The 72,089-nt window shown below is 41.4% G+C and overlaps 1 protein-coding gene across 2 annotated transcripts; it reads left to right on the top strand.

Annotated features, from left to right (window-relative positions):
* The first annotated feature begins 41,627 nt into the window (after positions 1–41,627).
* Positions 41,628–67,519, top strand: LOC140576791 (solute carrier family 41 member 1). 2 transcript variants are annotated; one of them, XM_072696406.1, is made up of 11 exons: positions 41,628–41,970; positions 42,726–43,023; positions 51,643–51,750; positions 52,839–52,910; positions 54,197–54,341; positions 55,328–55,474; positions 56,900–57,044; positions 57,475–57,554; positions 63,366–63,500; positions 64,215–64,363; positions 66,297–67,519. In XM_072696406.1, exons 2-11 carry the CDS (start codon positions 42,736–42,738, stop codon positions 66,468–66,470), a joined length of 1,443 nt encoding a protein of 480 aa, XP_072552507.1. In that variant the 5' UTR covers positions 41,628–41,970; positions 42,726–42,735; the 3' UTR covers positions 66,471–67,519. The 2 variants fall into 2 exon arrangements, with proteins under 2 accessions (XP_072552507.1, XP_072552508.1); XM_072696407.1 differs by lacking the exons at positions 41,628–41,970; positions 42,726–43,023 and adding an exon at positions 47,333–48,386.
* The last annotated feature ends 4,570 nt before the right edge of the window (positions 67,520–72,089 follow it).

Genomic DNA, 72,089 nt, shown 5'->3' with positions numbered 1-72,089 from the left:
TTGGCATACTATCTCAATATTTTGAGATCCTGTTTTATTATCTTGACATACTAACTAATTATCTTGACATACTGTCTCATTACTATGAGATACTATCTTATAGTTAAGAATATTTTTAGATACTATCTTATCATTTGAAAAAAATGATATGATTTGATTCCTTTTCATTCATTCATTTTTTTTTGGGTGCATTCAGCTGTTCTGGAGAAGGGTTGAGGATCACTGATCCACCTGTTATGATTTATTGATATCTATCCAGCACAAATATATTAAGATACATCTGTTAAGAAGTGTTACGAAGAGTTTAGAAGAGTTGACAGCACAAAAGCGACTGTGGTTTTCAGTAGGAAAGACATTTGCTTGCTGTTCATGTGTGCAAGATGCCTCAGGTTTTATGTGCTCTTTAGAGGCCCTTCTATGTGCCAAGTTTACTCTCACATCAGCGTTACGCCACAGGACACACTCAATCACTGTCTGAAACCGTTTACAATTCTTTATCACTATTTAGATCAGCCATAATATTAAAACCACCTGCTTAATATTGTGTAGGTCCGCCTTGCACCACCAAAACAGCGCTGACTCATCAAGGCATGGCCTCCACAAGACCTATGAAGGTGTCCTGTGGTATCTGGCGGCAAGACATTAGCAGCAGATCCTTAAAGTCCTGTAAGCTGTGAGGCGGGCCTCCATGGATCACATCAATGAGCGTTGGCCGCCCATGACCCTCACTGGTTCAACGGTTGAAGAACCTTTAATAGATACTGACCACTGCATACCAGGAACACCCCACAAGACCTGTCTGATGTTTTGGAGATATTCTGACCCAGTCAGTCGTCTAGAACATCACAGTTCGGCTCTTACCAAAGTGTCTCAGATTGCCTCTCATTTCTCCAGCTTCCAATAAACCATCTTCAAGAACCTTCCAGAACTTCAAGACTGTTCACTTGCTGCCTAATATGTATTTCCCAGACCTTGAGAGATGCCATTAGAACCAGGTAATCAATGCTATTTGCTTCACATCAGTGGTTTACAGTTATGACTGATGCTGGCTGGTGTGTAGAGGCCATTGAGAACTTTTCCCTGTCAGAGAGTTATTTGTCAGGCTGTTATTACGTGTGTGTGTTTATGAGAAAGACATTGAGGCAGAAAGAAACTGAATGTTCAGTCCAGTTTGTCACCAGTTCACTCAGCTGCCGGTACACTGTGTGCCCACCGTTCTGCCAAACACATCAAGTCACATCTGCACAGTGCACTATTAGAAGCTTCTCTGAAGCATTCCCATCTTCCTCCCACCTAAACTCCACCCTGACGTTTTAAATATAAAACAGTGCTCTCCATTGGGAAGTGCAGTTCTCTTCATCTTAAACTGCCTGCTCAACTTAACCCCTTTAGTACTCCTAGAGCTGATTTGCAAAATCAAGACACGCAGAAATGAGAGCGATGGCACGTTGAGCGAGTCTGCTGGATCTCCAAATTGTGATTCTCAAAATAACAGACTATTTTAAGTGACTAAGGCATTGTTTTGAGATAATATGTCCTTATAAGATCATAATGAGATTTCGCATTCATTTGAGATACTCATTTTATGATATACTAAGTCAATTTGAGATACTATATTATTTTGAAATAGTGAGTCATTATTATTGTCATTTTTAGAAAATAAGTCACAGTACTGTCTCATTACTATCTCATTCTTTTGAGACAGTACATTTGAAATACGCTCTCAATTATTTTAAGATACTGTCTCGTTATCTTGACATACTGTGTCATTATTTTGATATACTATCTTATCTTGACATACTGTCTCGTTATCTTGAGATACTGTCTCGTTTATATATATATATATATATATATATATATATATATATATATATATATATATATATATTAACAAGACAGTATGTCAAGATAATAAGATAATAAGTATATCAAATGCTATGATGCTATGATATGTGTCCCTGCTGGTGCGACTGTACCATCCACTGACTATCAAAAACCAATTGGTTAATTCTCCTGTCACGCCTTTGTCATGTATTGTCATATTTGTCACGGTCACACCATCAATCAATCAATTAATCAATCAATTAATCAATCTTTATTTTTTACTTGGGAAATACATAATGGGTGATCCCCATTTTTACAATTTTACAATAAACAGGGCTTCAAAAGTAAGAGAATATGTAATCAACTAAAATCAATAAAGGTAAATGAAATATTTACATTTAAACATTAAAAAGAAAGAAATCGTGGTAATGTAGAGGAATAAGAGTAAATCTGATCTGATAAAATTAACAAATAAAAGATACAAAATAACTAAAATAGATATGAAATAAATGGAGATTAATAAACCAAGGCTAAACAAATAAACACAGAATGTCAGGCAAACGTATAAAAGATTAAAATATGAAAATATAAGTGATTTTTTAAAAGAATAATAAAATAATAACATGAATTATATATTTAATATTGTTTTGTTGTTTTTCCTGTTTCGCTTTTTATTTTGCTATCCGGAATCAACCAGAGGAGGACAGGTTCTCCTTTTGAGTTTTGGTTCCTCTCAAGGTTTTTTCCTCTCAATCTGAGGGAGTTTTCCCAGATCTCTGAAAAGCTGCTTTGTAACAACATTAGTTGGAATCGAATTGAATTATATTAAAATAAAAAAGATGAAACAGACACATACAGTATATTCTGAGATACAAGGTTTTTGTGGGACAGTGACATTTATTATGCATATTTTTAATGTAATGTTTTGGACCTTCAGCTGGGGCTGGATTACCAGTATTTCCATATTTCCACAGTCTGGATGTCCCTCAGTCACTGTGTTTGCTATGGTTACCTATTCCCCATCTCCATCAGGGGCGCTCTGAACACCACAGATGTCAGAATTTGTGAGTAAAACCAAATTAAAATACATGAAATGATCAGATTGTGTTATTGTATTAGCATGAGGAGGACTGGGACAAGAGTTCAACCAGTTACAGAATAGCCCCCCTTACCCCCCAGTTAATACACACTGCAGATTTCTAATGGACAGAGGCAGTCACTTCTACTAACAGACCTCCACAGGCCAGTTTGCTGCAGTGCATTAGAGAGAGCTCTGCCTGCTCAGGGTGCTTCTGGGAGCCTCTTTGTTTCCTCTCAGAGTTTGGAAAGCCTTTATTGGGGCCCCTGTATCCCCATGTCCAGACACGCTCCACTACTTCTGCCTTTTCTCGCGTTTCAAAGGCCTGCCGCCCGCCACACACACACACACACACTCACATTCACTGGCTGGTTTTCTGTTTAACTGTTTTTTTAAAGAGTATTTTAAGTCATTTTTGACGTATAAATAGTAAGCATGTGACTTTGACGGAGGCAAAACAGGCTCAGATATCTTTTACCAAGCCTATTTACCACCCTGTTATAGTGCCTCACAATGAAACAGGCTGCTCTGCTTTTATTGGCTGGTTTATGGCACCAGCAGCAGCAGCAGCAAGCTGAACATTTTGTAGCTGGTTAGCTTTTAGCCTTGCCCCCACTTTCCCCAAGTTTGGCCTTCTCTGGTCCTGCCAGAGTCAGTACTTTACTCCAGTTTGGTTCAGCTGAGGGACTCCAGACAGAGAGAAGTGATGGTAAAAGCTAGCGTCGACTAGCATTCGATTTTAGCTTAGCATAGATCCCTGTTATGTTTGCTCGCCCTCCCTTTGCTTCGTCATTGGGCAAGTCTGAGCTCCCCTTCTGCGGACACGGGCACCGGAAAGGTCATGGTCACGAGGCCTGGTTCCCGTAGAAAGCCTTATTCCCATAGACAGCAGAGTCTGGAGGTGATGAGCTGCTGTCCAGTTTCGACAACACCACCTAGGGCTTTCTCTAGTGGGCGGGGTTTGTCAGTCGAACTGACGGTTTGTCAGTAGCATGTACTGAACTCTCATTATTCAACTATGCCAAGATAAATACATGTCCAGATGTTTGCGGACATCCCTTCTAATGAATTCATCCAGCTGATACAGATGTGCAAATGTAATACCAATGCCAGGCGTGGGCTAGAGGGGTACAAAGCCCCCCAGCGTTGAGCTGTAAAACAGTGAAAGAACTGTGTTCTCTGAAATGATGGATGGTTGGTGCTCCGTCCAATACTTTCGGGATGAGTTGGGGAGTTGAGGCTGATGAGGTGGCCTAACCTCAGTAATTCTCTCGCTGCTGAATGCAATCTAATCCTCACAGCAATGCTTCTCCGAAGTCTAGTAGAAAGCCTTCTTCCCTGGACAGCAGAGACAGTTACTCCAACAAAAGCAGGATAAACTCTTGTTAAATAGCCTTGATTTCGGAGGCAACAATGATTGAGGAGGTGTCCCAAAACTTTTGTCCAATAATAAGTAAATGCATTTAAGACATTATGCATAGTTATGGTACAAATAAGAGCATGTATGAAGAAATGATCTCCTATGCAAACAGTTCTAGTGCTGCTGGATTGTCATTCTGTCAGATGACCGTATAAGTGTCAGGGCTTGGGCACCACCAGGAAACGTCCTCTCATACATCCTGAATCCTCCTCCCCCATGTTTTCAAGCCTTTGCCTGCCGATGGCCTTCAGAACTTGAGCCACCGGGCCAAAATCTCTCACAACAGCCTCCTTCATACGCCTCTGACCGATAACCACATCCAGCCCAGTGACCTCCTGTACTCAGCTGTGCCCAGCACACACAGAGCAGCACTGTAAGGCCAGCCGCTCTGAGAGAGGGCAGAGCCGCTATCAGTAAACATGTAAACAGGGCCTCGGACAACACCTCCAACAGACCGCCTTACACACACTCTATCAGGGCTTTTCCTGGAGCTTTCCTCCCCCCGCAGCTCAGATAGGGTCACCCTCTCCGTACCGACTCAAACAAGCTACTCATAGATCAGCTCGAGATGGCATCAGCTTAGGTAAACACTCGGAGAGAGGCTGTTTGAGGGCTTTAAGATTCAGATTTAGATTCAGAAAATTGCCTTTAACAGATGCAGAAACAACAGAAATGCAGAAGCAACAGAAAACATGGCAAGCCTAGTTCTGCTGGGACGCCTCTGGCTGCCTGGAAAAGTCACTGGCATTTCAGCAGTGGGGAGCAGTGGCGTTACATTCAATAGACAGTCATTTACATTCAACTTGTAGCAATGCTAACAGCGTGATAGCGATGAAAACACAGCAGCGAAGCCGGCACGGCACAGTGCACATGCTAACACCCTGTTAGCAATGCTTGGTGAGCGCGGCGGGCGGCACGGTAGAGATGCTAACGGTGCAGTAGTGATGCTGTGCAAGGCCAACGGCGGGTGCAATAGTGCTGCTAATGCCAAGATAGCCATACTAACACTACGCTAACGATGCTAACACCTTAATAGCAATGCTAATGCTGCAACAAAAATGTAGTGATGGCGATGCTAATGCTACAACAAAAATGTAGTGATAGTGATGCTAATGCTACAACAAAAATGTAGTGATAGCGATGCTAATGCCACATTAAAAATGTAGTGATAGTGATGCTAATGCTACAACAAAAATGTAGTGATAGCGATGCTAATGCTACATTAAAAATGTAGTGATAGTGATGCTAATGCTACAACAAAAATGTAGTGATAGCGATGCTAATGTCACAACAAAAATGTAGTGATAGTGATGCTAATGTCACAACAAAAATGTAGTGATAGTGATGCTAATGTCACAACAAAAATGTAGTGATAGTGATGCTAATGCTACAACAAAAATGTAGTGATAGCGATGCTAATGCTACAACAAAAATGTAGTGATAGCGATGCTAATGTCACAACAAAAATGTAGTGATAGCGATGCTAATGCTACAACAAAAATGTAGTGATAGCGATGCTAATGCTACAACAAAAATGTAGTGATAGCGATGCTAATGCTACAACAAAAATGTAGTGATAGCGATGCTAATGCTACAACAAAAATGTAGTGATAGCGATGCTAATGCTACAACAAAAATGTAGTGATAGTGATGCTAATGCTACAACAAAAATGTAGTGATAGTGATGCTAATGCTACAACAAAAATGTAGTGATAGTGATGCTAATGTCACAACAAAAATGTAGTGATAGTGATGCTAATGTCACAACAAAAATGTAGTGATAGTGATGCTAATGCTACAACAAAAATGTAGTGATAGTGATGCTAATGCTACAACAAAAATGTAGTGATGGCGACGCTAATGTCGTGGTAGCAGTGCTGAGTGAGGTCTGCATTCTATCGCTATGGACAGACTTCACTATAAGGCCTTTTAGACACATTTAGATAACTCATTGGATAATTGCTTACTTTTAGATTATAGAAATATAAATTATATATTAATTATAGAATTTATTGTATCGTTAATGTAAAAAGATTTGAGGCTGCGTTCCTGGTGTCAAAAAAAAAAAAAGATGCGCTTTCTTTCCACAGAAAAAGCCCGTACCCACAAGAAGAACCTCTCTTCAAATTCAAAGCATGATAAACATCTGGGTTTAAAGATAGCTATCACTACCCAAACATGCCAGTGTGGTCAAATTGTTATTGAGTCAGATAAGTACTGTAAGTGCTGGCAGGAAATGTCCAGTCGTTTGTCTTTGATTGGCTTTACCACAGCACAACACAGGACATGACCGATACATAGAAGCAAAAACAGAAACCTCACACAGGAAGCTTAGAACAGAAGGACAAATATAAACGACTTTATTCCATGTGATTTTGGACTGTTTCTATTGGTTTATTCATCATGTAAAAAGATTATATTCATATTCCATAATAACATTTGCCTTTACCTTGTGAACACTAAATTTAGCATTCTGTCATTAGTCCTAATGCAGAAACCACTATGAATGGTTTAGCATATTGAGGAGTCCCACAGGGTTCTATTTTAGGGCTTATTCTTTATTCTTTATAACTGCACTGCCTTTCATCTCCAGTTGGTTTCAAATGCATAATTTTTATATTTATTCTAGTTATTGTTATTATTATTGTGTATAATTATTGTATTGTATTACAGTGCTGTATTGTGCAATTGCTACTGGCTGCTAAATTTCCTTCGGGATTAGTAAAGTATCTATCTATCAATCTATCTGTCTGTCTATCTATTCGTCTGTCTGTCTGTCTCTGTCTGTCTGTCTGTCTATCTATATAACTATCAATCTATCTATATGTCTGTCTGTCTGTCTATCTATCTATAAAACTATCTGTCTGTCTGAATCTGTCTGTCTATCTATCTATATAACTGTCTGTCTGTCTATCTATATAACTATCTGTCTGTCTGTATCTGTCTGTCTGTCTGTCTATCTATCTAACTATCTAGCTGTCTGTCTCTCTATTTATCTATCTATCTATCTATCTGTCTGTCTGTCTCTGTCTGTCTATCTGTCTGCCTGTCTATCTGTTTATCTACATAACTGTCTGTCTGTATCTGGTTGTCTGTCTATCTATAAAACTGTCTGTCTGTTTGTCTGTATCTATCTATCTATCTGTCTATCTATCTATCTATCTATCTGTCTATCTCTATCTATCTATCTATCTATCTATCTATATAACTGTCTGTCTGTCTATCTATCTATCTGTCTATCTATATAACTGTCTGTCTGTCTATCTATCTATCTATCTATATAACTGTCTGTCTATCTATCTATCTGTCTATCTATATAACTGTCTGTCTGTCTATCTATCTATCTATCTATCTATATAACTGTCTGTCTGTCTGTCTATCTATCTATCTGTCTATCTATATAACTGTCTGTCTGTCTATTTATCTATAACACTGATGTTATTTATGAGACTAATGCAGTTATGAAGGTGAAGAAATGAAATGTGGGCTTATGTCCAGGGTCTGAGTTAAAATAACAGCATTAAAAATGCAAAGCAAAATACAACAACAATTATAAATCAATAACGGATACTAATAAAAAAGGACAGTGATCATTTATCATATAAACTATAAGAGGAACAATTCATTAATATTTTTTTTCTTGCAAAAGCAACCTAAAACAGAACCCTGTTGCCGCTTAAGGGCTGTAAAGTGTCTTTTACATTTGGGAACACAAACAGACCTCCACCAGACCCAAATCTGAGGCCCAGGCCCAATCAGGCTTACTACAGGAGCAGTTCTGTGGCTAAGAGGAGCATGTTTGGGTGTTATCGGACACTGTGATTAAAAAAAAGACTTTTCCTGAGAATGGCAGCAGGACAGTGAGAGTGAGGTGGTTTGCCGTCACCAGCGAGAGAAACTTGGAAACCCAATCTCCCACAGGAGCCGAGTGTATGAGCGTGTCTGAAGCAGGGGTAGGGGGCTAACAACACTGCAGAGAGAGAGAGAAAATGGGGCTCACAGGGGGGCAACTGGAAGGTCGCTTTAGCAACAGTAACTAACAACAACCCTTGAACTAAAGAATCATGAGAAGCCCCGCCCATTCAGCCCTCAACTTCAAAGCCTCAGAGATGCAGGATAATGTTCCCTGTTACATAACAAAGAGAGAGAGAGAGAGAGAGAGAGAGAGAGAGAAATGAGCAAAAAGTGAAGGACAAATTGAAAAGACAGGAGGGGACAGAGAGAAAGAGCACAAGAAACCTCTGAAAGAAGAGAAGAAAGAGACAAAGTGAGAGTCAAAAGGAAAAGAAAGTAGGAAAGAAAGTAAAATATATTTAAATGTATACTTATATAAGTACAAAGAAAGAAAAGTATAAGAAAGAAAATCTTATGAAAGAAAGGACATCTAACGGAATAAAATCTCAAGAAAGAAAGTAAATGTAAAGATAAAAATCCAAAGAAAGAAAATCTAAAGATAATAATCTAAAGAAAGAAAATCTAATGACAAAGAACATCTAAAAAAAGAAATGTAAAGAAAGAAAAGTCTACAGAAAGAAAGAAAATCTAAAGAAAGAAAGAAAGAAAGAAAGAAAAACTAAAGAAAGAAAGAAAGAAAAACTAAAGAAAGAAAGAAAGAAAATCTAAAGCAAGAAAGAAAGAAAGAAAAACTAAAGAAAGAAAGAAAGAAAAACTAAAGAAAGAAAGAAAGAAAATCTAAAGCAAGAAAGAAAATCTAAAGAGAGAAAGAAAGAGAATCTAAAAAAAAGAAAGAAAATCTAAAGAAAGAAAGAAAGAAAGAAAGAAAATCTAAAGCAAGAAATAAAATCTAAAGAGAGAAAGAGAGAAAGAAAATCTAAAGAGAGAAAGAAAGAAAATCTAAAAAGAGAAAGAAATAAAATCTAAAGAGAGAAAGAAAGAAAGAAAATCTAAAGAGAGAAAGAAATAAAATCTAAAGAGAGAAAGAAAGAAAATCTAAAGCAAGAAATAAAATCTAAAGAGAGAAAGAGAGAAAATCTAAAAAGAGAAAGAAAGAAAATCTAAAGAGAGAAAGAAAGAAAGAAAATCTAAAGAGAGAAAGAAAGAAAGAAAATCTAAAGAGAGAAAGAAAGAAAGAAAATCTAAAGAGAGAAAGAAAGAAAATCTAAAGAGAGAAAGAAAGAAATAAAATCTAAAGAGAGAAAGAGAGAAAATCTAAAAAGAGAAAGAAAGAAAATCTAAAGAGAGAAAGAAAGAAAGAAAATCTAAAGAGAGAAAGAAAGAAAGAAAATCTAAAGAGAGAAAGAAAGAAAATCTAAAGAGAGAAAGAAAGAAAATCTAAAGCAAGAAAGAAAGAAAATCTAAAGAGAGAAAGAAAGAAAATCTAAAGCAAGAAAGAAAGAAAATCTAAAGAGAGAAAGAAAGAAAATCTAAAGCAAGAAAGAAAGAAAATCTAAAGCAAGAAAGAAAGAAAATCTAAAGCAAGCAAGAAAGAAAATCTAAAGAGAGAGAGAAAGAAAGAAAATCTAAAGAAAGAAAGAAAATCTAAAGCAAGAAAGAAAGAAAATCTAAAGCAAGCAAGAAAGAAAATCTAAAGCAAGAAAGAAAGAAAATCTAAAGCAAGCAAGAAAGAAAATCTAAAGAGAGAAAGAAAGAAAGAAAATCTAAAGAAAGAAAGAAAATCTAAAGAGAGAAAGAAAGAAAGAAAATCTAAAGAGAGAAAGAAAGAAAATCTAAAGCAAGCAAGAAAGAAAATCTAAAGCAAGCAAGAAAGAAAATCTAAAGCAAGAAAGAAAGAAAATCTAAAGCAAGCAAGAAAGAAAATCTAAAGAGAGAAAGAAAGAAAGAAAATCTAAAGAAAGAAAGAAAATCTAAAGAGAGAAAGAAAGAAAGAAAATCTAAAGAGAGAAAGAAAGAAAGAAGGAAGGACGGACGACGGAACGTCAGAAAGTCTGACGTCTTGAGCTGCTCATTAGTGAGTGAAGAGAGGGGTCAGTGAGGGACTGTGCTGTTTTTATTATTATTTACACACTCCTCGATCACTCCTAAATACCAAACACACACACACACACACACAAACATACACACAAACACACACACACACAAACACACACACACACAAACATACACACAAACACACACACACACAAACACACACAGCTTCCAGCAGCGCGGCTGCTTAACACCATTACTGTTCCTCTAAACGTTCTCCACACTCCCCTCACCTTCCTGAATGTATGCAATACAGTGTGAACCAGGGGAGTGTTTTCATTGCTGCGTAAGCACTAGGCTTGCCTTCAGGCCATACATACGCGCACACACACACATACACACACACACACACCAATCATCTCATACTTCAGCAGGGAGCAGTCAAAGGTATGTGAAGTTTTACGGCACAACATTTTCAATCAGTGTTTTACAAAAGAGTTCACTGAGTTCACCACTGCAGCAACACTCCCCCAGATCTGCTCACCACAGCGCTGTGAGCTAAAGGTCACGTGACACAAACTCACCAGTATACACTTTCAATACATACAATATTTAGACAAAAGTATTGGGACACCTGCTCCTTCATTGTTTCTTCTGAAATCAAGGGCATGCTGTTATTGAAGTAGCTGTCTCTACTGTGCAGGGAAGAAGGCTTTCTGCTAGATTTTGGAGGAGCATTGCTGTTAGGATTTGATTGCATTCAGCAACAATAGCGTTAAAGAGGTCGGGATGTTGGATGATCACCACCCCACCCCATCCCCATCTCCCCACCTCACTTTTGAGACTAACTAAAGCTGATAGACGTGTGTATGCTCACAGAAGCTGTACTGCTGTCATGCAGCTGTATCAACAATTAGAGCGCCAGTAGTTACACTGCTATTACATGGCTGTTACTGTGTAACTACACAGTTATTACAGACATTTAATATAAAGTGAGCCTGAAAGTGGTTGTGGTTCATGCAAGCATGAGTTTTAATGACTTAAATGAGTAAGTAAGTAAATAAATAAATAAACAGAGGCTTGCGTATGAGACAGTGCTCCCCCGAAGGCTCTGAAAGTTCCTGTTTGCCTGCAACAGGTTTGTGTATTCAGTGGAAAATAAAAGTGGAAACACAGACTCCTTTCATAGAGATGTTAATGTGCGTACAGTGTGTGTGGGGTGTGTGTGTGAGAGCGAGAGAGAGAAAACGTGAGTGAGAGTGAGAGAGCAATTGGACGTAATGGAATACATCTGGACTCTAACACCTTATACTACATAATGACGCCACAGCACAACAACAAACTCGCAGACCTTCACTCTGTAACTTCTTTAACTTTGAGGGATCAGCTCTGAGCTCTGGTTCATGCTCTGAGCGCGTCTCTGGGAGGCAGACTCCGTCAGATCTGCCAGATGCTTCAATTTACTCTCATTTATTCACAATCAGGCTCCTTTTATTCGCCAAGCACCAAACGTACGAGGAATCTCTGCTAGTGCAAGTGCCGGCATCAATCCCAGGTACAATCACGAAATGAGGTGTAGAATACTGTATAAACACACACACACACACACACACACACACACATTCACCACCAGGCAACATAGACAATGTGTAATTAATGTTATGTACTGTCCCAAAGTATACTGTGTAAAACCATGTATCTCCAGTTTTGTCCGTTTTTAGTTTTCTCCGTGGTCAAAAGCTGATCTGCACCAGGAGCCCTTCCAGCACGGCTCGGCCCGACCCGCCATCCTTTAAGATCCACGGAAGACGAGCGTCCAGACTTTTTTCTGAAGTGGTGGAATGAACTTCCCCTGGGAGTCCAACTCTCGCTGTCTTCAAACCCAGACTGAAGACCCTCCTCTTCTGATTTATGGCATTTAGCTGACGCTCTTATCCAGAGCGATTTACAAGGTTACTCATATTACAGAGGCAGGCCAATGTAGTGTTAGGAGTCTTGCCCAAGGACTCTTATTGGTGTAGTGCAGCATAGTCACCCAGACCAGGAATCGAACCCCAGTCTCCCATGTGGTGTGGTAGCTCACCAACCACTTGGGTGAAGAGTAGAGTATTATGGTCTCCATATTGACTTGTGTTTAGTAGAGTCTAAGATTAGAGGATCTTTGAATTTTTTCTCTATTTAAACTAGCTGAGGTCAAACTGGCAACCAGTTTAACCAATTGAATCACTAGCATAGGGTATGCTCTTGGTTTAGCTGGTTTAGCTGCTCATTCTGATGGTTTAGCTGGTCTTCCAGTATAATTAACCTGGTGATGATTGACCAGCATGACCAATTGGCTCACTAGCATAAAGTATGCTCTTGGTTTAGCTGCTTATTTTGATGGTATGACCAGTGTAACCAACTGGCTTGCTAAAATAGGCTGTAAAATTGGCCTGAATGACGGCTTTCGGGTCACCTTGTCAAACAAGGACCAGCTTAGACCGTCTGAAACAACCTACCAGAATAAGCCAATGATACACTTTAGCACAAGCCTGTTGACTAAGCATAAGCACATGTCTTAGACTCCATGATTAGGAAATACTCACAGTGCATTTGATCATGTGTGTCCTTTTTTAACAGGTTATGTAAGACAACAGCGAATTCATTTAAAAGCCAGAACCATTATCACCTGATGTTATGTGGCAACTTGAGAGAAAGAGAGAGAGAGAGAGAGAGAGAGAGAGAGTGAGGCAGAGAGCTGGCCAGTGGTGTGATGGTCAGCTGATGTGTGTGTGATGTGGTGTGATATCAGCACCCCCTTCAGTGCTGAAGGCCTATTTCTGGTGCTGTTTCCATCAGCTCCAGTGTAAATCTGGCACTGTCTGATGGGCAGCTCTGGTACACCTCAATAAAACCTCATTTACACTGTTTAGCCCGCAAACCCCAAACCAGGCCCCACCACCAGTAATAAACATCAACCTATTGGCACCATGCTGCCTAATGCCAGGCGTGGGCTAGTAGAGGGGTATAAAGCCCCCTAGCATTGAGCTGTGGAGCAGTGGAAGAACTGTGTCCATCTCTGGAATGATGGATGGTGGTGGTGCTCCATCCAATACTTTTGGGATGAGTTGGGGAGTTGGGGATGATGAGATGAGGTGCTGATCATCAAACATCCTGACCCCATTGACGCTCTTGCTGCTGAATGCAATCAAATCCTCACAGCAATGCTCCTCCTAGTAAAAATCTAGTAAAAAAAAAACCTTCTTCCTTGGACTGTAGAGACAGTTACTCCAGCAAAAGCAGGATCAACTCTTTTAATCCCCCTAGTCTTAGAAGAAACAAGGAATGAGCAGGTGTCCCAATACATTTGTCCATATAGTTTAGCATGGCTGGGTCTGGTAGGGCTTTTTTTTTTTTGCTAACTAGGCTAACTACTCTAGCTGTTAATTAGCACTGTTAACCTGTCGTCCACGAGAAAAGACCTTGTGTAGAAGACGATGGATCCTCATCAGCATCCAGCGGATCTCCAAAAGCTGGCACTTCTGTCCATGTAGTGTACCTCGACCTCTGTTGGCCCCTATTAATTATAATGGTATAGATAACAGTACCAGAAGCCACATTAGCAAGCTACTGCAAAACTAACATAGCAAAGGTCAGACCCCCCAAACATGACTGGGTTGATTGACTACATTGAGTTAAACCTAGAGATTGTGCAAACTTGATTTTTTGGCCGAACCATGACTTTAGGCCTAAGCCCTCATACACGAGAGTTAGAAAGAGCTCCTCCCATCTGAGTGGACAGAGCAAGGCATACAAACAGCACTCGGTTATGATGGGTTTAAATGACGTTCATTACTGCCATTACCTCTCATTCTAAACAGACCTCCAGACCACGTTCTTTGCCCACAGATATCATCTGAACAGCAATCTCTTGTGGGTTTCTGGAGGCCCTCGATATTACTTATTTCCTCTAATTCCGCCGGCAGATCAGATAAAGGTAGAGGCACCAGGAATGCACCAATATACCTAAACTGACATACTTTGAGACTGATGGAAAGACTGAATTAGTGTTATTCCTGTAGAGAAAGGTACTCTGTGGTCTAATACACTGTATGTCCATGTCCATGTTTGTGGACACCCCTTCTGGGTGGCATCAGTTGCATACACAGCTATGTCTAATGCCAGGCGTGGGCTAGAGGGGTATAACGCCCCCAGCATTGAGCTGTGCAGCAGTGGAAGAACTGTGCTCTCTGGAATGATTGATGGTCCATCTACTACATTTGGGATGAGCTGGTGAGTTGGAGATGAGGTTGGGTGTTGATCATCATCCAACATCCAGACGCTCTTGTCTAACACTCTTGTTGGTAAATGTAATCAAATCCTCCAAAGCCTTCTTCCATGGACAGCAGAGACAGTTACTCCAGCAAAAGGCTCAACGGGATCAACTCTTTTAATCCCCCTGGTCTCAGAAGAAAGAAGAAATAAGCAGGTGTCCCAATGCTTTTGTCCATATAGTTTGGCATGGCTGGGTCTGGTGTGGCTTTATTACTAAATAGGCTAACTACTCTAGCTGTTAATTTGCACTGTTAACCTGCCGTCCACGGAGAAAAGACTTTGTATAGAAGATGATGAACCCTTATCAGCATCCAGTGGATCTCCAAAAGCTGGGTCAAGCTCAGAAATTGCTGCTACTACGGTTTTAGCTTTGGGATATAAACGTGTTCCCTATAGATCTAAAGAAGCAAACAGCAGGCTCTAAACATGTCTTGGCTCATGGTCTGGGGAAACTGTAACTGTGATTTCAGGCCCAAGAAACTACAAGGCTGTAATCCTAGTCATAGAACATGCTCATTTATCTCAGTCATGTTTTCGAACTCTCCTTTGTGAACACTGGCCATGTTCTACTTCTGGTGGAGGCTCTGGGGGTTGAGTCTAAAAGCACCACGTCTGCGGTGCTTTCTGCTGTTTGCTTAGCGCTGTAAGGCCTGGGGCAAGACGGCTATTTTCTCAGCAGGAAGGCCCTCAGTTCCACAAACACAGAGACCCCCTGCCTGCCCAGAAACTCTGAAACATGCCCGGGTACACAAGACTACACAAGTATTTTCCGGCCAGGTATGATTTCAGCTTGACGGCGTTGTTTTAAAAGACGCACACAAAAGGCTTGTTTCCCTGAATCATCACCAACCATTTGCTTTAACTGACTGACTGACCGACTGAGTGACTGACCGACTTACTGACTGACCGACGAACCTCTCGTTTTCCTAGAAAGACATTTTTCCATACTGACGGTCTGAACGCTACACTTTGCCGGTAAGCTGAGGTTGGGTCTCCTAGTTTGAAATACAACTGTAAAAGGAAGTGGGGTGAAGACTGCGGCATGTCAAAGTCTGTAGCGATAGCATTAGCCCTGCCCAACATCACTACCATGTTGTCAGCATGGCTGCCATGCCATTAGCATCACTACTGTGGTGTTAGCATCACTATCATGGCGTTAGCATTGTTATCACAACATAGTATCACTACTGTGGTGTTAGCATCACTATCATGGCATTAGCAGTGTTATCACAACATAGTATCACTACTGTGGTGTTAGCATCACTATCATGGCATTAGCAGTGTTATCACAACATAGTATCACTACTGTGGTGTTAGCATTACTATCATGGCGTTGGCATTGTTATCACAACATAGTATCACTACTGTGGTGTTAGCATCACTATCATGGCATTAGCAGTGTTATCACAACATAGTATCACTACTGTGGTGTTAGCATTACTATCATGGCGTTGGCATTGTTATCACAACATAGTATCACTACTGTGGTGTTAGCATTACTATCATGGCGTTGGCATTGTTATCACAACATAGTATCACTACTGTGGCGTTAGCATTACTATCATGGCGTTGGCATTGTTATCACAACATAGTATCACTACTGTGGCGTTAGCATTACTATCATGGCGTTGGCATTGTTATCACAACATAGTATCACTACTGTGGCGTTAGCATTACTATCATGGTGTTAGCAGAGTTATCATGACATAGTATTATTACTGTGCCGTTGGCATCACTATCATGGTGTTAGCATCGTTATCACGGTATAGCATCACTACTGGCCATTAGCATCACTATTGTGGTTTTAGCATCACTATCATGGCGTTGGCATTGTTATCACAGCATTGCATCTCTACTGTGGTGTTAGCATCGCTTGCCTCAGTATAATAAAACACTGATTTTCCTTTTACAAAGTGCTTTTATTGGCTGATTTACAGCTCTGTGACAACCCATAGCTGCATGGCATAGCATAGCTAAGCTTAGCTTAGCATAGCATAGCACTCTAATAAAGAACACTTATTGTTTTTAAATTGTATTTTTATTGTTTCTGAGTCGTATGGAATAGTGTTGCTGTCCTGTTGGTATACTGTGCAGTTAGCTCGCTGAAGAGACTGTAGCCATTCAGCCAGGTTAGCTTTTAGCCTAGCACCCTCAGAGCTGCTCTGGCTTTCAGGAAACGCTGGGAATAGTGGAGTCAGTCTAGGTTTTATGTTGTGGGGTTTTTAAATTGGCAATTGGAATTGACTAATTGGGAATTTGTGACGTCCATATACCGAATTCTCGTTATTGAACTATTCCGAGATAAATAAATTCTGGAGCACCTTAAAAGCCTGAGGTTATATTTACCAACTCATTTACTTCAGGCAATAAAGGAATGCCATTAAATACGTAGAGAAAGGGATTTTAATGGGTCTCTAACTATAAAATGCTTCTCCAGAAAAAAATTAAGTCAAACTATTAAGCATGGCTTTCATGACTGGCATTCATTTCAGCAGCCATACAGTTTGTGGCATTTGCCAACCAGATTCTCGCACAGATTTTGCGGTTTCCATTGTTTTCCTAGTCTGTTGCCCCTCTGTTTCCTGCCCGTGGCTGTGCCCGGCCCTGTGATGTGTGCAGGGCCCAAATGACAACTCTTACACGGCTATTTTTCCTCCTTTGGCGTCTAACCAAGAAAGGATGAACGGGGACGTTTTCAATCATCCGACACACAAAGGGCACCTTCTTCTCTCAGCAGCAAGCGCCAAGCCAGACCAGCTCAGCTGTACGATCCCACTTTTAGAATTTCCTCTTACAAACAGCAGCACTCACACTGAGGATGAAGATGTACAGATAGTACACTATATGTCCAAATGTTTGTGGACACCCCTTCTGATAAATGCATTCAGCACCCTTTGCTGACACAGATGTGCAAATGCACGCGCACACACAGATCGTGTAGTCCCTGTAAAGAAGTACTGCTAATTGTACAGCCAGTAGAGCATATTAGCACCATGTCAGTAGAGGGGAATGAAGCCCCCCGGCATTGAGCTGTGGAGCAGTGGGAGAACTGTGCTCTCTGGGATGATGGTTGGTGCGCCATCTAGTCTTAGTCTTCTAGGAGAAGTTGGGGAGTTGGGGATGAGAAGGTTTGGGGGGGAGGTGATTATCCAACATCCTGACCTCACCAAAGCTCTTGTCACTGAATACAATCAAATTCTCACAGCAAAGTCTTCCCTGGACAGTAGAGACAGTCACTCAAACAAAAGCAGGATGAACTCCTTTTTTCAAGACCCTTGATTTTTTAGAAGAAACAGTGAATGAGCAGGTGTCCCAATACTTTTGTCCATGTAGTGTATTTACTGGGAAATAATGTTTGTTAATAAAAAAATGCCGAAAATCTAAAATTTGGAGATGTCTTCAAACTAAGCCATAACATTAAAACCACTTGCATGTAATGCAGACCCCTCATGCTACCTAAACAGCCCTGACCCACTGTGGCATGGAAGGATCTGTAGTATCTGGTACCACAATGTTAGCAGGAGATCCTGTCTAGTCCTCTACGTTGTGAGGTAGGGCCTCCATGGATCACATTAGTGAGTTTTGTTAGGTTCTGACCACTGTACAGAGGGAACACCCCACACGACCAGCCTGATGTTTTGGAGATGTTCTGACCCAGTCAGTCGTCTAGCCAGCACAGTTTGGCTCTTGTCCAAGTGGCTCAGATTCTTACGCTTGGCCATTGTTCCTTCTTCCAGCTGACTGTTCGCTTGCTGCCTATTGTGTATATCCTACCTTTTGACAGGTGCCACAATGTTATTACTTTCACTTTAACTTGTCATCGGTTTTAATGTAATGGCAGATCGCTGTATGCTACAGAAATCTGTCTGACATCATACACGATTGATCTGGAATCTACACAGTGTGCCCTGAAGTTAGCACACGTCAGAATACAGATCCTGGAACTGGTTATATAAGAGCCTCAGTGATGAGTGGGAATAAAGGCCTGAGATTTGCACCAAGGCTCTAACTCTTCCAGGCCTTGGACCTCTTGCACTACACATGGTTGTGTTTTCCCTGCTCCTATTGAGCTCAGCTCACTGTGGGCTTCATAATTACCTGCTAAACTGAATCAGGTACATTGCATTGGCTGAGTGGAATCAGGTGTGTCACGGCTGCGGTAACCGGGTCCAGTTGACAGGAAAAGACCATGTACTATAGTTTATAGCAGGATGAACTCCTTTTTTCAAGACCCTTGATTTTTTAGAAGAAACAGTGAATGAGCAGGTGTCCCAATACTTTTGTCCATGTAGTGTATTTACTGGGAAATAATGTTTGTTAATAAAAAAATGCTGAAAATCTAAAATTTGGAGATGTCTTCAAACTAAGCCATAACATTAAAACCACTTGCATGTAGTGCAGTCCCCCTCATGCCACCCAAACAGCCCTGACCCACTGTGGCATGGAAGGATCTGTAGTATCTGGTACCACAATGTTAGCAGGAGATCCTGTCTAGTCCTCTACGTTGTGAGGTGGGGCCTCCATGGATCACATTAGTGAGTTTTGTTAGGTTCTGACCACTGTACAGAGGGAACACCCCATGTAGGAGAAGATCATACTATTTCAGTCACACTACTGGTACAGACATTAGGACAGCTAATCTTCATAAGAAAGGCTTAGATACGGTCATGTAAAAAAGAATAGCACACCCCATGAAAGCATCAGGGCAAGCCTCAAGATTCATCTGTCTAAAGTCCTGGTCTCTGTCTAGATGTTCTCTGGCAAACGTCTGACTGGGTCAGAACATCTCCAAAACACCAGGCAGGTCTTTTGGGTTTTTACCAATAGATATCTGGTCAGTATTTACCAATAGATAACCAGCGACAGGGTCTTGGGCACCTAGGACTCATTGATGCTCATTCATGGAGGCCCCAGCTCACAACTTACAGAACCTAAAGGATCTGCAGTTAACATTAGTCTTGGTGCCACTGGATAATTTCCGAGGTTGATTTCCAAAGTCCATGCCACGAATGGTCAGATTCGCTGTGGCAGCACAAGAAGGGCCTACTCAATATATATGCAGTGGTCAGTACCTACTAAAAGTGGTCGAAGAAAGAGCAACCAATGACAGGGTCATGGACATCTAAGGCTCATTCTGTCTTACAGGACTTAAAGGAATCCATGTCTCGAATGGTCAGATCAGTTGTGGCAGCACATAAGGGGACCTCCTCAATATTAGGATGGTACTAATGTTATGGCTGGTCAGCTGATTGTTGACTTTTTATACTCTAAATATAATTTATAGTTTATGTTCATGGGTTAAATTATTTTCTCTGGGAAACTTCTGACTGGGTCAGAACATCTCCAAATCATCAGGCAGGTCTCATGGGATTTTTTTTTTTTTTTTTGTATGACCCCTAGTTGTCCTTCTTTGGAGCACTTTTGGTAGGTACTGACCACTGCACACCTGGAACACCCCACAATACCTGTTTCTGATATATATCTTTAGGAACTGGAACTGTTTTTGAAATTGTGCTGTCTAGACGACTGGGTCAGAACATCTTCAAAACATCAGGCAGGACTTGTGGGGAGTTTCCTGTATGGAGTGAGTGGTCAGTACCTACCAAAAGAGCTTCAGGGAAGGGCAACTGGGGGTCCTGATTGATGTGCATGTAAGGCGAAGGCTAACCTGTGTGGTCCGATTCCACAGAAGAGCTACGTATGCAGTGGTCAGTACCTACCAAAAGTGGACCAAGAAAGAGCAACCGACGACAGGGTCATGGGCACCGAAGGCTCATTGATGCTCATTCATGGAGGCCTCACCTCACAACCTACAGGACTTACAGGAGTCCATGCCTCGAAGGGTCAGATCTGTTGTGGCAGCACATAGGGGGACCTACTCAATATTAGGCATGTGGTGCTAATGTTTTGGCTGGTCAGCTGATCATGTTTTTTATTAATACTGTAAGTATATACATTTATAGTTTATGTTCATGGGTTGAAAAATAATTTTTAACGCTCCACGCAATGGTTTTACTCAGAAAATGACTTCTAGGAAACTCTGCGTTCATAGAAATTATGAAGCTCTATTAGGCCACATGTGTGTTGTATTTTCATTTCGGTGCCGCCAGTTAAACTGGACTCACTCAATCATCTCCTTTGATATGGAGTCTTTTTTCATTCTGTATTTTGTAATAGAGATCTTAATGACCCCTGCAGGGACGAGGATGAAGAACAGAATACTGTCTATGTAAAGCACACACACACACACACACACTCACAGTAAGAGAAGAATAAGGTCTGGAAGCACAGAGCTTGTGCTGAGCCAAAAATGTCCCAGAAGAATGTCTGGGGGAGAAAGTCCAACCAACACACACAAGCATTTCTCTCTCTCTCTCTCTCTCTCTCTCTCTCTCTCTCTCATTTGTGGTAGAATCTTGAAACTGGGCTTCCTAAGAACCCGAGCTCCGGATGAACATAAACCAGGCTTGGAGTCTGGCCAGAAACGAGTGGAGAGAAGATCCGAGAGGCCACATGGGAAGACAGCATGACTGGCTCAGAAGAACTGCCAGAAGAACCTCTAGAAATGGTATCCCATATGTACACACGTTATATGAATATAAACACAACTGATCCTAGAGCTTCTTCAAGTGTATGCTCTTATAATTAGGCAAAATTCTGCTCTTCACACCAAGGAGGGCCCATCGTTGAACACAGAGCTGAAGGTAAACACACCCAAATGGTACCAAATTTTTTTTTTACCAGCAAAAATGGAACATGAAATTTGCTAAAGAAGATTTCCCCTATTTACAGTACATTGTACATTACACTAATCAGCCAAAACATTAAAACCACCTGCCTAAGATTGTGTAGGCCCCCTTGTACCACCAAATCCAAGGCTTGTTTCTCCAGACGAGCTCTGAAGGTGTCCTGTGGTATCTGGCATCAATACGTTAGCAGCAGATCCTTCTTTAAGTCCTGTAAGTTGTGAGGAGGAGCCTCAATGGATCTCGTCAATGGCGCCACGGGGGCCCATGACCCCTGGTTGTCCTTCACTGCACACCTAAAACATCCCACAATACCTGTTTCTGATATACATCTTCAGGAACTGGCTGACCTTGAAATTGTGATATCTAGATGACTGGACTGGTCAGAACATCTCCAAAACATCAGAAAGGTCTTGTGGGGAGTTTCCTGTATGAAGTGGTCAAGGAAGCTTCAAGGAAGGGCGACTGGGGGTCCTGATTGATGTGCATGTAAGGCGAAGGTTAACCACAGAAGAGCTACATAGCACAAACTGCTGAGAAAAGTATTGCTGGCTATGTCCTGTGGAGTCCATGCCTTGATGGTCAGAGCTGTTTTGGAGGCACCTAGGGGACCTACCCAGACTGTAGGCCTGAAACTTCACAGAACTAACATTTGCACAAGGCAGCCCTTGGTAAGACAGTATTATAATATCAGTCTGGGGGTCTTTCTTCTGGAAAGTTCTGCAGTACAGCCTACTCTCATTAACAGAGCTCTGCTGGAGACAAAAAAGTGTAATACTATCTCTTCCTCTAAGCCATGGGTCACTGAGGTCGATCAAGGGCTAGTCTAACTGCAGATGGACCCTGCTGACTAGTGTGCTATTCGCCCTGTTTGCGTCGCTCCCGTCTGCCAGAATTTGGCCTCAAAATACTCCCTCATTATCATGCATCACCAAGCATCCCAAATCTAATTTGTCTTAATGAGTATTTATTTGCGAAGGGCGAGGGAGAGTTGCCCTACTGTAACTGCACTGAACGCACAGAAGCATTTGCTGCTTGTGGAGAAGTACTGCATGTATACGGACTATACGGACAAAAGTATTGGGACACCTGCTTGTTCATCATTTCTTCCTAAATCAAGGGTATTATCCTGCTTTTGTTGGAGTAACTGTATGTAGATTGTTTTTGGAGGACCATTGCTGTGAGGATTTGATTGCATTCAGCAACAAGAAAGTTAGCGATCTATCGCGATCGCGATGTTGGATGATCACCACCCCACCTCAACCCCAACTCCCCAGCTCAACCCAAAAGTAGTGGAGGGAGCACCATGATCCATCATGTCAGTGAACACAGCTCTTCCACTGCTCCACAGCTCAATGTTGGGGGGATTTATACCCCTTTAGCCCACGCCTGGCATTAGGCAGCATGGTTGCTGACCAGTATACACTATTAGATTACGGTCAGATTTGGGCCGAAAGAATCAGAAGCTTGATATTCTCGAACTGGTCTGAAACACAATCAGGAGGCCAGAATTTGGAGTCTGCACCCTCCCACACTACTAGATTCTCTCTCCAACTGTCAACTGACTGACTGACCACACAATCTGCAGACCACAGCCAACCGGCAAAGACTCAGGCCTTCTAAAAACACATAGAGATGAATGACGTTCTTTCAGTTATTTAGGAAGAAGATCTGGAACACATCTGGCACACGCTGGTATTTCCCAATTTCCAACCTCACTTTAATGCAGCTTAATCTGCTTACAAAAAAGAATGCTCTCCTGCAAAGTGCTTGCAATGCCAGTTTGCCACCAGAGGGGTCTCCAAATCCCCAAACTGACACACATCTCAAGCACCCACTTCAAGCCAGTTTCCTAAGTGCTTTCATACACACCAAAAGCTCCATTACTCACAGATGTACTACTTTAATGAAGTGAGTTCTCCTCATTGCTCTTGGCTGCAACAGTCCACCACTCAGAACTGGCAGGAAACACACCAAAGAGTTGTTCTTTCTGCCTGTGGCCCGTGCCATTCCGCATTTATGAAGACTTTGTGGCCATTAGAGAACTAAACCAAGTGATGCATTTATGCCATGCTAATGAATGGCATCGGTTACTTCTCATCCTCTAAGCCGTAACATTCAGAGGTTTCAGAACATCGTAATTTCTTCTGGAAGACGATCGTCTAGCCACTAAAGAACAAATCGCAGTGAGACGTTTTATCTATTTCATTTCTCATGTGTCTTGTTTCTGTACTCCAACTCCTCTGGTTATCTCTCAGTGGTTTTCTCCAGCTCAGTCGGGAGGCGTTGCAGAAAGTTACTGCCGACCTTTGTTTGAGTTGGAATGGGCAAAGCCTGTGCTTACTGCTCTTAAATGACTCGTAAATGCACGCCAGTCTCGCAGTTTTCAGAAGGAAAGTGCGAATATTCCGGATAAGTACTCTCGCATTCCAGTTTGTGCTTCGTACTGAAGCCTATTTTAAGGATCCGCCGCTGCAAACGTGTCTCAGCTTCACCACAGACGGAGAGCTGGGCTGTCTTAATTGCCACTGAGGTCAATGAGGTTCTGCCTGTGAAACAAGTGCTTAGAACTTCTACTTCAGCTGAGTAAGAAAGTGCTACAGTATATGGACAAAAGTATTGGGACACCTGCTCATTTATTGTTTTGTCAGAAATCAAGGGTACTCAAAAAGAGTTTATCCAGTCCTCTATGGTCTGGGAAAGGCATCTTACTAGATTTTAGAGGAGCATTGCTGTGAGGATTTCATTGCAAGTCGGCATCAAGAGTGTTAGTGAGGTCAGGATGCTGGACGATCACCACACCACCCCACATCATCCCCAACCCATCAACCCTCAACTCATCTCAGACGTATTGGATTGAGCAGCAACCATCATTCCAGAGAACTCAGTTCCTCCACTGCTCCACTGTTCAATGGTGGGGGGCAGTATACCCCTCTAGCCCACACCTGGCATTAAGTGGATTAGCATGGTGCCAATTGGCTCATGTTTATCTGCTCCAGAGAGTCCTATTCTATTGGCCTGTACTCTCTACAAGGACTAGACAAGCTGTGTCAGCAATGAGTAGCAATTAAAGTAGCTGAATGAATTCATTAGAAGCCGTGTCTGCAAACATTTGGACACCATCCTCAAACATGTGCAAATTGCGTGTCCAGAAATCCAGTTTTTGAAGCCACACAGAAATGTGACCTCATTTCATAAGAACAGCAGGTCTGTTCTGGTCAAGCTAGACCTGTGAAATATTGGATTTGAGCAGCCTGTCTGAACAAAGTGGTATGAATGACCTACAGTAACGGTGTGTGTTGATGTAGGCCTGCAGTTCGCACAGTGCTAATTGTGCTGTACAGCGTTTCAGTCGTCACCACTCTGCACCCATGTTAGATGGAATCTTCTAGACTTCATTTGGTACACAACAAGGAAGCACTTTTCCCCCCTCTGTCAATGGAACTTTTTGTTTTCCCTTTTTGCTTGAGCTTTCACATCATGACGCAGTAGCTGGTAGCTGGATGTCCCAGATTACATCACTCTCCAGCTTATCAACTCCAGTTTTCCTCAACTGGCAGGAACTGGACTTCTGCCGGGGGCGAGAACTGGCAAGAAGAGATCACCTTACTGAATGGCTGGCAGGGGACGATCCAGAAAGGCCACATTATGAAATAGAGAGAGAGAGGAATGAGACTAGACTAGACAGAAAAAAATGATAAAAAAGTGTATGTGTATATATATATATATATATATATATATATATATATACATACATACATATTCTCTCGTTCCTCTTCCTCTACATTTCATATAATGCGGGCATTCTGGATCGTCCACTGTATATTTATATATTTATATATTTATTTACACCCGCCTCTCTTTCGCTCTCTCTCTCTCTGTTCTTATATATATATATATATATATATATATATATATATATATATCCACAAATGAGACAGATAATGAAGTAAAGAACAGAGAGAGAGAGAGACAGAGAGAGAGAGGCGGTTGTAAACACTACCACATGGGTAGCATAAGCCTATGATGGAGGCCAGATGTTGTGTGAGCTGAGAGCCAGTATTAGCTGCTTTTGGACTCAAACTAGACCACATTGTGCTGTAATTTTGTTGTCCAGTGCTGATGGTTTGGCCCCATTACAGAACCAGTTCTAATGAGTAAGATCACTAAGCTGTTGCTCCTCTACACTAAAACATTACCCAACCCTTGAGCACAAAGTGAAAGCTAAAGTCTATTTCTGTGGAATACTGGGAGTTCCTAGCAGCTTATCACACATGCACACAGCTTTCTACACACCCTTCACATACAACAACAGTTTAATGAGCAATCGAGCATGCAGTGTTTCAGTTTGGACTGCAGCTAGACTAATTACAAAGTAATGCATGACTGAATCTGCACACACTCGCTACATCGTTGTTTGCGAATCTCAAGCAGGTGTCCTTATGTGGTTTCTGAGGCTGTATGACACTGTCAAACCTGGACAGAATACTTTAAAGATTGCTGAATACTAAATAACTGATCAGCACAGTGATTTATCAGTCTACTCAGGCTTTAGTAGAGCTCAGTAACACAGAGATAAATAACTGATCAGCACAGTAATTTATCAGTCTACTCAGGCTTTAGTAGAGTTCGGTAACACAGAGATAAATAACTGATCAGCACAGTGATTTATCAGTCTACTCAGGCTTTAGTAGAGCTCAGTAACACTGAGATAAATAACTGATCAGCACAGTGATTTATCAGTCTACTCAGGCTTTAGTAGAGTTCAGTAACACTGAGATACTAAATAACTGATCAGCACAGTGATTTATCAGTCTACTCAGGCTTTAGTAGAGCTCAGTAACACTGAGATAAATAACTGATCAGCACAGTGATTTATCAGTCTACTCAGGCTTTAGTAGAGCTCAGTAACACTGAGATAAATAACTGATCAGCACAGTGATTTATCAGTCTGCTCAGGCTTTAGTAGAGTTCAGTAACACTGAGATAAATAACTGATCAGCACAGTGATTTATCAGTCTACTCAGGCTTTAGTAGAGTTCAGTAACACAGGGATAAATAACTGATCAGCACAGTGATTGATCAGTCTACTCAGGCTTTAGTAGAGCTCAGTAACACTGAAATAAATAACTGATCAGCACAGTGATTTATCAGTCTACTCAGGCTTTAGTAGAGCTCAGTAACACTAAAATAAATAACTGATCAGCACAGTGATTTATCAGTCTACTCAGGCTTTAGTAGAGTTCAGTAATACTGAGATAAATAGCTGATCAGCACAGTGATTTATCAGTCTACTCAGGCTTTGGTAGAGTCCAGTAACACTGAGATACTAAATAACTGATCAGCACAGTGATTTATCAGTCTACTCAGGCTTTAGTAGAGCTCAGTAACACTCAGATAAACTACTGATCAGCACAGTGATTTATCAGTCTACTCAGGCTTTAGTAGAGTTCAGTAACACTGAGATAAATAACTGATCAACACAGTGATTTATCAGTCTACTCAGGCTTTAGTAGAGTTCAGTAACACAGAGATAAATAACTGATCGGCACAGTGATTTATCAGTCTACTCAGGCTTTAGTAGAGTTCAGTAACACTGAGATAAATAACTGATCAACACAGTGATTTATCAGTCTACTCAGGCTTTAGTAGAGTTCAGTAACACAGAGATAAATAACTGATCAGCACAGTGATTTATCAGTCTACTCAGGCTTTAGTAGAGTTCAGTAATACTGAGATAAATAGCTGATCAGCACAGTGATTTATCAGTCTACTCAGGCTTTGGTAGAGTCCAGTAACACTGAGATACTAAATAACTGATCAGCACAGTGATTTATCAGTCTACTCAGGCTTTAGTAGAGCTCAGTAACACTGAGATTAATAACTGATCAACACAGTGATTTATCAGTCTACTCAGGCTTTAGTAGAGCTCAGTAACACTGAGATTAATAACTGATCAACACAGTGATTTATCAGTCTACTGAGGCTTTAGTAGAGCTCAGTAACACTGAGATTAATAACTGATCAACACAGTGATTTATCAGTCTACTCAGGCTTTAGTAGAGTTCAGTAACACTGAGATAAATAACTGATCAGCACAGTGATTTATCAGTCTACTCGGGCTTTAGTAGAGCTCAGTAACACTGATATACTAAATAACTGATCAGCACAGTGATTTATCAGTCTACTCAGGCTTTAGTAGAGTTCAGTAACACTGAGATAAATAACTGATCAGCACAGTGATTTATCAGTCTACTCAGGCTTTAGTAGAGCTCAGTAACACTGAGATTAATAACTGATCAACACAGTGATTTATCAGTCTACTCAGGCTTTAGTAGAGTTCAGTAACACTGAGATAGTAAATAACGAATTAGCACAGTGATTTATCAGTCTACTCAGGCTTTAGTAGAACTCAGTAACACTAAAATAAATAACTGATGATCCGTCATGTGTTTCTGATTACCTTATGCATGAAACACCCCAAGAATTACATGGTTTTAGGTTTTGTATGGTGGAAATGGACTTTTTCCATTGTTTCTTTTGGGACGCTTAGCTGTAACAGTATGTAGTATAACTAATGACAACATGTGGAAGCTATACTGAGTAGCTTCCAAACGGTGCTACATTACAGCACCAACATGAGGGACGTACAAATACTACAGGGCAGCAATCCTATAATCATAAACATTTATCATGAAATAGGTCTTCAGGGTTAATCTGGAGAAATATCTGTTGGAATGCAGTCTACATTTACAGTTGGCTTTGGGACTATGAGAAAATGAACTACATAAAAAAGCTGTACCAGATAAAATCCCATGTTAGTTTGTGCCCCGGTCTCCCTGATGTTGCAAAGATAAAAACAGTAGCCGCAACCAAAAAGCCTCAGTTGTGCCTGCAGTTACTGTTGGTTTAAACGCAGACATCATTTCATGTTGTATCTTAGATGGGATTATGACCGATGTTGATAGTTCACGTGCACAACCTTGATGGCTCTAAAAGGCAACTTATGTAACAGGCGGATGGATGCACATATGTGGCCTCCAGAGGCTGTCATCATCTTTCATGTCCTGCTTAATGTTCCCCTTTCATGAGCTGGATCTGCCTTTCTGCGATTCCTCTCTGCATTCACAGTGTCAGAGCCGAGCGGGCTCTTTCCAGGAAAGCTCGTAACCAACACCACAGCATGCTTTAATGCCATAATGACTTTAGCAAATCACAACCAGAGGGCTTAGAGACACAGTGCAGTCTCCACAGTTACAGGAGTATGAATGAGCGTGCACATGCTGTTTTCAGGGCATGTTTAGACAAGAGTCGACCGTAAAAGCTTAAGCCTGAATCCTCAGAAATCAGCTTAGTGATATCATAATAACTGTGACAATGATCGTCTGTTGTATAAACCATCCTGTAGCCCAATCTGACTGAATGAAAATGAATCAAACTAGTAGAACTGAGTCAAACTGAATACACTTGCGATTGAATCCAATTGAATTAGACCGAATCAGATTAAATCACAATGAAAATGAATCAAATTGAAGTGAAATTCAGTCAAATGAATCGAATTGAATCAGATCACAGAATCATGCTGGATCAAACTAAATTGAATCAAACTGTATCCTTTTTAATCAAATCAGGTTGAATCAAGTCAAATTAGACTGTATCAAATCGAATCACATTCAGAGTTAGACTGAACCAACTCAAATCAAACTGAACTGAATCAAAGCAACTGAACGGACTGAACGAGTATTCATCGAATCAGGCTGAATAAAACAGAATCAATTAGACTGAATAAACTTTAATTGAACCAGATTAAATGAAATAGATTCTGATTGAATCAAATGGATAAAAATTACACAGCATCAATCTGAATCTAATCAGACTGAATCAGTATGAATCACAGTGAATCTAATTGAACTGATCTGCACCAAACTAACCAGAAGTGAATCAAATCTACTATCAATTTTATCAAATCGTATCAATTTCAAACAAATATATTAGACTGAATTGGATTTGGTTGGATCCTGATCAGTTCATTAATGCTAATTGGATTTGTAAATCCTAAATCACACAAAAACATTTAATGATTCTATTATGAGGCATGAATTAGCAGATACAGCCAGAATTGATCAAGGCATCGATAATAGTCCCATGCTACTCCTAATGCTGGTGATGAGAACAGTTACCTAGACTGCAAAGACATGCAGCATCTCCACCCCAGCGAAACCTGCTATCTCTGATATGGTGTTTTTAAAGATGGGGTAAAAGCATTCTTAGCATTCAATAATCCTCTGATCCTCATGCTAGTTCAGTTAAAAGATACGGCCGCAAGTCTTGGCCAGCCTGTGTGTGTTTATGTGGCTAATGAAGAACAGGTTGGTCCTGCTCCTCTGCAGCCCTGGAGGACGCCCTGTGGCTTGAGTGTAATAATAATAACAGCCTGCCAGGACATAATAATAGCATAATAATAATAATGATATCTGTACATAATGATAATGCCTGTAAACAAGTGGCCGAAATGGAGCTGGCAGGACTGGGCAGAGCTGAGTAGACGCTGGATTAGATGTCCAGTTTGATCAGATCTGATGTGGTCTGGATATGAGCTGAATTCAGCTGGCCACAGTGCTTAATAACTGTAAGCTTGTGACTGGACTGAAACAGTAGTGAAACAGTGATGATATATTTGATTGGAATTGGGAGAGGTAGTAGGGGGTAGGGGAGAGCGGGGCACAGTCTTACACAGGGGAAAATTTAACAAGGATTTTAGACTACTTGTTGGTAGTCCAGCCAGCCGCTCCATACTTTATGGTGATATGTAAATCTGTGATTCTGTCTTTGCAATATGAGTCAGCATCATGTTAGCTAGATCAGACAGGCTTTGATTATGAGCAGTTTACTGTTATATGGGCAATATCACGATGCTCAATTAGCTAGCTTGTGTTATGAAGGCCCCTTTTACCAGCTAGCATAAATAAAACCCATGTTATCGTAGCTGATGCCTTTGCTAGCTTGTCTACTATGTGCTGTTGGTAGGTTATACGGTTAGAAGTGGCCTTAACCAAAACACTCTAAACTGCCTTTCCATCTCCAGTGTCTCCAAATTCCAGCAGTTAGTTTTCCTTCCTGTGCTAATATTGGACTGTTCTGGAAGAAGGGGGCGGGTCTACCAAAAGAGTAGGCGGGTCTGCATATGGTCTCTGCTGCATAGACAGAATGGAAGGCAACGGGACCATCGCATCCATGTTTTTTTTTAGTTTTTTTTTTACAGTCACTAGTTACAACTAAGGTAAGTATGGGGTAACTGGGGTAAATTGACAAAGGTTTTGGGACACCTTCTCGTATATTGTCTCTTTTGAAATTAAGAGTATTAAAAAGAGTAGACACTGCTTTCGTTGGAGTATCTGTCTCTACTGTCCAGGCAAGAAGGCTTTCTACTACATTTTGGAGGAGCACTGCTGTGAGGATTTGATTGCATTCAGTGGCAAGAGCATGAGTGAGGTCAGGTCTCCTCCATAAAGTGGAGGACTCCTCCACTGCTCCGCAGCTCAATGCTGGGGAGCTTTATACCCTTCCAGCCCATGCCTGGCATTAGGCAGCATGGTGCCAAGACTAGGTTTATTACTAGACTAGTCCTATTCTATTGGCAGTACTTCTTTACAGACAAATGTGGGTGGGAGCTATTTCTGTTTGGATTCAGCTCAAAAAAGGCTTGACGGAATGAGTTCCACTGCTGAAGGCGGCCAATGTTACACCCCCCCCCCCACCCCCATCATCTCAGTACCGTAGCAAATGATCACTGCTACTGCTTCTCACGTGTATTTGCTCGTTTGTGTGTCGCGATTCTTTCTGCTCTACTTTATGAAAATAGGTCCAGTCAAGGCCAGTATAACAGCAAACACACTGCCAAACACATCACCACTGTGACCTGGGATCTGAGTTCCCCAAAAGCTTTGTGATGCTAAGTTAGCGTTGATAACTAGTTCTTATTGTTATCGACTCCATTAATACAGAAAATAGCATCGCTATCGCTGCTGCATCGGGCTCCGAGAGAGTGCTAGTAGAGAGAGAAAAAGAGTGAGTAGATAAAGAGAGTGCTAGTAGAGAGAGAAAAAGAGTGAGCACAGAAAAAGAGACAGTGCTAGTAGAGAGAGAAAAAGAGTGAGCACAGAAAAAGAGAGTGCTAGTAGAGAGAGAAAAAGAGTGAGTAGATAAAGAGAGAGAGTGCTAGTAGAAAGAGAAAAAGAGTGAGTAGATAAAAAAAGAAAGTGCTAGTAGAGAGAGAGAAAGAGTGAGTAGATAAAGAAAGAGAATGCTAGTAGAGAGAGAAAGAGTAAGTAGATAAAGAGAGAGAGTGCTAGTAGAGAGAGAAAGAGTGAGTAGATAAAGAGAGAGTGCTAGTAGAGAGAGAAAAAGAGTGAGTAGATAAAGAGAGAGAGTGCTAGTAGAGAGAGAGTGCTAGTAGAGAGAGAAAAAGAGTGAGTAGATAAAGAGAGATAGTGCTAGTAGAGAGATAGTGCTAGTAGAGAGAGAAAGAGTGAGTAGAAAAAGAGAGAGAGTGCTAGTAGAGAGAGAGAGAGTGAGTAGAAAAAGAGAGAGTGCTGGTAGAGAGAGAAAAAGAGTGAGTAGATAAAGAGAGAGAGTGCTAGTAGAGAGAGAAAAAAGAGTGAGTAGATAGAGTGCTAGTAGAGAGAGAAAGAGTGAGTAGATAAAGAGAGAGTGCTAGTAGAGAGAGAAAAAGGGTGAGTAGATAAAGAGAGAGAGTGCTAGTAGAGAGAGAAAGAGTGAGTAGATAAAGAGAGAGTGGTAGTAGAGAGAGAAAAAGAGTGAGTAGATAAAGAGAGAGTGCTAGTAGAGAGAGAAAAAGGGTGAGTAGATAAAGAGAGAGAGTGCTAGTAGAGAGAGAAAGAGTGAGTAGATAAAGAGAGAGTGGTAGTAGAGAGAGAAAAAGAGTGAGTAGATAAAGAGAGAGAGTGCTAGTAGAGAGAGAGTGCTAGTAGAGAGAGAAAGAGTGAGTAGATAAAGAGAGAGTGGTAGTAGAGAGAGAAAAAGAGTGAGTAGATAAAGAGAGAGATAGTGCTAGTAGAGAAAAAGAGTGAGTAGATAAAGAGAGAGAGTGCCAGTAGAGAGATAGTGCTAGTAGAGAGAAAGAGTGAGTAGATAAAGAGAGAGAATGCTAGTAGAGAGAGAAAGGGTGAGTAGATAAAGAGAGAGTGCTAGTAGAGAGAGAAAAAGAGTGAGTAGATAAAGAGAGAGAGTGCTAGTAGAGAGAGAAAAAGAGTGAGTAGATAAAGAGAGAGAGTGCTAGTAGAGAGAGAGAGAGTGAGTAGAAAAAGAGAGATAGTGCTAGTAGAGAGAGAAAGATAAGTAGATAAAGACAGAGAGTAGAGAAAGAGAGAGGTAGCAGAGAGAGTGAGGGGAGAGCGAGAGAGCGAGAGAGCGAGTGCGGTTGGCAGTGCAGCAGAGTAAGCTGAGCTGGTCATCAATCACTCTCAGTAATGTTATGTAACACAGCGCGGGGCTGGAGAAGGCTGGGGAGGCCCTCATGAACAGCTGCTGCTTCTGAGCGCGCTCAGTTTCAGCCAGCTCTGCTGCTGTGAGGCTCAAAACTGTGAACTGAATAAAGTGATCCACTCAACCAACTTCAGTCCAGCGTCTGCATCGTCCCCTCAGGAAGAAAATACACTGCATGTCCAAAAGTTTGCAGACACCCCTTTTAAAGAATGCATTCAAGTACTGACACAGATGTGCAAATACACACACACACACACACAGCCTGTCTAGTCTACGTAGAGAAGTAATGCCAATAGAATAGGAACCTATTAAACAGGAACCTATTGACCATGTTAAGCCACCTAATGCCAGGCTTGGGCTAAAGGGGTATAAAGCCCCCCAGCATTGAGCTGTGGAGCAGTGGATGAACTGTGTTCTGTGGAATGATGGACGGTGCTCCATCCAGTACTTTTATTTGGGATGCGTTGGGGATGAGTTGGGATGGTGATCATCCAATATCCTGACCTCATAAACGCTCAGCAATGCTCCACCATCTAGTAGAAAGCCTTGAATTCAGAAGAAACTATGAATAAGCAGGTGTCCCAATACTTTTGTCAATAGTGTATATTACAACTGAAAAGATTGACGTGCATTGAAAGGTAAGAAGGCTTTTATATAATACATTTAATATATTTTTGGAATCAAGCAAGTTCACTGCATCACGTTTTTCCCGCTCGCCCTCTGCCAAACTCCATATACCTCCTAAAGACACTCGATACAAGTGCAGGATTAAGGATCCCACAGAGTTTCCTTCATGACAATAAATATGAAGATCACTTCTGCTCGTAAACACATTCCCTCCCTGCCAGGTTTCTCTCTCTCTCCAGCAGGAACGCATGTCTTTACAGTATAAACAGACTTAACATGTGATCCATGTGGCTTTCCAAATCAGGCCTTGGCATCCAGAATAGGCACTGTTGCAGCATAACAGGCCCATACAGGCGGCAGCATCCTGTTTGGCAGATGGTTTGACAGCAGCACTCATGTGATCTTCATTCACAGTCGGCCGTGGCACCCGTTCAAGCAGGGTTTTTTTTTCTATGTGTCGAAACACAGAAAACAGCACAGGACTGCTGGGGTACAGTACAGGCCTTCTCTTAATGTGGTATTTTTTCTAATAAGCCTAATTCTAATTTCCTTACATTTCTCTTCAGGGCTTGAGGAGCTCAGCCAAAAGTTCTACAGTGTCTTTTATTAATTATTACGCTACAGTCATTCAGTGAAATGGGTTCAGTCATTTGCGTACACAGTGATTGATGAGATGCATTAACATGATATATGAGAAAATACTGCTGCCTAAGTAACCTAACATTTTTAATCTTCTTAATTACTATATGGAAATTATGTCAACATGACATTTGCAGTCTAAAATATCATCAAATACACACTTGGTACAAATACATATTTTCAGGATTATATGACTGCCTGTCTGTATGTACAAGATACCCTCGAAGAACCATGTTTGTAACAGAGGTGAGCCTTTAAATTGGTTCCATCAAGAACCCTTCCATCAGGTTCTTCACCCTTACACGTCTCTATTACAATCATGGTTCTTCATCCCCAAACATTGATTAGCCATAATATTATGTAGGTCCACCTTGTGTCGCCATAGCAGATCTGACCATTGGTATTCGTGGACTTCACAAGCCATCTTAAGGTGTCCTGTGAGCCCATGGCGCTGTCGGCGGTTCACCAGTTCCCTGTACTTGGAGCATTTTTGGTAGGTACTGAGTACTGCATACCAGAAAAACTCCACAAGACCTGCCAGATGTTTTGGAGATGTTCTGTCATGCTGGCTATATATATATATATATATATATTGTATATGGAAAAAATTGAGACCACATCATTTTTTCTCTTACATTTGCATCTTTACATGTACGGCAAAGCTAGCTGTTAGAGTTAGCTGAATTTGCAGACTATGAATGGCATAAAGTCCCAACAGCACTGTGAAAGACTAGTGGAGAGCCGGCCGAGACAGGAAAGCTGTGATTGGCAGTCGAGGTAATTTCAGCATAGTGATTTCTGAATGCTCTCAAAGTTTAGATATTAGTACTGTGTTTAAATTTCAATAATAACTTCTGTACATTATAATTATTATCATCATTTATTTCCATTATTTGAGCAGCTGTTTTTGAGCAGTTGTCATTTCTGTAAATAAATACATGCTCTAAATATTAATATTTTATTTGGAATTTAGGGGAAATGTTGTCCATGGTTTATGAAATAAAACGCAAATGTTAATTTTCCTTAAATACTCTGCTAATAAACAGTAAAACCAGAGAAACTGATCATGTAGGGTGGTCTCCATTTTTTCTGAAGCTGTAAATACACATAAAGAGCTGCAGACATTATGGGATGAAATTTACCACCCTGTCACATATTACCCCGTAGTGCCAGGCATGGCTAGAGGGGTATAAAGCCCCCCCCCCCCCCCCCCCCCCAGTGCTGAGCTGTGGAGCAGTGGAAGAGCTGTGTTTTCTGGAATGATGGATGGTTGGTGCTACATTCAGTACTTTCGGGATGAGTTGGGGAGTTAAGGATGAGGTGGGGTGGTGATCATCATCTAACATCCTGACCTCACTAACACTCTGGTCACTGAATGCAGTCTAATCCTCACAGCAATGTTCCTCCAAAATCTAGTAGAAAGCCTTCTTCCCTGGACAGTAGAGACAGCAAAAGCAGCAACTCATTTTTAAAGTGCATGAACCCTCCCATGAACACTTAATTAGCTCATTAACTTTGCTACATAGTTTTAGTGTTGTCATAGTGACACATGAATCCTAGGTATAGAATTGCATAGAAGTATCAACATTAGCCTGTCAGAAGCCTCCCTCCGATGTATTTAAGGAAGGGTCATGGGTTCATCCTCCTTCTTCACCCATAAACGTGAAGAGCTAGCTTGAGTACTGAAGAATTAGCAGGTTCCTCCTGGAGCTTCTTCCTGAACCATCCCGAGCTAAGCTGCGCTGTCTGGTAGTTGTTAGCAACACACGGACTGTTGCGCCTACATCTGTAACTTTGTTTGATGTGACAGTTTTATTAGCTAAGTCGGAGCTGATGTGCATGGTGGAAGCAATTAGACATAAGATCCTGTCCCCCAAAACACGCATAATAACAGGATGGTCCTGCCCTGCAGTTAAAATGAGCATGAAGACACTAGTCAGCTTCTGCATCTCTGTCTTTGGTGAGGTCTGAGGGACACAGCACCCACAGTGATCTCAGTGGGTTAGGGCCTTAAACAGTGCAGCACTTCCTAGGTTCAGATTCCTAGGCTAGCCCATTTTTCCTGCTAATACTATTCTGGCTATAAAAAAAACAAGATCTTCATCTTACACTGCGTGGACAAAAGTATTAGGACACCTGCACAGTCGTTGTCTCTTCTACTGTACATGAAACGCATTCTACCAAATTTTGGATGTTGGATGATCACCACCCCAGAACGGTTAGAACGGAGATGCTGAGGTTCTCTTTTTGGAGTTCTCATGAAAGCTGTGTGTTCTGAGGTCTTCTGTGCTTTATCCCAAAACAATGATTAGCCATAACATTAATACCACCTGCCTAATATTAAGTAGGCCCCCCTCGAGCTGCCACAACAGATCTGACCAATTGGGGCATGGACTCCACAAGACCTCTGAAGGCGTCCAGCTGTGGTAAATGGTACCAAGGTGGGGCCTTAATGAGAGTCAGTCAGCTTTGGGAGCCCATGGCTCTGTCGCCGGTTCACCAGTTGTCCTTCCTTGGAGCATGTTTGGTAGGTACTGACCACTGCATGCCAGAAAAAAAAAACACAAGACCTGCCTGTTGATTTGGAGATGTTCTGACCCAGTCGTCAGACCCTGGTTCTTGTCAAAGTGGTTCAGATTCTTAGGTTAGCCCATTTTTCCTGCTTTTGGAGGGCCCCAGCAGTCCATCCATTCTTATCTCTGGTCAGGGTCATGGTGGGCCCGGAGCCTAGCTGGAATCAATGGCCATAAGGCAGAAATACTTCCTGGACAGGGCACCAGTCCATCATAGGGTACCGCACACACCCATTCACTCTCACCTAGGAGCAGTTTAGCATAGCCATTAGCTATATTTACCTACCGCATGTTTTGGGGAAGTTGGAGGAACCAAAGCAACTGGACAGCACTTCAGCACTCCATGTGGACATGGAGAAAACACACAATCTCCAGACAGAGACAAGAGCAGGGATTGAACCCAATACCCACCATCCTCTGAAAATAATGTCAAATAGTAATACTATTCTGGCTTACACTGCATGGACAAAAGTATTAGGACACCTGCACAGTCTTTGTCTCTTCTACTGTCCAGGAAAGGCTTTCTACCAAATTTTGGATGTTGGATGATCACCACCCTACCTCATCTTAAAAGTATTGGATGGGGCACCACCAACCATCCATCATTCCAGAGAGCACTGCTCCACAGCTCAGTGCTGGGGGGCTTTATACCTCTCTAGCCCATGCCTGGCATTAGGCAGCATGGTACCAATAGGTTCATTTTCATCTGCTCAAGAGAGTCCTATTCTATTGGCAGTACTTCTCCACAGAGACTAGACAAGGTGTGTGTGTGCATTTGCCCATCTATGTCAGCAATGGGTGCAACTTAAAGTAGCTGAATGCTGCATTCATTAGAAGGGGTGTCCATAAACATTTGGACAGTAGTGTATTTCAGGATGCAACGGACAACTGCATCCTGGCCCTCCAGGACTGAAGTCTCTGAAGTCTCTGGAGACTGTGGGATGTGCATTGTGGACCAGATTTCATTTAATTAGTCACATTTTGGTGTTGTCTTGATGAATAGACTCGCCAGAACATCAACGAGAACATTCTGTGGCCGATTTACCAGCATATTTTGATGTAAATGTCTTCTCATGTGTGTACATCTGGTCCCGGGAGTTTAACCTTAACTTTATTTGGTTGGTAAATAGTTTTTTAGCATGTGTTTGAGGGCCATGCCTCCATGTAGCTTCTGCAAAATACATGCCTTCGCTTAAACTACCAGAAGAAACTACCAGAAGATCAGGCCCTGTACCTTCAAAGATTTGTAGCCACCTGCTCATCAAGGGCTTTAGTACAGAGTTTGTCCTCAATGGTTACAGCACTAGCCTGTACTCTTCTACAGAGGCCTTCTACTAGATGCTGGAACTGTGAGGAGCATTAGTGAGATCAGATACTGATGTTGATGACTAGTTCTGGTGCTCTGATGCATCCCATAGATACTGAATGGAGCTTCATCACTTCGGAAAGTACTGAAGAGCGTTGGCTGACCATGTTGATCATACCATAATGGGTAATTCAGAAAATTCCCTTCATGTGGTTTGCACACCTGCTTCTCTTCACTCTCTCCCTTGGCTGGCCAGCCTTCCGTCTCATTCCTAACAGAGAACAGGGTTTTCGACCGCAGTGTCCGACCACACAGGCAACCGACCAGCTTGCTAACGAACACATTTGCTTGGAGCCTTTGCCAACAATGCTGCTGCTTGCACTCAAAACTTTGGATGTGGACCCTGCCCCATACGCTGTCCTGCTGGAGCAGCTTGTGTTAATAATAAAAACAGACTGGACATGTCCTGTTGTGCAGCACTGCCATCTAGTGGGGGACTCATACAATTACCACTGCTGAGCCACATTGCACACCAGTACACTGGATGTCAACCTCCACATGTAACACATAAGGTAAGGTGAGGCAAGTATCTGCCACTCTGCATTTGACCCATGTGATAACACACATGTGATAACAGGTGGGGTGGTGATCGTCCAACATCCTGACCTCACCAGCACTCTTGTTGTTGCTGAATGCAATCAAATTCTCACAGCAATGCTCCTCCAAAATGTATATGCTGAAAAGACACTGGTGGGTCCAAGGTTAAGGGCCCATATCCTACATTTAGGTTACTGTGCCTTTAAGACGGATCTCTGTTCTACACTGGCTGCCCAATACAGCTCTTGTTGGGCGGGGCTAGACAGCCATAGCATTAGTACCACTGTCAGGTCAGTTCTTGAAGGTGATCTGAGTGTCTGAGGTTTAAATAAGACAGGCTCCTCCAGAATCCTCTCTAACCATGTTCTGATCATCTGATATTTGACTTTTTCAGTTGTATATGTTTAATTATATTACCTCCATCCCTCAATATAATTCTAATGAACATCACATTAAAACATGTTTAAAATAGACAAAAGGTTTTCATGGGGTGTCCAAACTTTTTCACACGACTGTACGTTGTAGTGGCTTGTTCTGGTGCTATTCAGAAATACAAGACTCGAGCTGAAACGGCTTCAGTGTGCATATGCACTAACAATACTCTGATCATTTTGGGCATGAGGGTCAAAATAAAGCGCATGAAGCTCATAAGAGCTGCTGTCGACACCATTCCCCCGGGACTGATCGGGTCAGGCAGGCTGGGGTGTCCTACCAATCTGCCAACGGGATGAAATTTAAGACCCCGTCCTCCCTCCTCTCCTCTGCACTCCCTCACTTCTGCACACTTCACTGCGATCGGTTATTCTGGGGGCCTGCTAAGATTTATGCCACACACTCGAATCGGCACTCAAGCCTGAGACAGCTGGATAGGTAAGGAGCTCGAGTGTGGCCTTTGCATGGAGTGGACTGGACTGTGCAAGCTCAAGCTTTCTAGGGGGGGTTTGAAAGCTTAAGGGAGTTTCAGACTAGTTGTGGGGTTGTGAGGAACAGCTTACTGAAGCCAACATCAAAATCATATGGTTTCTAGACAAGGACTGGCCTGGGAGATGCACGTGCACTGACTGCCATGTGCTGTATGCTCTGTAATGAAGTGACCACAGAGGCTATTTCGAGATCTAAACATCTTCAGTGTGCCAGCTGTAAACTAAATGTTCCACCAATTCAAGAACTGTAGAGTAATTGAAAAATTACTGTAGAATTACTGTAAACAGGCTGTAGATGAGCTTGACTCTTCAATTGGGGGCTCGACTTAATAGCCAAGACTGAGCTTATATACAATGTGAATACACTGTGTGTCCAAAGTTTGTGGACACCCCTTCTAATAAATACTCTCAGCTACTTTAAACCTGCACCCATTGCTGAAACATATGTGCAAAGCCACACATGCAGCTTGTCTAGTCCCTGTAGAGAAGTATTGCCAATAAAATAGGACTCTCTGGGGCAGATAAACATGAACCTATTGTTACTGTACCTAAAGCCATGCACAAGCTAGAGGGGTATAAAGCCCCCCAGCATTGAGCTGTGGAGCAGTGGAAGAACTGTGTTCTCAGGAATGATGGATGGTGGTGCTCCATCCAATTCTTCTGAACAGGAGGAGTTGCAGAGTTAAGGAGTTGGGGTGATGAGGTGGGGTGGTGATTGTCCATTCAGCACTCTTGTTGCTGAATGCAATCAAATTCTCACAGCAATGCTCCTCCAAAATGTAGTAGAAAGCCTTCTTCTTCCCTAGACAGTAGAGACAGTTACTCCAACAAAAGCAGAATAAACAATTTTTTTTAATACCACTGGTTTCCCAAGGAACAATGAATGAGCTGGTGTCCCAATACTTTTGTCCATATAGTGTATTTTATATGTAAGTGCCGAAATCTAGGTCATTTCAAAGGGGTTCACTATTACTTTTTTAACTGTTAATTTTTGTGTATTCGGTAGAGCTCTCTACTGAAAACCTGTCATTACCGTCACCATCAGTGTCGTGTCGGTAGTGATGTGTTGCAGTAATGACAATTTTCACTTTTTCAGGAAGAAAAAGACCATAGGTAATGAATTTCCTAACATTACTCGACTGCTAGCATAAGATGCACTTTAGTTACATATAAATAATAATAAATAATAAAATAAAAATAATGATAACATGTATTTATTTATTTATTAGTTGGTAACATACTGCTGTAATGGTATAAATGGCAACAATTCAGAATAAATCTACCTGATTAGAAGGATTACTTTATTCAATTAATTACTTAATTACTCAAGTGAGTAATTACTCATTTAAAATATGCAGCCTTTGTATAGATATGAATGTAAATAATACATTAAATCAAATACAATCAATTTTAAATGTACTTGGAAAACCTCCCTCAGAGCTGGAGGAAGAAACCTTGGGAGGAACCAAGGCTCACAGTAGGGACCCATCTGACCACCTCTTATCAGAACTATTTATTAATTATTGAAAAAGTCACAAACCACCACATAAGATGGTTCTACTGTTTAGGTTTGCAAAATAATCATAATATCATAATATAATTATCATAATATACTATAACTATACACTATTCTGCCTTGACCGAAATGATTATTATTATTAATCATATCATAAGGATAATAATAATAAACTGATCACTTCTTAGCATTTTTTAAGCATGTTTAAAGGTCTGGGTTGGGGGATGAGCCCAAGTTATGATGATTTTGGTGGTTTATTATTATTTTTTGGTGGTATAGTACTATGACTGACTGACTACGAGGCCTGGGCCAGAATTTGCACACAAACAAAGTATGAAAATATAAAACATACAGGAGACTTTATTGTCATTCACACCACATGTGGTGATCACAAGGTCCCTGTTACACACAAAAGTGGAGAAAGTAGCATTATTATTATTATTACTATTATTATTATTATATAATTTAAATCTATATAATATATTATATATAAAATCAACTATAATCCAGTAGAAGTATCAGAAAAAATTATCTTACTAGTCTAGCTAAATTAAGCCAAAAAATAAAAAATAAAAAACCCACAGACAGACCTGGGACCTGCTTATCTGTGCACGCGTTGGCCATGTGGAAACTCTTGCTGACGATGGTAGTATCGCACTGCGCATGCGCAGACGTGGGCGAACGCATGAGAAAAAACTGCACCAAAAAAATCATAATAAATGATCAAAACAGGCTCAGATTTTCCCTTTTAAACGTTTTAAACAGCTATAATGTGCCGTGCGTTAACAAACACACCCCTGAAGCTTGGTAAAAGCGGAGGTTTCATGTGCAGTGCACGTAGCGGTCCACGCAGGCACACGGAAGCTCGTGCTGCTGGGCTTCATTTTTCATTTTCTGAGATTTACGCCGATTTCTGGATGATCACCTGATGTACAGCTCGTCTGTGCTCTCCTCTCACCACGCAGACTCGTGCAAACACCTCAATGCCAATGCAAATGACTCTCTAAGGCTAAACGGTAGGCTCCGTTTTTATGCCCTTGCATGCTCGTGCAAAAACAAAAAGCAGGTCGGTTGCAGTAAGGGGCAAGACATGCAGCACTCGGCTCATCCTGCACACTGCCTTCTTATCTGGGCTTCACTGCAATGCACTGCACTGATAAATGCTATTATCACCCTTTAAAAGTTGCATATCATGCGCAAATGGTGCAGTGTTAAATCTGGAGTGTTGCTGACGCACTATTGCGCGGAGGAGTAAGGTCCTAAGGACGTTGCTGGCTCCTTATTGGACCTGTTGATTGCACCTGACCTGTGTTGGTGTGGCCCACCGTTCATTTGCAAGCCCTGAGTATCACAGATGCACAATGTTGCAGAGCAGTGCATCCAGAACTTGAGTAAGGCTGGAGGAAAGCAGCCTACTGCCTCCTGCTGTAGCAATGGGGGTTTTACCAAATAGTGACAGTGACAAATTTTAATTAAGCTGTGCCTTTAGGTCAGTCCTGCTGTTTTTGGGCAGGTAATAGGTCCCTAAGATTTGAATAACACACTAATAATAGTATAATTATAATAATTTGAACAGTTCATAGTTCAGTCCATCAAATCCCTATTTGTACCCCGAGCCTTTCAACCGTCAAGTATGGCTTGGCTTGACCCTTCTTACACCATAGCAACCACCCTGTGCAATCACTTTGCAGCCACTTAGTAACACCATAGCAACCACATGTCCCCCCTGTCATTGACCTCTATGTCTAACCCCGTGTTCTGTTTCTGACAGAGGCTTCACCATGCCTGCAGACGAGGTCCGCCAGAGGAAGGGAGGAGGTCGCAAGAAGGCCAAGAAGGGCAAAGGGAAGGGGCAGGCTGGCAGCACAAACGGTTTAAATGGGCAGGATGAAGCGCCGCTGCTCCCTCCCATTGTGCCATCCAAGAAACCCGTGGAGGAGAAGAAAAGAACTGTACAGGCCAAGACTGAGGAGGAGTCGTCCATAGCCATCTGCCTGCAGGTGCTCTTCCCCTACTTGCTGGCCGGGATGGGAATGGTCATGGCAGGCATGGTGCTGGACAGCGTGCAGGTAGGACTCTACTGCTGCTACTGCTTGGTTGGCTCGGATGCAGCTGTACATGCCTGTTTACCACCCTGTTACTTTACCCTGGGTTCAGCTTTCTCGAGGCTTACTGTAAAAAATAAAAATAAATAAATAAATAAATAAAAGACGGTGCTTTCCCTTCTGATATGAGTTTCGCCCCAGTCTGGTACAGCTGAGGTAGTCCGGGTCATTTTTGAGAGATTGGACGATGGAGAGTAGATATGTAAATATGATATGTTAGCGTTTAGCCTAGTGCAGATCCCTGTTTGCTCCCCCAGGCTTCACATGCTAACAAGTTTGAGCTCCTCTTCTGCGAACACTGGCGGAGGAAAAGCAGCAACCATAAGCCTGGAGGTGATGAGCTGCTCTCCAGCATCAGCAGCACCACGTTCTCCAACTTTGACTTGGGCCTTCTGTAGTAGGCTGGGTTTATGTCAATTTTGGGGGCGGAAATAGGACGAGTCATGACTGTGATGTAACAGTTTTGGGGTGGGGGGGTGGGGGGTTGGAATTGACCTGTTTTACTATCCTTTTTTGGATCTGCTGGAAGTTCTTTTGAAGGAGGAACAGCAGTGTTTGAGGTTCACGGTTTGTCAGTTCCATACACTGAGCTCTCATTATTCAACCATGCCAACCTCTGAATTCTCACATGGACACATGGTGTTCTCCATTCGCTCGCTCTCAAAACCAGTGCACTGAGTTCAGCCAGAAACCCTTTAGGCCAGATGTCACTGAGTTCAGCACTGTGGATTGGACAGAGGTTGTTATATACCGATGTGGATGTATAATAGATGAGAGCGGAAGTGGTGGGGTGGTAGCAGGACAGAGGAGGATTGGATGGAGAGTTTGCTGCGTCACTGTGCTGTCCCAGGGCTCCCTCTGTGGAGCTGAATCATGTCTTTTACTCCCTCTCTTTGTCTCTCTCTCTGCCTCTGTCCTTCTCTCTTTTAATTGCTTATCTCCTCTCTCACTTTCTCTCTCTCTCTCTCTCTCTCTCTCTCTCTCTCTCTCTCCCAGTATCTCTCTTTCCTCTTTCCCTCACTCTCATTGTTTCTCTCTAACTAGATCTTCTCTCTCTCTTTCTCTCGTTCTGTCTCTCACCCTCCCGTCCTGCCTGTCTCTCGCCCCTTTTGTCGTCCCTCACACTCTCCTCTCTCTCTCTCTCTCTCTCTTTCTCTCGTTCTGTCTCTCACCCTCCCGTCCTGCCTGTCTCTCGCCCCTTTTGTCGTCCCTCACACTCTCCTCTCTCTCTCTCTCTCTCTCTCTCTCTCTCTCTCTTTCTCTCGTTCTGTCTCTCACCCTCCCGTCCTGCCTGTCTCTCGCCCCTTTTGTCGTCCCTCACACTCTCCTCTCTCTCTCTCTTTCTCTCTGCCAGTAATCAGCCCATTTACTGCCGATAAGACAGAAGTGCAGGCAGAGCGGCACGTCAGCGCGAGCAGAGACACCAGCAGGGCTAAAACTGAGCTACTAAGGGTTGATCTGATAGTGAACTAGTACTGGGCTACAATCACTAAGGACAGAAAGGTATAGACCGAGATGGTCATCAAGGAAAGCAAGGGCTAATAGAGGAGGAAGGAGGGGGGACAAAGATGGAAGGAGAGGAGGAGAGGAGTGATTGGTGGGGGACGGAGGGGGTGGGACGGCTCACAGAAAGGCGAAAAGCAAACCTCAACATGTGTTTCTGTCAGCTCCTGAAGCTGCTGGACTAGGGGGCTGAGCAAAGAACCGGTCCAACACTGGAACTACCGCTAGTGTGTGTGTGTGTCTGTATATGTGTGTGTGTGTCTATGCAGAGCTAGAATGGAGTGTCTGTTGTAGAGATATTGAGTCACGACAGCAGTGACTGTGTGAGGACGCCACATTCGCACACACACACACTCACATACACACTTACACACACATACACATCTACCTCTAGACCGGTGCACTCGCATAAATGGATGTGCCGGCTTGATGTTCTAGTCGCAGTCTGGGACTTGTATGGAGCTTCTCTGGGAGTACTTGTGTCTGAAGGTGAAGCAATTGCTTCAGCTCATCATGGACCTCAAAGTGACACCTGGCATCTGAGGAGAAATGGTCAAGAAGGACAAAAAAACTCAAGGAAGGATCCACTAACTGACCCCAGCTCTTCTGGAAGGACCTGGGCTAATGCTAAGAACCTGAGAAAGCTGGAAACACTGTCACTTGTTTCTGGAATTTGGAAAAATAAGGATTGTGGAATTACATCTGTGACTGAGGATCATCAAAACTAGCTTCTCCTCTTCAGTCGTACATTTGAAGGACTCTGGAGGCTTATGCTAGCAACCTAGAAATCTTTGAATCTGTAAAACTAAGAATTGTGATATTAGATTTTTGACTTCTTCATAATATTGAAAACGAAGGATCGCAGAAGGTAGCTTTACCTTCACAGTTATGCCTCTTTTTTTTAATTCTAAAACTAAGGATTGTGATAACCGATTTGTAAAGTGTTGAAAACTGTGGATTACGAAAAGTAGCTTTACCTCTACTGTGGTATATTTGTAGGACTTTTTTATGCTAACGCTATTAGCAAAGTAGTCTGGACAATTGTTTTTGGATGGTAAAAAAAATAAGCATTGAAATCTGAAGGAAGATTGTCAAGAATGGAAACTCAAGTGGATTCACAGACACTGATTACCAGCTAATCAAGAAGAACTCTGGAGACTAGCGCTAGCGGCTAAGACGTATTCTTCACAATGTTAAAAACTAAGGATGAGGAAAAGTAGCTTTACCTCTACAGTGATTCATTTGTAGGCCAAGAAAGACATTGGAGGCTAATTCTAGCGGCTAAGAAGTCATACGTTACGTTTTCGCTTCTTTACAGAGTTGAAAACTAAGGATCACAAAAAATAGCTTCACCTTTATTGATACTTTGAAGCGACTTTGGGTCATTAATGGTATAAGCTAAGTAGTCTTGTTTGTCTGTTTTTCCCCTTTTTTTGGATTGTAAGAGACTACATTTGACATTTGAAGGACTTTGGAGGCTAATGCTAGCAGCCCAGAATACTGAGAGAACTTTCTCTCGTTTTTTTGAATCGGTAAAACTAAGAATTGTGATATTAGATCTTAAACTTCTTCATAATATTGAACACTAAGGATCACGAAAAGTAGCTTTACCTCCAAAGTAAAGCATTTCTAGGACTTTTGGATTGTAGGAAACTCAGGTGGCTCAACTGACTCAATGACTTACGCTACCAGTGCTAATACTAGCGGCTAAGACGAGACAGTTTTACTTCTTTACAGAGTTGAGAACTAAGGATTGATTCTAGCTACCGTTACCGCTACAGTAACATTTATGTGTAGGACTTTGAGAACTAAACTCAGAAAGATCCACTGACTTACTGACTCTACCAGCCAAAAACTCTAGAGGATAAGAATGCTAACGGCTAAGAAGTCTAAAAACATTACGTTTTTGTTTCTTCACAGATCTGAAAACTAAGGATCATGAAAAGTAGCTTTACTTTTTCTGTGATACATATGAAGGACTAAAACCGAGGATTGTGAAAAGTAGCTTCACCTCTACAGTGTTTTTTTCCAGGACTTTAGAAGCTAAACTGAGGAGAATCCACTGAATTACGCTACTAGCTCATCAAGAAGGACATTGGAGGCTAACGCTAGTGGCTAAGAAATTTGGAAACATTACATTTTAGTTTCTTCACAGATCTGAAAACTAAGGATCATGAAAAGTAGCTTTTGCTTTTCTCTCAGTGATTCTTTTGAAGGACTTTGGAAGCTAAAGCTAGCTAGCATCCTTGCTAAAAGCTGAAAAATCTGAAAACTAAGGATCGTTTTTCAGAGATTCTTTTGAAGGACTTTGGAAGCTAAAGCTAGCTAGCATCCTTGCTAAAAGCTAAAAAATCTGAAAGGATCATTTTTCAGTGATTCTTCTGAAGGACTTTGGAAGCTAAAGCTAAAATCCTTGAAGGCCTGAAGCATTTTCTCTCATTTCCTAAATTTCAATACTAAGAATTGTGAAAACTGAGGATCGTGAAGAGCTAGCTTTACTTCTACAGTGATGTGTCTAAAGGATTTTGGATGCTAACACTGTTAGCGAAGTAGTGTGGTTACCCTTTTCCCTTGAAAGAAAAATAAATTAACGAGACTCTGCTACACTGCTAGCTAATCCAGAACCAAGAACTCTGAAGCTGTTGAAAACCAAGGATCCTGAAAAGTAGCTTTACCTCTACAGTGTTTCTAGAAGCTAAACTGAGGAGAATCTGCTGATTTACGCTACTAGCTAATCAAGAAGGGCCTTGGGAAGCTAATGCTAGTGGCTAAGAAGTCTTGAAACTTTACATTTTTGTTTCTTCCCTGATCTGAAAACTAAGGATCGTTTTTCAGAGATTCTTTTGAAGGACTTTGGAAGCTAAAGCTAAAATCCTTGAAGGCCGGAAGCATTTTCTCTCATGTTCGAGTGTGGATTTTAGATTGTGTTGTATTTCTAGAAGCTAAACTGAGGAGAATTCGCTGACTTGCGCTACCAGCTAATCAAGAAGGGCCTTGGGAAGCTAATGCTAGTGGCTAAGAAGTCTGGAAACATCACATTTTTGCTTGAAAACGAAAAATTATAAAGGTAGCTTTGCTCCTATGGTTATACTAGACATCGGAGAGATATCAAAAACAAGAAATGATCAGTACTGTATTATCAAGAAGAATTTGACGAGCTACCGCTAGCAGCTAAGACGACCAGATTGCTTCACAGTGTGACTTAAAAGTCTGATAAACTAGCAAATCATTAGGATTTATCATTATCGGCTAAGTTGTGATAAACGGGATATATGTTTGATTGTGGAAATTCGATTTTCTCTTCAGGGTCAACAAGTTTTTGGAGGAATCTCATGAATGGCTTCAGTGCATGATATCAGCTGGAATGACCTTTAAATGCTTTAGCGGACACAACCCTCCTCAAACGGTCACCTGACTTCTCTGGCCCCTGTTCTGCCCGTGGCACACTGAAATATCCTCATGCTCTGGATGTGTCAATCCACTGGAGATCTCCCGTTGTCTATTCAGTGGTAAGTTTATGAGGAGCTGGTCCAAGGGGAGCTAAGAAGTTCCAGGAACTTCTGCAAATCGTCCCGGAGCTTTCACTGGACCTCGGAGAGTCATCTCTGCTGTGGGATGGGGTAGCAGCAATGGTGGTCACTCAGTTAGAACTGGAGCTTTGCTACCAGGGGAAGAAGCTGAGAGGCGTCACCTGCAAACTGACCCGGTCAGCTCATGGCTTCTTGCCCGAAAGCTCCTACCTCATCGCCGCCCAGGTCATCCTGCCCTACCTGGTCTCTGGGCTGGGCATGGTGGCAGCCGGACTCGTCATGGATCTCGTTCAAGTAGGGCTATTTCACCTAACGTTTGGTGTGTCTGTAGTCTTTGGGTGATGTTGTGGTACTGTACTGTAATGCACTGAATGTGAAGAACCTCTTCAACTGAAGGTTCTCCACACTCACACTAATCTCTGATGTGGTTCTTCATGGAACCAAGAGTGGTTCTTCTATGGCATCACTTTAGGGTCCATTTGAAGAGTCCTGCCTTGCTTATGGAGTAGCCTCGTCCTGGATAGTCTCTATTTCGATGGACCAATAGAAATGGACCAATAGAAATGGTCAAAAATGACTTTACATTACTTTACATTTCTGCATTTTCAGCAATGTTCTGATGTTTTACCCTGCTCTGTACACCTGATCCAATGAATCACCTTAATAACAAGCCTTTCCTGAGTTGAAGTGGGTGTGTTAAAGCAGCGAAAACACTCAAATGTGTAGGACAGAGTGCCTCCAGGACCAGGGTAGTGGATAATAGATGAGATTAGGTTGACAAGAGCCCTTTATAAATGCCAATGAGCTGCAGTTTTGCTTTGCTAATGATGTTTAGTTACTCACTCATTGTGCAAATACAACAACCCCAAGTTTGTATGTGAAATAAAGACTTTAGAGAATAGAAATAGACTGTATGCAATGTAGGAGATCATCACTGTCATGCCAGTACCTTCATTCTTAATTTTTGCCATCTTTTTGACATCGGTCTAATTTGAATTTGGCAGACTGAAAAATGTCAACTTTGCAGACGAAGGTAAAAATCTTCAAGGTAAGTCAGTATTAGAAGATTTTACTCCAAGCCATTTTGTAGCATTTCTCTTGGTCCAATAACCATGAAATTCTAACTCAATATAGATAACAGCTGCCAAATCTTGCATCTCCATTTTTGGCAGTTGTTATTTACATTGAGTTTCAGAAATGCTCCAGAATGACCTGAAAAATCTTTAAACATTGACTTCCATTGAAAGTTAAGAAGATTTTTGCCTTCTCCTGTAAAGTTGACATTTTAGAGATACAAGGTTTTTGGATGACAGCACAAATCTGCAATATAACAGTGAATTCTGAGATTTTTTTTTACACATGACTCAATAATCAAACACACTTAAGACAAAACCGTTAATGCTATGGTGAAAACTGGGTGAAATTTCAGGCTGAAACTAAAATTACTTGTTTAATTATGGTCATAATTATGGTCATAATTCTCATATACCCTTATTAGGTGATGTTAATGAGATGAGGAAAGGGCCTTCACCTCAAACCTGTTTAACCAATACTATGTAGCATAATTTTCCTAATAAGTATCAGCTGTAGGATCATCAGACTTGTTCAAAATCTTCAGTCCACATGCTTCTTTACCTTCAGAGGGCACTTTTGTATCTCTCAGTTGTCCATGAAGGGGGCGCTCAAAGCACAATTTGTATTTTCAGCAGTGGTGTAAAAGTGAACTACCCTCCACAACTGCAGGGGGAGCCCAAGATCAAAATTACTCAGTTTTGCATAAAGCTGCTTTAACTACATTTTAAAAAAATGTTTTACATTTTACCCAGTGTGTCCCTGTTAGTGGACACTGCTGGTCACTAGCCTTGAAGCTCAAAACTAGGGTTTCTAATGCTTCTTGTCTATGTGTGTGTGTGTGTCTATCTGTGTATGTATGTGTGTGTGTGTGTGTGTGTGTGTGTTTGTTTGTGTGTTGTGAGAGGAGGCAGGTGGCCTGGGCACCGCTCTTTGCCTAGTAATTGAATTAAGAGTGAGCAAGAATAGGAGAGGCAGAGTGTATGGCCTGAGCGAGAGACAGTGTGTGTGTGTGTGTGTGTGTGTGTGTGTGTGTGTGTGTGTGTGTGTGGAAGGCAGAAATGGGCTAGCTCCCAGGATGGCAGGATGGCTAGATGGGGCTGTGACGTTTCAGCAGCGGCTCCATCAGTGTGGACGCTGGGTTATAAATACCCACTCGCTGGCTGCCTGGCACCACGTCTCTTATCTGTTTATTTAAACATCAGGGTTATTTTTAGATGGCGGATAGTAGAACAGAGAACCCTCAGCTCACTCACTCACACCTGCCAAAACCGTCAGGACAATTTCATGCTGGTGATTTAGCTCTCATTTACCCTCGCGGTAGTGCTGTCCTGTGCGGCAAAGATAGAACCACACAGAACCAACAGCTGTTCAAGAGACCCGACGTTCAGCACATATAAACTTAACACAAAAAGGATGGAAATTTACAGCATACAGGTGGTACGTGGTACATGAGGTGGAACGGAATTGTGATCTCAAGGTCCCAGTCACACCCAAAGAGCAATACTGAATAAGTAAAATAATAAAATAATATATATATATATATATTATATACATTTGTGGGATGAGCAGGAGAGCTGAATATGTGGGTTCTGCTATTGCTTTTAAAATTAGTTTTGAGCTTCTGGTACCCCCAGGTGCTGCCAGGATTCTGGTACCCCCAGGTGCTGCCAGGATTCTGGTACCCCCAGGTGCTGCCAGGATTCTGGTACCCCCAGGTGCTGCCAGGATTCTGGTACCCCCAGGTGCTGTCAATCAGGATGGCATGAGCATGGGCCCTGCTACATTGGTCAGTAGGTGTCAGCTCCAATAATCGACATGCCACATTTGACTGATCTGGATAGGGCCTGTGCAATAGGGCAACTTCAAGCTGGAATTCCTCAAAACTGTGAAACATTGTGGCATTATCTGAAGTGAGCCCTAGTAACATCTCCAAATTACGGACCAATTTACATATAACGGGGGACAACACCCCAAGAAGATCGTTTCCTCGCCCGTCAGCACTTAGGTACCGTAGGCTGTCTTCTACAGACGTGCAGTCAAGGTTTGCAGAGTGATATGGCCGACGGCTCTCAGACTGCACGCAGCCAGTCTCGGGTCTCATCGGCCTCATCGGCTACCATAATAAATGTATTGTTGATGTTCTACAGCTTTCTGCGTCATTTTAGAATCATCTACAGCTCTGATCTTCATCCGGGATGTGGTTTAAATCTTCTTGAACTGCATTGTGTGTTTTTTTTTTATGGTAATCTTAGAAAAACAAGCTTATATGGGTTAAATGCAGTAGAATGTGAGGCATTTTATTAATTAATTACTATTTAAATACATGACCATCAATCTCTCTCTGTATTTTAGAATTATGAAAACAAGAAACATTCTTTTTAGAGTAATTACAGCATTCTGTAATGCTAAAAGAATAGGATACACTATGTGTTATTTTCCATCTGAATATTGTGTGTGTGTTGTGTCTGTGTTTCAGCATTGGGATGTATTTAAAGTCATCACAGAGGTGTTTATCCTGGTGCCAGCTCTGGTTGGCCTGAAGGGGAATCTGGAGATGACACTGGCCTCTCGTCTCTCCACTGCAGTAAGCTCTCTTCACACTGCTCAGGTTTCAGGTCTGGGTTATATCTGTAGTACTGTACAGACTTTACTGTAGTCTTTTATGTGTTGTGTGTTTATGAATGTCTCAAATCATAGATAATCAGTTTCAGTTTAGTCTCACCCATTCAGCCTATTTCAGTTTAGCCCCGCCTATTCTGCCTACATCGGTTTAGCCCAACCCATTTAGCTACATCAATAAAACCCTGCCTAATCAGCCTGTAACAGTTTAGCCCCACCCAATCAGCCTATATCAGTTTAGCCCCACCCATGCAGTCTATATCAGTTTAGCCCCGCCTATTCAGCCTATATCAGTTTATCCCCACCCATTCAGCTTACCACTGTTTGGCCACGCCCTTTCAGCCTGTATGAGTTAAACCCAGCCCATTCAGCCTATATCAGTTTAGCCCCACCGATTCAGCCTGTATCAATTTAGCCCCACCCAATCAGCCTGTATCAATTTAACCCCACCCAATCAGCCTGTATCAATTTAACCCCACCCAATCAGCCTGTATCAATTTAACCCCACCCATTCCGCCTATATCAGTTTAGCCCCACCTATTCAGCCTATATCAGTTTAGCCCCACCTATTCAGCCTATATGAGTTTAGCCCCACTCATTCAGTCTACTTGAGTTTAGCCCCACCCATTCAGCTTACCACTATTTAGCCCCACCCATTCAGCCTATATCAGTTTAGCCCCACCTATTCAGCCAATATGAGTTTAGCCCCACTCATTCAGTCTACTTGAGTTTAGCCCCACCCATTCAGCTTACCACTGTTTGGCCACGCCCCTTTAGCCTGTATCAGTTAAACCCAGCCCATTCAGCCTATATCAATTTAGCTCCACCTATTCAGCCTGTATCAATTTAGCCCCACCCATACAGTCTATATCAATTTAGCTACGCCCATTAATCCTACATTAGTTTAGTTACGCCCATTCAGCCTATATCAGTGTAGCTCTGTCCATTCCATGATTGACCCCCATACATATCATAAATGGACTTCCAGAAAAACAGTCTAAACCCCTTTTACCTGATGGTGTTTTACGTTGTGTCCTGTGTCCACTTGCATAGGCAAACACTGGCCAGATGGATGATCCTAAGCAGCAGTGGTTAATGGTGTCCAGCAACCTGGCCCTTATACAGGTAAGCTTATTGCCGCAGTAGCTCAGTCTTTGCCTACATACAGGTATTGCGTCCTACAGTGTGAAATAAATAGCACTACACTCTTCCATATCAGCTTTTATTAAAAAGTAAGACCTGGACTGTATTGTGGAGGTTGTGGAGAGGTTGTGTTCTATAAATTGCTGAGCTCTGATTATTTTTTGAATGCTGCAGATTTAGAAAGTTATTTAAATTAGTCGTGGGACAGTGGGACATTAATATGAAGAAAGAACACAGGGAAATGCAGCCAGGATTTATTACAGTGCACACACCATGGGTGAGAAGCAGGAATTACATTACTTTAATGCTTTTATAGAGACATCACACAGCATCGTTTTATCAGCTCGGCAAAGATCCAGAACCCTAATTAATATTAGCACTGCTTTATATCATGGCTGGCAGAGCCTTTCTTTTTAAAATTCAGTTCATTTTGCTTCTGTCAAAAACATTACAACCCTTAGCTGTACTCAACAAACCGTCATTTTTCATCTGTGACAAAATATGGATCAGGCAATTGTTCTGTACATAGAAATGCTCCAAAATGACTTTTTACATTGACTTTCATTGAAAGAGGGTTTAGACTCACTTCAGCACATTCTGAAGCGGTTTTCGTACTGGATGTATCATCATACAAAAAAAATACAAAAATAAAAAAGTAATGGTACATTAAATAAGTTTACATTTTTAAAAATCTGTTGAACTCTGAAAATAAATGTAAAAATAAGCGATACAATTGGATATTTATGTTTTTTCCTGTTTTTCCTTTGTTCAAAATCCAACAAAATGAGCCATTTGAAGAAGGGTGCTTAAACCTTTGCATAATAATCATCAATGTAATTAAAAATATAATTAATTAATGTAATGGTCCATAATTACTTCTCCTGTGAATTCGTATGTATACTCACCTTCTATTCACCTAAGATTCAGCTAAATATCTGTACAATTTAACTAACTTGTCCCTAAACCTAAACCAAACACACTGCCTCTAGACCGGTTCTTTATCCCTAATCTAATACCTAAACTCAACACTGACCCTTACCCTGACTTTGTCTCTGACTCTGGCTTTAACCCAAAGCCTAACCATAATACTGTTGTTAAGTAAATGAAATAAAGATCTGGCCACAGGGCCCCGTTTTCTCTTGACTGGCATAACTAACTATAGCTCAGTCATTAATCCTACAAACTGGAAGGCTAACACTAATTAGTGGTCAGAATTCCCCTCCCCTCCAGTGGTGAATGTAATTTCAATGACACACGCTGTTCTGCAGGTGCAGGCCACAGTGGTGGGCTTCCTTGCAGCTGTGGCGGCGGTGGCTCTTGGGGCCGTGTCCAGGGGAGGAGTGGAGTTGGACCAGGCTGCTGTCCTCTGTGCCAGCAGTGTGACCACTGCTTTTATCGCTGCGCTGTCTTTAGGTACTGTACTGACCACGGTGTCCAGTTTTGTTCTGTTTAGGGCACAGGCTTCAGCACTGCATGCACAAGGAAGTGGTCTTAATGAAATTAGTGTTTACATCATTTTCTTCTTCTTCTTTTTCTTCTTCTTCTTCTTCTTATTATTTGTGCAAATTGCAAAACCCTGCAACTACTAAGCACCACTATAACATCCACCTGACATATCCCTACAATAAACGTGCAACACTATAGCACCCACCTATCAGGAAACTTAGCAACACCATAGTATCCACCTGAAATACTATACTATAGCCTTTCCCCACCATAGCAACCACCTTGCAATCATTTAGCATCACCATAACAGCCACCTGGGACACCATTGCAGCCACATGGGATACCATAGCAGCTACTTGGCAATGCCATAGCAACCAACTTTCAACCATTTAGCAACACCATAGCAGCTACCTGGAACATCGTAGCAGCCACATGGGATACTATAGCAACCACCTGGCATTGCCAAAGCAACCACCTTGAAACCTTTTAGCAACACCATAGTAGCCACCTGGGACACCATAGCAACTACCTTGCAACCATTTAGCAACACCATAGCAGCCATCTGGGACACCATTGCAGCCACATGGGATACCATGGCAGCTACTTGGCAATGCCATAGCAACCAACTTTCAACCATTTAGCAACACCATAGCAGCTACCTGGAACACCGTAGCAGCCACATGGGATACTATAGCAACCACCTGGCAATGCCAAAGCAACCACCTTGCAACCTTTCAGCAACACTATAGTAGCCACCTGGCACACCATAGCAGCCACATGCGATACCATAGCAACTACCTTGCAACCATTTAGTAACACCATAGCAGCCACCTGGGACACCATAGTAGCCACCTGGGATACCATAGCAACTACCTGGCAAAGCCATAGCAACCAACTTGTGAATCGCCCACTTGGTCGCTGCTTGTGATACTGTAACGTCTGTGTGTCTGCAGGGCTGGTGATGATCGGTGTTATCATCGGCTCCAGGAGAGTGGGCATCAATCCAGACAACGTGGCCACCCCAATCGCTGCAAGTCTGGGGGACCTCATCACCCTCTCTCTGCTGGCCGGAATCAGCAGCACCCTCTATCAGTACAGAGGTACGCAGCTGGATGGGTTCAACTCAAAAGTCAGAACTCCAAATTCAGGGTTATAAAGAGGATTATCAGTGTAAATGAGAGCGATATTAAAATATTTAAAATAATGAAATGATTAAAACTAGTGGTGTCAATAAAAATTTTTATGCCGTTAAGTGATTAATTCAGATGAATCGCAAATTAGAATTGTAGTCGGCACGTCCTTGAATTTGTGGATGTGTAGTGTGCCTAATAAACTGTCTAGATGAGTCTGCAATTTATTTTCTTGTGAAATCTCAGTGTAGTTTTGAGAAAATGCTTTTTAAGAGCTAAATGGATGATCAGTCATTGGGCTGGATTAAGCTAAGAGCTATGAGAGGAGCAGCGGTGTGTGTGTGTGTAAGAGAATGAGAGTTAGTTATGAGATTTAATCCATATTCCAGCATAAATAAAGTGTAATCTATCCTCTGAGCTCAACAATAGCGACGCTGTGTTTACATCGCTAAGTAAAAGCGCTAATACGTCACCAGGCTCTGTACAGAGAGAGACCTGCGGTGCTGAAGTTGGGGAGAAACTTGATAAGATGATTCATTTGTGTTTAAAAATGTTAACTGGTTAAAATTAGCAGATTAATTTGATTAATTGTGTTTGTGCAATAATTAAAATCTAAATTAAAATCAGATTTTTTGAATGTAGAGACTGGCAGATGTGGATAGAAAGTAAAAATAAAGCAAAGGCAAATAAAGGTGCTTTTCAGGGTTGTTTGAGAACCCTTTGTAGCACCTTTATTCTTAAGAGTCTAATTAGATTTGAGTGAAGATTGAGTGTCAATTCTTTTTTCTCTATTTTATAGAAAAAAAAAATAGACATTTATTTTAATTTATAGAGTGTTTATTCTTAAGTTGCAATTGTAACAACAGCAATTTCCCTTCTGGGATCAATAAAATATTTCTGATTGTGATTCTGATAGCAGAAAGACTGTAGTGTGATTGTTCCTGGTGACGTAGTAACAGAAGTGCCCCAGTAGAGGGCAGCGGACGCTTTGTACATAGAATGACTATCCCGTTCCAGTGTGGGATAGAGGTGTCGAGAGGAAGACGGAGGTCATAAAGCCGTAGCTATGTTTATTAGGCCTCATATTTTCATCTGACAGCTTTATATTGCGTGAGGAAGGCAGTAAACATTGCTGTCAAGTCTCACATTTCTGCCTTTGATGTGCCGTCACGTGATTGTAAATTCCCGTGGGTTTCTCTCTTGCAAAACCTTTTAGTTTTATTTCACAGCGTGTTGAGCAGAATCACCACAGCGTGAGCCACTTCTGTCTTCATCTGTGTGTTTGCAGTGCAGCGTCAGCATCATATTTTGCATATTTATGTCATATTTGCTCCATTCTACATCGCAGACGTCATCCATTGATATATAAATGTATATTGTGTGTTTTTGCCGTAGATATCTGGTACCTCTCTCCGCTGGTCTGTGTGTTCTTCCTCTTACTGATCCCTCTGTGGGTCGTGATTGCTCGACGGAGCCTTCAGATCAGAGAGGTGCTAAGGTCCGGCTGGCAGCCCGTCATAGTGGCCATGTCCATCAGCAGGTACGCATTTAACATAGTCTGATTGGCTCCATACAACAGGTGGTCTAAAGGGTCCACAGCATGTATAGAAAACAGGATAAAGCCATTCGCTGAAGCATAAAGCCTTGTTCTGGCTAGAGAACCAAAACATATGCAGTGCATTAACATAATTTTTTATAGAAAGAATAGCATGTTATTATTATTATTTTTTTTTTTATATTTATGTAATTTTCCAGTTCTGGTGGCCTTGTCCCTGACCAAATGAAATATGGGATAAAAATCTAAAGCCATCATTTGTTGACTAGTATAAAATAACTGCTGTGAATAAAATAACACATTATTAGTGTGAGTTTTTCACCCAGTTTGATGTATTATGGTGAAATTCTTATATAAACGGGACGGCCTTTCTCTATAATGTGACTGTGTTATTCTCACCTGCTTATCTTTCCAGTTTTGGTGGCCTGATCCTGGACAAAACGGTCAGTGATCCCAACTTTGAGGGCATGGCTGTCTTCACACCTGTCATAAACGGTGAGTGGATGAAATTTACATAAGATATTTTGAGCATGTTAACACACTGTGTCCAAAAAAAACAACACAAAAAAACAAGAAAACATATTGATTATCGGATCAATTAAAATCCTCTTAAAATAATTAAAATTAAACAGAATGTCAAAGGTATTTTGCTATTTTTCGTTAGGTTCCAATTTTAGAGAGTTTTTTTTAGACAATAACAATATGCAAAATACCTGTTTATCTAAAATGCACTCTAAAAAGCAGGGTCTGGATTTACTGTAGGTTTCCTGGGAAAGAAATTGAGGAGAATCCTAAGATAAACACCAAGACCTTTGTGAGAATGACTTAAATTTTAGGATTTTTTAAAAGACATTCCTCAGTGTGTTCTTGTGCAGCCGTTTGGAGTGTAGCCTTTCATGTTGTATTTTAATGCTTATTTCAGTTCATTAATTAATGTGTTTTTTATGGCACTTTTTGATGACTGTCAGCTTTATAGGAATCCTGCAAATAGTAATAGGACAAGAGATCAACAAATCGTAAAACATAAAACCTAAGACCCCCAATGATCAAGACAAAGGCGACAGTGGTAAGGAAAAACTTATTTAAAGCTGGAGGAAGAAACCGATGCTGATATAATTATAATTTTATAAAACTAATATTATTAAGCCCATAGGAGTCTGGCCGGAAAAATGGGCAGTCATTAAATTAGAGAAGGTAAAGATAGTAGTTCTGGTAGCTGGGTAGACTCCCCACGTCACTCCAGCTCACTTCTGGCCAGCACTGGTGTCTGGTAGCCGATGCATCAGAGCCAGGTACACACCGCTCTCCTCAGAGTGCGTTGCTTACCCAGTTGTTTACCAGTGTGAGGCTGTCAAAAGGTTAAGAAAATATTAAAGAGCGTATATTATTTAAAGAATACCAATTTTTCTTAGAATTGAAGAGAAAAAAAAGAATTTCTTATTTGCCTTTTTTTATATCTGTGCTTAGTAGCGCCAACAGCAACAACAGTCCTGGTAGAGAGAGGTAAGGCTTAAATTCTGATATTTCTGTCCGATATTGTCTGATTTTATATGCTAGGGCCGAATATTTACTAAATGTTACTAGTAAACTATGAAGTGTTGCTTCACTTAGTGAAAGAACCGCTTGGAAAAGGCATAAAGCTACAGCTGGCTGAAGGTTCGCTAACTTTAGGGAACTTTATCAACTATTAGCAGCTTGCTTGCTTGCTTAACATATTAGCCCAAGTTAATAATTTAATTGATTTTTATAGTCAGTGTTCAGTAAATTATGATGTTAAGTTTAGAAATATTGTGCATTTTAGCATGCCAACTTCTAGATATCGGCCAAAATAATGAGCAGCACATATCGACCATTGGCCAACCGTGACCTCCAAACATCGGCATCCGCATCGGTTATAGAAAAACCCATAACGGTCAATCGCTAATTGGTATGACCTTATTGCTACCCTTTTTTTTCAGATTCACAATAGTGTCTTAAGTAGGAAATTCTTCTTTTTTTTCTTCAATTTTAAGAAAAATTTATATTCTAAAAAGATATGCTCCTTTTGACATTCTTCTGGTCATTTTTTTCTTTCACTAAGTGAAGCAACACTTCATAGTTTACTAGTAACACATAGTAAATATTCTGCCGTAGGACTTAAAATCAGACAATATCAGACAGAAATATCAGAATTTAAGCCTTACCTCTATCTACCAGGACTGTTGTTGCTGTTGGCGCTACTAAGCACAGATATAAAAAAATGGCAAATATCTGCCCGATATATCGATCGACCGCTCATACCAGGGTTCACAAATAAATACCTAAAATCTTTTTTCTGATTCACGAAAGTGTCTTAAGTAATAAATTCTTATTGTTTCTCTTCAATTCTAAGAAAAATTGGTATTCTTTAAATAATTTACGTTCTTTAATATTTTCTTAACCTTTTGACGGCCTCGCACTAGTCTTAGGCTGTAAGAGGTCGGAAGGTCTGCCACTAAAATGGTCAAATCAGTTAATTTAATCAATTTAATATTTGTACTACAGAATTAGGTCTAACTGATCAGGTTTAAAAGTGGAGTTGATCTTAGAGTCACATAACTGTAATCACATAACTGTACGCTACATTTTTAAATTAATGCCGTTATGAAGAAAAACAAGGCCTTCTGGTCTATTGCTGACGGCATTTCATGCAAGTCATACCAACAAAGTCCAGAGAAGACCTTTTTCCACATCCCGTTCACACCTGGCTCTGAATGCCTCTCTGTTGGACAGAATTCTGCTTTGCATCAGTCCTCCTTCTTCCTGAGCTACATGCAAATCTATGTTTCTGCAGTGATGCATTTCATAATAATGCATACTGCCACTGTTGGGCCCTCGAGCAAAGTCCTTTACCGTCTCTGCAATGGCTGCTCACTGTCACTATGTGTGTTTGATCAGTAGTGTGTGTGTGTGTGTGTGTGTGTGTGTGTGTGTGTGTGTGTGTGTGTGTGTGTGTGTGTGTGTGTATTCACAGCACAAATGGGTTAAAGACTGAGGCCAAATTCCATCTGTACCCAACACTAATGGTGAATATGGTTGTCTGTCTTGCCTCCAGTTATTATGATGCTCATAGTGGCAAACCCTCTTTAAACACCTATGGACCTCCAGCAGGCCGAGGGTGTTCTTACACACCTCTACTACCCCCAGAATAGCCCCACTAGCTTGTATAGAAGTCCATGTAGTTACTGAGTAATACAGTAACCTTTGTGTGTAATAAGCCTTGGAGTGTTAAAAGGGTTAACAGTGACTGGATCTGTGGAGTGCAGGTTGTGTTTGGCCATCTATGATTAATATCAGAGCTCCATATAAAATACTGCGGTGGTTTTGTTTGGGAGGAGTGAGAACTACGGTTGCAGCCTGAAGACACATGCTGCTTCTCATGACTTACTCCAGGTCATTTTAGACCTTTTCTATTGGTGCATCAATCATAAACTCTTTACACAGTATAAACCATAGATGCTGTTTTTAAATGGTGTAAAGTGACAGTGATGATGTACAGTTATTATTGTTTGAGGAAATGATCTGTGCAGATGTTTATCTGTGCAGTGTGAGGTTTATTTCCTCAGCAGACACTAAAACTGGAACCAATACCAATAAACTTATAAACCAACAATACGTTGTGATTTGGTATGTGAGTTTGTTAGCTTAACCAGAAATCCAGGAACCATTGACCAACAGCTCATTCTGACCACTGACTACTGTAATTCTGTTTATTTGTATTTTTGCAATCAAATCCTCACAGCAATGCTCCTCCAAAATCTAGTAGAAAGCCTTCTTCTCTGGAGACAGTAACTCCATCCAAAGCAGGATAAGCTTCTTGATTTTAAAAGTAACAGTGAATTAATAGGTGTCCCAATACTTTTGTCCACATGGATCATAATAATAATAATAATCAAAACAGGAATAAAAACTATAATAAAACTAAACTGAATTTAAAAAAAAGGTAAATGGTAAAAAGGTAAGTAACAAGATGAAAATGTGAGTGAGGTAAACTTTCAGAAGCAGAGACCTGCAGTGAGGTCAGGAGGAGTCAATGCGAGGCCCCAGAGCAGGACAGCCCTCATGTTTAATGTTAGCTGGAAGTGTTGATGGAGGCTTCATCTGCTAGTGATCTACACTGAGCTTTTGTCTTTTCTGAGTGACGGCTGGCTTCTGAAACAAGGCCAAACCACTTCTTTTGCAAGAAGGAAACAGCTCATGCTTTGGTACCCTACGAAATAACACCCACAAGTGTGCATATTTCTGATGTTTGTGGAATTTGACTATTTCTTTTAGAAGAAGTCCGATGGCTGGTACGAGCTGAATCCCGAAAGGACGCTGTTTACGGCAGCAGCCAGATGTTGCAGTAATATATGAGTTGTGGTGAATGTTTAGAGTCAACAGTCTGGTTTAGATTTCCCTTCCCTGCTCAGTTGTACTTTTCCTCAGCCGCACGTCTGTCCCTCTCCAGATACGAGGCAGTGTGATGCAGCTTTTTGACAGCGAGGATTTCAGGCACTGTAGAGAAGAGCAAAACAAGCGAGCTGTGCCAGAATCAGATTTACACTCAGACAGTAATAAACTCCCTTTATCTGTTTTTATTGCTTATTATTAGTAAGAGGATCTTGTTTATATCTTAATTTGTAAACACTTTATTAAAAAAAAAAATATATATATATATATATCCTCCATAAAGCCCGAATTCAATGAAATGATTTATTTACTGTGCAATATTTTATTGCAGTTCTGTTTAGTCTGATAAACTGATTTTACAGATGTGCAAATGTACACACACAGCTTGTCCAATCCAATTTGTCCAATAGAATAGGACTCCCTGGAGCAGATAAGCATCAACCTATTGGCACCATGCTGCCTAATGCCAGGTGTGGGCCAGAGGGGTATAAAGCCCCCCCAGCATTGAGCTGTGGAGCAGTGGAAGAACTGTGTTGATGGTTGGTGCTCCATCCAATACTTCTGGGATGAGGTGGGGTGGTGATCATCCAACATCCTGACATCACTAACGCAGCTCTTGTTGCTAAATGCAATCAAATCCTCACAGCAATGCTCCTCCAAAATCTTCAGACAGTTACTCCAACAAAAGCAGGATAAGCTTTTTTTATATATATACCCTTGATTTTAAAAGAAACAATGAACTAACAGGTGTCCCAATACTTTTGTCCATTTAGTGTTACATAGATTCTGTTTTTGCAATCAAAATACTATGAACAGAGACTATGTTTATGGTGCAAATTGACTCATTAAATACCTTTTTTAGATGTTAAGTCTTTGTTCATAGTACTTTGGTTGCAAGAGCAAAATCTATGACACACTATATGGACAAAAGTATTGGGACATTGTGTCTTTTAAAATCAAGGGTATTAAAAAAGAGCTTATCTGGCTTTTGTTGGAGTAATATGAATGATTTCTTGATTCCTGTTAACTCACTAAACTCACAATATACCTGGCAATATCTAGAACCCACATCAAACAAAGTATTGCTAAATACACACTAATAACATGTCAATTTAGGGAATAGTTCACTTTCAGTAGTTTGCATAACAGGGTGGTAATAAAGTGATTTTTTTGTACATTATTACAACCAATGTCACACCGTGATGGTTCAGTATGAATACACGTACCAGCAGACCCCTACCACTGATACACATGGGTCAGGCCCTAATTCTCATGATTTTATTTTATTTTTCTTATTTAATTAATTTATTTTCTTTGAAATTTTTCATTTTTTATTTGCTATTTTATAACATATTTTTTCAGCTGCCTTGCGATGATGGTTTTATGCTGTACAGCTGTAGACAGATAGCAACACCCACAGTTTTTCCAGCACATTTAGGAAGACAAACAGTTTCCAAGGAGGAAAATGAAATGACCATGATTGAATAAGGCTTTAATTTGACCTCATTAATGGATAATTTTGCGCTCGCTGAGAGAGAATGCCCACCTGCTGCTGCCAGCTCTATTTTGGCTCAATCAAAAAACTTGGAAAAGCCATAAAGTGTTGATTTCATACTTTGGAGGTGATGAAGAGCTTGGAAAAAATGTAAATCAACATTCATGTCCTCCAGAATCCCATAAAATTACTTTTGATTTGTATCTCTGACTTACGCACACACACACACACACACACACACACACACACACACACACACACACACATGCATGTGTTTCATTGCTGTCATAAGGAAACCTCATATCTCCAAAACAGCTTATATGAAGAAAGGAGGCTCTGTGTTGATCTGTGTTGATTTAACCTGTTAGTAACTTTTTCTCTGGACTCCTCGTCTTTCTCAGGTGTTGGAGGGAACCTGGTGGCCATCCAGGCGAGCAGGATCTCCACCTACCTGCACTTCTGGAGCATCCCAGGCGTTCTGCCCTACAAGATGAGACAGCACTGGCCGAACCCCTGCGTGACCTTCTTTTCTGCAGGTCAGCCTCTCAGTCAGTCTGTGTCTACCTAATTAGCATCACAGAAATTCCCTGTAAAGTCAATCACTGCAAAATTCCAAGAAAGGCCAGTGTGGGATTAAGACTTGTTTGAACAAGTGTTGTTTTTCACATCCAGACAATTTCTGGATGATCAAAAGAACAGACAATATTTCACAAAAACAAAATCATCAAACTTGTTTCTAGGCCCACATTCCTAGAGCTTCTCAGATCAGGAGTCTAGGATCAGAACGAGGATCAGATTACCCTTATTATTAGGTTATTTTTAAGGTTACTTTATGAGCCACTTTGTACAGTGTGTGCAAGACCTCAGAATGAGTGGTGTATGCATGTACAGGATGATCATAGGGGTCACCAATTCTAATCCTGGAGGGCTACAGTCCATTGTTTTGCATAGGCGTTTATCAGTCCACCTGTGCATAACAATGATTTATGTGGTATCAGTGTGACTTATTACCATTTATCAGTCATTTTGAAGTGATTTTGATAAACGATGGCTTGAATTAGGGGGTGGTTGAGCACCAGAAATCGCTAAAAAGTGCTGCACTAAGACTCAGGATCAAATAGCCCGGCTTTTTTCACATTTATTTGAATGTGTTTACTTTTACTATGGTCTTTCATAGGGAGTTAAAGACAAATTTCCCACTATGGACAAAATTGAGAGGGAGAGTTATGTGTGTCCCTGCCTTTCCTCAGGAGTGAACTCTAAGTCTGCGAGGGTGCTTTTCCTGCTGGTGGTCCCGGGCCACCTAGTCTTTCTCTTTGCCATTAAAATGCTGCAAGGTGGCCACACTGCCATCACGCTGGCCTTCGCCTGCTGCTACCTGTGCGCTGCTCTACTCCAGGTCAGGCCAAACACACATTTGCACACACACATACACACACACTACATATGCAACAATTGACAAGCCACTAGCATACTATTTATAAAACACAATGGTTTATAAATTACTGTTTTCAATCAAATATATAAATGATTAAATGATTATATAATTATATAATAATATATATATATATTATTCAAATCCCAGCTCCAAAGCAAACAGGTGCAGACTGACTGAAAAGGGGTGAAAAATGACTGAAATAACTACATCAATAATATCAATAATTATGTAATAAAATTAATTTTGCTCTAAATGTGATGTTTAGATCTCAGGACGGATAAAAATTTCCTGTTATTCCAGAAACACTAAAATAAAGTATAAACATAGATATTAAAGACAAATATTAAACATAAAAATAAAGGGTTTAAAATACAGTTGAACTAATTAAACTGACATAAAGCTTAATTATGTAGCAATTTCACCTTAAAGTTGTCAACAAAAAATAGCTTCATAATCATGGTGATGCTCCACTGACTGTAACAGGGAGAATGGCATCTCTATAATTTCCACTCCGGGCCGGACTTTGGGACTTTGGTGGAGCTACACGTGACCTCTCTCCAGAACCCAGAGTTATATTAGTGTAAAATCCTGTACTATGACTCTACTGCCTCAGTCCACATGCTTCTTCACCTTTCAGTGACAGTTTATATCTCTCAGCTTGTCCAGAAATGCATGTGTACAACTGTCCATGAGGGGGGCGCTCAAAGCTCGCAGTTCTCGCATAATGTTGCTTTAAGATGACATGTGATTCCAAACTTTTGAACAGTGCTGTATTATCACATATTGACAGTAGTCAATGTGCAGTCTTAAAGCACACACACAATTGCACTCTGCAGCAGTTGAGATATACCTGCTGTTTTGTCAGAATGATCGATCCAGTCGCACCATCCCCTTCGGCTTTCAGCTGCTGTGTTTGGACTTTTAATACGTTCCGAAAACACATCCCGAAATGATGAAAGTGAAACTATGCACTCTGTGGTAGTTTTCCTCATTATTCTGCACCATAGAACTGCGAGAAAGATCCAAGGCTCGTTGTAAATATGTTGATGCAGCTGTGGAAGACGAAGCAGAACGGTGAAAGATAACTCTGGCTTTAGCAGAGAAGTGCAGTTTTAGATTGGGGTCGAACCCATACGAGAACCCTAATATTTACATTTAGGACATTTAGCAGACGCTCTTCTCCAAGTGCTTCACTGTTTACTCAAGAATAATCTCAGCTAGTTTAAAAAGACTAAAAATTCAAAGATACCTCTAAGCTTAGACACTGCTAACGCAAGTCAGTATGGAGACCATAATACTCTACTACTACACTATTCGTGGGTCTTTAGTCTGGGTTTCCACCACTTCAGTGCAGGACAGAAAAAAGCCTGGATGCTCGTCTTCCATGGATCTTAAAGGATGGATAATGTGCATACACCCTAAAAGGCATGTGCATAAACCCTAAGCTTTTACCATGATACTCTATGGTACTCTTGTCCAAATATTTGTGGACAGCCCTTCTAATGAATGCATTCAGCAACTTTAAGTGGCACTCATTGCTGACACAGCTTGTCTAGTCCCTGTAGAGAAGTACTGCCACTAGTATAGGACTCTCTGGAGCAGATAAACATGAACCTATAGGCACCATAGGTGTATAGGAGTATAAAGCCCCCAGCTTTGAGCTGTGGAGCAGTGGAACTGTTGTTTTTTGGAATGATGGATGTTGGTGCTTCACCCAGTACGTCTGGGTTGAGTTGGAGAGTTGAGGATTTATAGGAAGGTGCCCCCAAAAAATAGCCGTATGAACATCCAGTCATTTATGGGATCACATGGGATGTCTGACAGTGTGGTGGAAGCAGAGCTTCTCTGCATATCTTGGAGATCTTGGCTTGACTTGTTGAGTGTATTTTCACAGGTGGGTATCCTGCTCTACACGGCTGACCTGATCGTCCGGCTGATGTGGAGGAAGGGCCTGGACCCGGATAACTTCTCTATTCCTTACCTGACTGCTCTGGGAGATTTGCTGGGCACCGGCTTCTTGGCCTTGTGCTTCCACCTGGTCATGATGATGGAGGGGCTTGGCCTATGAGAAAACACCCTTTACCCCCAGACCTTTAATGGGACCCCATTGCACCAACATCTTCTGGGCTAATACCTGTTGTCTCTGGAAGGTCAAACAACACAGACTACTTTAGCAGGCTCCTCTGGGACATGGAACATAAACACTGGGCCACAGAGTGATCCCCAACCATTTGTTATACTGTAATACGTGTGTGGATGTGCTCTGTAGTGACGACTTACACGATGATCTCCACCTTCAAACATTGCAGGGCTTATTCATTTAAAGGACTGTTTTAGACTGTAGGGCTGTATCGGGGTCATCGTCATGGGACACAACCAACCATCTGGATGTGTGATGTGTTAAATGAGCTTGAATGTGTGTGCAGGTTGTGAGGACTTCCAGGGATGCGGAGATTTCCATAAGTTGATGGGTTTACGGCACTGGGAGCTGCCACCGCTTTTCAGTTTCGGATAGTTTGTGCAATGGAAGGTATGTTTGCCGTTCATAGAAGATCGAAGAACGTTAAATGATTCAGAGCTGAAGCTCATTCCACTGCTGGATTGAATTGCAGAACAACTTAAAAATTAAGAAAAAAGGTAATCTGATAGGGACCTAAGTCATCAGGAGAGATTTTTGGAGGTTCTGCTGCTAAAAACATCACCGCAAAGAATATTCAGGTTTTTAGCGCTCCTCGACTTGCCTTGCAGTAAATCTGTGTCACTATTTTTGCACAACACTTCTTTAATGGACACGACGGACAGCCATTCAGGTTTTAATCTTCACTAGAACGATCAACTGACAAGTGCTTAGTCTAGATGGCAGTTTTGTTAACACCTTAACTACAGCTAATCTCATTCGCATGCTTTTTTGTACAGTTCAGTTTCTGCCTTCTATTAAGGGTTGAATAGATTTTCACGTTTCAGGTTCTCTGAACAAAACGATTATACTAGATTATACTTCACCACTTAGAAATGATTGGGAAGCCATCACAGTAATCATCTCACTGTTGGACAATGTTCCCTCCAGCCCTTATAAAACCCAGCAAAATAAAGAAATAAAGCTCCAAACAAGAACCAGATGCTGGATTTCTTTATCTTTGCCACAACGCAAGGCCTGCTTTTCTCTGTAGATCTGGATAGTAGAACCCTTCAGTGGTTCTAGATGGTACATTGAGTATGAAGGCACAGCACTGAGGCCTTAACCATGAGCTAAGAAGGTGCCCAGTACAATTAAAAGAGCTGTGGAAACATTAGATAAAGCTGGGGATTGCAGTGTGAGAATGTAGTGGAAGCTGATCTGAGCGTATTTAAGCATTGAGATATTCGGAGGTAATCTAAGTACAGCTGAAGAAATATCAGATGATCAGAACATGGTTGGAGAGGATTGTTCTGGAGGAGTCTGTCTTATGTAAACCTCAGACGTTTAGTCTGGTCTGCTCTTGATTGTTGAAGTCTTCACTATGAGTGGTGAAGATCCAGTGAGCTCTCTAAGGCCTTAAGGAAGATGGTTCTAGATGCAGGGGAGTCTGAGATGAGGGGTTAAAAAGATCTCAGAACTATTAGAATTAGAGATGTTATAAATAAGGGGACCAGACACTGTTTGAAATACAGCTCTGGAAAAAATGAAGAGACACCCCACATGATCAGTTTCTCTGATTTTACTGTTTATAGGCAGTGTGTTTAAGGGAAATGAACATTTCTCCTAAATTCCAAATAAAATATTAATATTTAGAGCATTTGTTTATTTGCAGAAATGACAACTGCTCAAAAATCGCTGCTCAAATAATGCACAGAAATGATGATAATAATGATAATGTACAGAAGTTATTATTGAATTTTAAACAGAACAGTACTAATATCTGAACTTTGAAAGCATTCAGAAATCACTATGGTGAAATAAGCTCGACAGCCAATCACAGCTCTCAGCAGGCTCGTCTCGGCAGGCTCTCCACTACTCTTTCACATTGCTGTTGGGACTTTATGCCAGTCATAGTCTGCTAACTCAGCTAACTCAGCTTTGTTTGATGAAATGCCTGGAGTTGAAAAGGCTGTCAAACACATGGTCCGTATCAGACCTCATTTTTATTTTATTATTCAGTTCAATTTGTGCAAAAAAAGAGGAAAAACTTTCTGAAAATGATGGAACAAAAACTTTTTTGGAAAATATCAGAACTGGCAATGACAAGAGGTCTTGACCATTTGTGATAGACACAGATGGAATTTGGCTTCTGCAGAGAGGGTAAAGGGCCTTGCTCAAGGGCCCAACAGTGGCAGCTTGCTGAGCCCGGGTATCGAACCCACAACCCTGTTATCAATAACCCGGAGCTCAAACCGCTCAAACCGCTGAGCCCGCTGAGCCACCACTACCCACTTCCTCAATAGTGATGTCAGTGTGTATATTAATGATGTTTGGCTCAGCGGTTAGAGCGCTGGGCTATCGATAACATGGTTGTGGGTTTGATTCCTGGGCTCGGCAAGCTGCTACTGTTGGGCCCTTGAGCAAGGCCCTTTACCTCTTCTGCTTCCCGGAGGATGGAGTGGGCTGCCCACTGCTCTGGGTGGGTGTGTGTGTTCACTACCACAGATGGATTAAATGTAGAGGACACATTTCGCTGTACCTTTTTTTATTTTAAGGCCTATTCACACCAAGTACGATCTTTTTTCCGACAAAAAAAAAACAAGGCTAGAAACTCCCTGCTCCCTGCCTGCCTTTGCTCTCTTTAATTTCCTTCCTCCACACGAGGTAAACACTGCGAACTATAGCTTGGAAATGTCATGGTTTGGGGGCGGCTGTGCTGCCACTGGGCCTGGCAGGCTCTCCATCATAGAACCCACTATGAATTCTTTGCTGTATCAGAGGGGGCTTGTTCAAATGAAGATCGAACGTCCAGATGACAATGGTTTTCATGGGGTGCCCTAACTTTTTCACATGACTGTATGTAGAAAGGATTGGGCAGACGTGATTGTGATCACACTAATCATCTCACTGTTGGGACAGTGTTCCCTCCAGCGAGCTGAAGACGAGCTCTAAACAAGAACCAGATGCTCGATTTCTTCACCTTTGCCACACTTCAGGATCACTTAACTGGGAAAGCACAAATCATCATAACTACTTTGAGCCGGCTTCTGCACACCGGGATCCTGTTTCAGCGCTCACAGTATGTGCAGAACATTTCTATTAAAAATGGTTTGTATTATTGCTGCTTCTCAGCGCAGTTCCAGCCAGAAGTGAGATCAGCCCATTTTAATGAGGCGTTGTGTGATATCTTCTCTGTGAATCTAATACTTGAAAGTTGTTTAAAACAAATCCCAACTAATGACATTCAGGGCTGGGTTTCCCAGAATCCTCGGAGCACAAAGATGGTCGAGTAAGTCTAGCAAAAGCATCACAATGAGCCCTCTCTCTCTCTCTACTAGCTGATGCCCATGTTTTATAGTCTGTGGAGAAACTGGGGCTGGAATTACAAAGAAAAGCTTTCCGAAGAAAAAACGTACAAAGAGTCTTAAGATTAAAAATGAAGACGTTCTGAAATGCAGTTCTCCAAACAAAAGAGGAAGAAGTTCTCAAATATTTAGTTATTTTTGTCTTGGGTAGTCATTTGTAACGTAGCCTTTATGCTGCATTTTACAGCTGTCATAAACATTTGTAATTTTTCCATTTTCAGTTCAATTTGTGCAAAAGGACAGGAAAACTGACTTAAACCAAGCGTTCCAAAAAAATCCTCCTCAGAAAATACCAGAATTTTGGCATGACGTCGGAAAGACGTTTCTTCCATATGTAAACACAAAGGCTACGTTCTCACAGCAGGTAAAATTTCCCAAATCTGAATCAGATTTTCTCACCAAATCTGATTTTTTTAGGCCGTTCACACTGTCATTTTAATGTGACCAACATCCCTGAACTGATCTGAACAGTTCACGCTCCTCAACATGCACAAAAGAGCAAAGCTCATCCAGCCAAAAACAATCTTATATATCAGTTTTATCATAGTCCTTTATGCTGCATTTTACATTTTTTAATTTTGAAGCTGCCTTTATTCAGTTCAATTTATGCAAAAGCAAGCTTTATAAACAATTATAAACACTGTCATTAATGTTAATTAATTTAATATGACCTACATCACCCACACTGAACAGTTCATCTGAACAGTTCACGCTCCTTAACATTCACAAAAGAGCAACGCTTGTCCAGCCAAAAGAAGTTAGTTCTGAGAGGAATTTTATGGAGGGCTGAGAATGTTGAGCATCAGCATCAGAGTATGTCTGACGACTCCAGCAGGTCTGATTATAACAGCCTAATTAAAAGGAGAGAGCCAGAAGGTAACACAGACACGGGAGCACCCTGAGAACACCAGCATCTATCTGCTCCACCGTCAACAAACCTGAGTGATCGCGTGTAAGCAGCGAGACGACAGCTCCTTACTGAAGGAAGTCCACAGTAACAGACACTTCCTCAATGATGATATTAATGTGCAGTGCGTGAGAAGACTTCTTTCATTTTCTTTTATTAAAGCACATTTAAAGGCCCTTTCACAAAGAGATCAATTTTTACAGCCAAAAAAAATGAACGTGTGTATATTAATGATGTTTTTACACTGGGTCTGAAACTGACGGACTGGGACACTGTGCTATTTGCCAGGTTTTAAGGCCTATTCACAACAAGTACAGAGCAGAGTGCTTAGGTGGTGCTGGAATATTACACTAAAACATCTGCATTTTAGTCTTTTTACGGCATGTTTTAACCTAAAATAACTGTAATATTTCAATGTGATGCAGAATCAACAGATATCGGCCTCTGCCCATCATTCCAATAATGATGCCTCCCTGGGCTCTGTCAACAAGGCTAGAAACTCTGTAGTTCTCAAATGTCCACTCTCTGTGTGTTGTCTCTGCTCCCTGCCTGCTTTTGCTCTCTTTAATTTCCTTCCTCCACACGAGGAAAACGCCGCAAACTATAGCTTTCCTCGCTAATGACCTCGCTAATGACCTCACTAATGACCACTCGTGGAAATTAAAAGAGAAGCAGAAAAAAGAAAGAGTGGGAATTTATGAGAGCTACAGAATTTCTACACTGGGTGTGAAGGTTTCACTACCTAGCTTGGTATATGTTGAGCTGCTGGCTTCTTCAGACTAGTCTATTAGACTACACTTAGCATCTGGGAAACCTGAAAATGGGCTTAATTAAGCACAGATCCTTTTGAACGATGTGTCGGCAGTGTGTGAGAATTTATGACAAAAATAAAGCCAAAACTGCACAAGAAGCCCAAAAGGCGCCGCACCTGCATGGCTGCAAGTACCCAGCGTTTTTACACTTACTGCCAGCTATGCTCCAGGGGCACAGTGTACTTCTGGCTGGTTGTTTGGAAAAAAAAATCCATGGCTGTGGAGTCGTTTTTAAGATGGGTGTAAAAAAAAAAACTGTATAAAAATTATGAAATGTGCTTCCAGTGCCGTTTATTTGGGCTAGGAGTGGATGCGAGCATGGGATGAACCATTAATTAATCTGTACCGGAAGATAATTGCTTAGCAGAGCAGAGTGCTTAGGTGGTGCTGGACTATTACACTAAAACATCTGCATTTTAGTCTTTTTACAGCATGTTTTAACCTACAATAACGGTAACATTTCAGTGTGATGCTGAAGATTTAT

Source organism: Salminus brasiliensis, chromosome 14 (genome assembly GCF_030463535.1).
Source record: "Salminus brasiliensis chromosome 14, fSalBra1.hap2, whole genome shotgun sequence".
NCBI classification, from domain to species: Eukaryota; Metazoa; Chordata; class Actinopteri; order Characiformes; family Bryconidae; genus Salminus; species Salminus brasiliensis.
The sequence above is the reverse complement of the archived record's forward strand: the minus strand, read 5'-3'. Positions and strand labels throughout refer to the sequence as shown.

Bases quoted from the DNA above. Each gene is read 5' to 3' on its own strand.
- LOC140576791 (XM_072696406.1), top strand. From the start codon at position 42,736: ATGCCTGCAGACGAGGTCCGCCAGAGGAAGGGAGGAGGTCGCAAGAAG. The intron at 51,751-52,838 runs GTAAGCTCTCTT...CCACTTGCATAG, and splicing joins CCTCTCGTCTCTCCACTGCA to GCAAACACTGGCCAGATGGA. The intron at 64,364-66,296 runs GTCAGGCCAAAC...GTATTTTCACAG, and splicing joins TGTGCGCTGCTCTACTCCAG to GTGGGTATCCTGCTCTACAC.